Below are 72,089 nucleotides of genomic sequence, written 5' to 3'. Positions count from 1 at the left end.
CCTCCACTCGGGGCACTGCTGGTCTAGACTGGACAAGTACAGGCTGGTCCGTCCTTTATTTCAAATCCACAAGGCCCCTGATTAGTAACTATCTTAATGTGTTTAATTTTTAGGAACAAGATTAAAGAACATTTGAAAAAGTTACCACGTTTATTCAGGAGCAACATTTCTAGGGAGGTTGTGTGCGATGGTGAAAAAGAATTTCCCTGAAATCCAAGCTATTTGTCATATTTTGAAGCATTCTGCTTAAAACAGAGTTAAACCTAGTGAGAGAAGCCAGTAAAATAGACTTGGGGCTATACAAGATTTTATTATAAGTTTAGTAAAAAGAACTCACTGGATAAAAGTGAGACTAATGTGTAGAATTTCTCAATTATTTACTTTGAAAATCGTTTTTGTTAATTATATATTACAGTGAGTTTAAAAATGTATATACTTTGGGTCATATCAGATGATAACATTTTCACAGCATATTCACTTGGATATTTCATATAATATAAACAACAAAATGGTATGTTTATAAATAATCATAAAATAACATTTATATTAATTAAATATTTAAGTCAAATAATAAGACATAAATACTTTTAAACTTTGGATGTTTTATTTATAAACCAAGGAACATTCTTTTTCTCCTGGCCCTGCCCCAGTTCCATCTTCTCCAATCCTATTTATGTTTTAAAGTTCCCCTCTAATTCCATTTCATTATCAAGTATTTTGAAATCCATCCTCACTAGAGTCAGAACTAGTCACTTCCCTCCAGTCCACATGTTGCACACTGTGGCATTTTTCATCATCAGCCTCAAAAATAATAGCTATTTATCCTAAGACGACAGTTTGTAAATGGCAGATCTAAGAAGAGCTCAAATTTATCTGACTTCAAAGTCCATGCCTCTCTGTCATAGTGCATTTTATGAATTATTAATGACTAGACTGGGGTCCTCAAAAGGCTGGTGTGGTATTGCAGCATCTAGCACAGCACTTAGCACAAAATGGGGAACCACAAGTGTTTCATAATTTGAATCGATAAATGCAAAACAGATACTTTGAATATATGCATTCAAATTATATATATTAATAAATAATTTAGTAAGTCATTTCACTGGCACTTAAAAATTCGCATTGTTCTTTAAATATATTTTTGGTTTTTTTAAGGAAGAGAATATGGAAAGGAATATGGAAAGAAAATCAGTGGACTAAAATAATGTACTATTCTAAAGAAAAACATTAGAAAAAAAGAGAATACAATTTAATGGGAAAATACTGAAAAGAAAATAAACTCATTACTTGAGAGAATGTATTCATTTTATAATCTACATCTGAGATTTTTGTCATTCTTTGACTTTTCCCAATTCACAGTAGACGATTAATGAGGCACGTTAATAATATAGAAGAATCCTACAGAGGAAATTCACTGCCACATAGTAGTATTTGCATACCCTCCTCAAGAATTCTGTGGTGTCAGAATAGGCCATTGGAAATCTTGTTTGAGGCTTCCCAGCAGAAACAATGAAGATTTCTTTGTCCAGACCCTTGGGAACACTGGTGAAGGGGATTGTAGGATACTAGCAGATGCCCCAGAAAGACAGAAATCTCTCCTGATACAGGAGAAAGGGACATCGTGCAAGACGAGCCTGGCCTTGTGAGTCCAGCTTGGGTGGAAAAGGACCCTTTCAAGAAGGGCTCTGAAGGGTTTCTAAACGCCCCCAAGGCATCTCTGGAGAACTTGTTCTAAATTTCCTGTAGAGAAGCTCCTAACTGAAAGAGTAGGGCTACTCTGTAGAGCCCCAAATAGCTGCATTCATCATTTAAAATCAATTCAAGGTTTTCTAAGAGAAGTAAAGAGACAATTTTTTAACTTTAAAAGCCACGAAGCTCAACAGGTTAGGGAAGCTCTCAAAAAAAATGAAGTTCTAACAATAAAATAAAGAATAACTGATACAGAAGAATATTGTTTTGAAATATCACCTGGTGTATTTTCTTTCCTCAACAGTTTATCTTTACCCTCCATAGTCCTTCTGCCAGGAAGAGCTGGCCATGGCATGGGGCACATTGCCTCTGGGAAAAGGAGACAACTAGACTTTAGAAAGAAAATGTCACTGCTTAGCCTTGAGTCCCAAATTTGACTTAAAAATTCATAGGGAGGCAACAGTCTTGAAAGACAGCTTTCAAGAGAGAAAGAAGGATCTTCTCATCTTCATCAAAGTTTGGATCTTATTCCAGAACCAAAGCTTGAAGGATTGACCTTAAAGTGAATATACAGCAGCAATGATGAGAATATGACATGGAAAAGTTCTAGCAAACTGTAGAGGGAATGGCTTGCCTGTTGCTGAGGGATAGAACCAAGAGTGTGGCTTTCTCCATCCCCAACCTAGAGGTGAATTTCACAGGAGGACACATCAATAGAGATACCCAGATGTTTTTAGAATTTCAGGTCAGAGGGCTGTGGCTGACTTCCTCAGGTGCAGGCTAGAAACACCTCTAATTCCTCTCAGAGGAAACCATGGTTAATGTAGCACCACGGACTTCAGGCTAGAGGAGTGGTAGAGTAGCAATGGCTGAGGGAGGGGTCCAGATAGGTGGGCCTGAGGGCAGGCTCTCAGGGTTCTGCACAGTCCAGCTTGGTATCGAGGAAGTAACCAACTGAGATGTCCCCAGCCCACAAGAGGATAGAGTGGACAGAGAAGAGACAATCGTAACAAAACAGGCCTTGGCTGGGGCAGGCCATAGAGAATAGGGACTTTGGAATAGGAGTCAGGCGAAAGGTCATGTTCATCAGCAATGGGTTCCAGTATATGACCCAAAACACCAGGTAGGGCCAGGTATACCTCAGTCAATGCTAGCAAAGACACTCAGAAATCCGATGATCATGCTGCACCATAGTGGATGCAATGAGATGAGACAACCAGGTCCCAGAGACCAAGAGGGTTAAGAAATCTCAATTGACATCAATCACAGGTCATTGAACTTACCAGACACCCCTTCTCTGAGGCAGCCATGACATACGTGAATGTTTTCTGTATGGCCAGAGGCAGTCTTGGGAAGCAGGAGTGTGTTGAAGAGAAGAGAGAGAACCCCTGAGGGAATAAACGGTTATCCAGAAGAGATCTTTATAAACCTTGAAGAGACTGAGATAACATCATTTGTAAGGTGAATTGTTTTCTGTTTCTGTATTAGTTTCCTGGAGCTGCTGTAAAAAAGTACAAGCTGGGTGGCTCAAAACAACAGAAATTCACTCTCCCACAGTTCTGGAGGCTAGAAGTCGGAAATCAAGGTATCGGTAGGAACGCATTCTCTCCGAAGGCTCTGGGGGAGAATCTGTTCTATGCCATGCTCTTAGCTTCTGGTGTTGCCGGTAATCCTTGGCATCTCTTGGGGAGGGTGTGCAAAGACTACTATGTGGCGGTGAATTTTACTCTGTAGGATTCTTCTATATTATTAATATGCTTCATTAACCGTCTACTGTGAATTGGGAAAAGTCAAAGAATGACAAAAATATCAGATGTAGATTGTAAAATGAGCCCGTTCTCTCAAGTAATGAATTTATCATCTTTTCAGTATTTTTCCACTTAAATTGTATGCTCTTTTGTTCTAATGTTCTTCTTTAGACTAGCACATCACTGTATTCCACTGATTTCCTCCCCATATTCCTTTCCACATTCTTTTCCTTAAAAAAAACACAAAATACATATAAAGAACAATATGAATTTTAAGTGCTGATGAAATGACATTAAATTGTAAGTATATAAAATTTGAATGCATATATTCAAAGTAACTGTTTTGCATTTATTGATTCAAATTATGAAACATTTGTGGTTCCCCATTTTGTGCTAGGTGCTATGCTAGATGCTGCGATACCACACCAGCCCCCTGTGGACCTCAGTCTAGTCATTACAATTCATAAGTTCCAGAGATTAGCATTCGAAATCTTTTGTGGGGACACAATTCAACCCACAAAGTTCCCAGTGGAAATGAGGATTTAAGAGCTAGTTGAGTTTATTTATGTGGTTATTTTTATTATTATCACTTTCCGCTACTGATTGTTGTGTGTATTGTACATTTTAACTCCTCTCTGGCAGGGGCTATAAACTGCAGTCTACCTGTGACTTCCATCCCACCACCTGTTTTGATAAGGCTTACCAGCTAATAAGAATTTTTTACATTTTTAAATTGTTTTAAACAAATCAAAAGAAAATGAATATTTTATAACGTGAAATATATGTAAAACTCCAAAATAGGTGTCCATAAATATGGTATTATAGGAACACAGTCACACTCATTTGCCTATGTATTTCTATGGCTGCCTTTGCCCTGCAATGACAGAGCTGAGCAGATACAGCAGAGACTGCAGGCCCACAAAGCCTAAAATATTTACCATCTTCTCTTGGCAGGAAAAGTTTGCCAACCTCTGATCTTTGGTGATGATGGAGAAAAGGGGAGAAATATAAAGTGAGAGATATGAAGGCAGGGAGAATTATCTAGTGCGTTCATATTTAAAAGACTCTTGAAAAAATATAAAAAGAAATAAGGCTCATAAATAATAATAACAATAATGAGAAATAATTTAGAGAAGGGGCAAGGAATATATGGAAATGATATTAGTGAGGCTAAAAGCTCAGAAGATTCTGAGGCTTGTGAAGATTATTAATAGCAAGAAAAATGAATTTTATTTGTGAGTTAACGAAACAAGAATGGTGTATAAGGCTACCACTTGGGGTAAAGTTTCAAAGCTACTGAATAGAAGAAGTTAAGTTGAATCTCTTAACTCTCTCTAACTCGACTAACTCCTTAAGTATGTTTCCTCTGGGGCCGGCCCGTGGCTTAGCGGTTAAGTGCGCGTGCTCTGCTACTGGCGGCCCAGGTTCGGATCCCGGGCGCCCACCTACGCACCCCTTGTCCGGCCATGCTGAGGTGGCGTCCCACATACAGCAACTAGAAGGATGTGCAAGGATGACGTACAACTATCTGCTGGGGCCTTGGGGAGAAAAAGGGGAAAAGAAGAAGGAGGATTGGCAATAGATGTTAGCTCAGGGCCAGTCTTCCTCAGCAAAAAGAGAGGAGGATTGGCATGGATGTTAGCTCAGGGCTGATCTTCCTCACACACACACACACACACAAAAGTATGTTTCATATTTTCTGTGAAGATTTATCGTCACTTGGAAGGAACAAAATAAACAGTAATAAGAAGAAACAGACGAAGAGCATAGAATAGCAAAGAAATAGCCATCTGCTCTAGTTCATCTCCAGGCCTGGGTGAACGATATCTCAAGATAGCAAAGAGATACCATCATCTCAATCTCTCAAAAAGCTATTGGCTATTACTGAGTGGCTATTGATAATCTTCAAGCATTTGGAGAGAACTGAAAAGGTGCTTAAAATATAGAGTTAGAAAAATAAAGCCTCAAATTAAAAAATAAAAAACAAAGATGCTGCAAACTCTGGGGTTGAGAGCTTGCTATGACTCCCAGTAAGATTCTAGAACGAACTGTTGAGTCGTTAAGAAACAAGAAAGGAAACTTGTCATCAGAAAGAGAATCGGTTTACCAAAAAATCATGCCAGATAAATCTCATATCATTTTTAGATAGGATTATAATATATACCTTGATTGTAGAAAGTCCTTTGACGTGTTCTCTCATAATATCCTTTGTAGGAGATTTAGAAGAGATGATGTTTGCAGATTAAGAAGCATCACGAGTGTATTCTGTGGCACAGTACCTGATTCATGATATTCCCCAAAGTGCTGATTGACGAATCAATGCCAAGATATGGAGAATTCCCCAGGGGTATGTTACTGTCTTATGCTCTATTTTTTACAGATGATTTGGTTAAGGATATTGCTGACATGATGCCTAAATTTGCAGAAACTCAGTAGAGCAAAGGGTAGCTAGCATGTCTCATGGTAAAATCCAGATCCAAAAGTATCTTCAGAAACTGCAGCAAAATTCTACATTTAGAACCAAACGAAGCAAAGCAAAACATGAACAACAAAACCAGAACCAAACAAACTGAACAAAACTGTGGTTCTCGATGCCAGTTGTGCATGAGAATTACCTGGGGAGAGTTTTATTTAATTGGTCTGGGGTGTGGCCTGAGAATCATTATTTTGCAGAGGCATTCCAGTGGATTCAACGTTCAGCTGGAGCTGAGAATCACTTGCAATAAACTAAGTATGGAAGTAGAGGAGGGCTGGTGAGTGGAATAACCAAAGCCCAGTGAATGTGGGCAGTGTTTACAGGAGTCTGTGGATGATCAGGTCAATGGAGCAACAGTGAGAAGTGGCAACTGAAAAAGCTAAAATGATCTTGGGTTGTAAACGTCGCACAGAGAATTAGGAAATGGTAAAAGCAACTCCCATTTGTCAGGCAACTACTCTGGGATCAGGCACAGTAAAAAGGATTTTTAGTGCATTAGATAGTTTAATCCTCACATTAATTGCTATTATCAACCCTAATTTGTAGTGGAGAAAACTGAGGCTTAGTGAGGTTAACTGACTTGCCGAAATCACCCAGCTGGTATCTAGTGTGGCTGGGGGTTACCGAATTACTATATACCAATGAACTGAAGAGGTCCTGGAGAGGCTAATCATACTGAGAATTTATTAGAGAGGGAAAATCTAAGTGATATTTTAATGAAGAATTTGTATTGAAGTGAATACAGATAATGAAGGAAATACAAAATTCAAATATTTTCCCACGGTTTTCAGTCCAGGAGCCTGGAATATTTGTGGGACCTATGAAAAGAAATGCGGTGATAGGGAAGAGGGTTAGTTTTTTGAAGAAGAATAATTTTGGTTTTTAATAATAATAGGTAATATTTATAAAGTACTTATCTTGTACCAAGCATTTTGTATTCATCTCATTTAAGTCTCATTCAAGTGTAAGTACTATTAGTATTATTCTCAATTTAGAGAAGTTGCCAAGATTACAGAATAAGCTGTATAGGCGGGATTAGAACCCAGGTCTAAGTGAGTTACAGCTTGCACTCTGAATCATCTGGCTATACCATATGGCAAACTGAGTTTCAGGTGACTGTCAATATCTAAGCAGAAATGTGCCAGAACAGTTGGAAATATGAGACTAGAGCACAGGAAAATGATTGGATTATATGTTCGAGTAATTACATTTTATAGATATATCTACTAAGTAATTTTAAATGGAGCATTAGCACATAAACATTTTTATGTGTCATAAATATGGTATCTCTAGTTTCTAAAAATTGTTGTCAAGACTGTAGATATATTTGGGAAATAAATACTCTCTTTTATGCAATTCCTAGTTCCTCCACTGTAGTAGATATCTTTTGTTCTCCAGTGGTGACAATACTGAGTTATTCTTATGTCTTAGATCACACACTCTCTTTTGGGAGAAATCCATGAAAGAAAAGTAAAGTTACTTTGAATCTTGTATTCTAAATAAGTTTGCCTGTTTTTAGCTAACCTTGCTCTATTTTTTTTTTTTTTTTTTTTTTTTTTGTGAGGAGATCAGCCCTGAGCTAACATCCGCCAATTCTCCTCTTTTTTTACTGAGGAAGACAGCCCTGGGCTAACATCTGTGCCCATCTTCCTCCACTTTATATGGGACGCCGCCACAGCATGGCTTACCAAGCAGTGCGTCGGTGCGCGCCCAGGATCCGAACCAGCGAACCCCGGGCCGCCGCAGCGGAGCGCGCGCACTTAACCGCTTGCGCCACCGGGCCGGCCCCTACCTTGCTCTATTTTTTAATCATTATTTTGGCATCTTTATTGAGGTATAATTGACATCCAAAAACCAGCACACATTCAGAGTGTACACATCAATGAGTTTTGACGTGTGTATACACCTGTGAAATCACTACCACAATTAAAGTAAACATTTCCATCAATTCCAAAACTGTCCTGGAGCCCTTAATAGTCTGTCCCTCTCTCCACCCTCGTCCCTAGGAAACCGCCGATCTGCTCTGTGTCCCTACAGATTAGTTTGCAACTTCTAAAATTATATATAAATCGACTCATAGATTTTGTACTCTCTTTTTTCTCTGACTTCTTTCACTCAGAATGATGATTTTGAGATTCATCCACACTGGTGTGTGTATCAATGTTGTGCCCTTCTTTATTGCTAGAAAGTATTCCATTGTATGGCTGTATCACAGTTGTTTGTCTGTTACCCTCTTGGTGGACATTTGAGTTGTTTTCAGGTTGACACTACCACAAATAAGTCTGATATGAACATTCGTGTTCTTTGTCTTTGTATAGACGTATGCTTTCATTTCTTTCGAGTAGATACCTAGGAATGAAATGGCTGGGATGTATGGTAGATGTATGTTTAGCCTTTCAAGAAACTGCCAAACTGTTTCCACCAGCAGTGTATGAGAGTTCTAGTTGTTCTATACCCTCACCAACATTTAGTATGATCAGCCTTTTTGATTTTAACTATTCTAATAAATATGTAGTAGTGTTTCACTGTAGCTTTCATTTGTCTTTTCTCGAGACTAATGATATTGAGCACTTTTTCATGTGTTTGTCATCCTGTAGCTTCTTTGGTGAAGTATCTCATCCAATCATTTGCCCATTATTAAACAGGAATTTCTATCTTCTTATTATTGAGTTGTATGAGTTCTGAATACAAGTCCTTTGTCAAATATATGTTCTGTAAATATTTTCTTCTGTCTGAAGCCTTGGTTGCACTGTTAAAAGTAATAGTTTGCCGTAATCGATAAACATTTTCTTCTAAACCAATTCTAGATTGTGACATAGCTTAAGTGTTAATAACTACATCAATTATAACAAAGCGCTCACATTGTTAGGAATTGATCCAAAATTTTTATTGCATTCTCCATGAAATACAAAGGGAGATTACTTGAGTTTTTTTACTTAGATTATATAGAAAAGTTTGTATTTTCCAAAATGACATAAATACAGTAAAAAAATATATTTTATATAATCAGCAATTTTTTTCTAGAATATGGTATTTTTACCACTTCACCTATTAGTGTTAGTAGTGATGGTGGACTGATTTCATTGCATAAACATCCATTGTTAAAAGAATCTCAGTATCATTTCACTAAATTAATTTTTGCTAAAATTACTATTTTTTCCACCTCGTTTTACTGTAATTTTTTTTTTTAATCCCTGATCTTGTGGGCTCATGATTTCTCTTTAATTACTCTTTCAAACTTTTTTCAAAAATGAAAACTTGTACCTGGTAGTAAGCAGAGTACCTTTTAAAGCAATGGGACAAGACAGCATCAGCATAGACCTATATTTAAAGCAAAATGCAGCATTTGCTGAATTCCAGCACTTTCTTATGCATCCTTCTGCCAAAACTGATAACGAGATTTACATTTATAAAGTTATACTTTTAGTTGTCTGAAAATCCTGGATTGTGGTCTTATAAATTCATATCAGGAAATGTTGTGATTATAAAATGACAGATGATGGTTAATATTATTATAAAAGTTGAAAGTAAGAATGAAATGGTAGATATTCTAAAGGAAGCACCTTTGTGACATAAATAAACTGTCATTTTCTCTGATATGCTGCAAATGTATTTCTAACTCTAAAAGAACAATCCCTTCATAGAATAACAATTAAGTTTGATTTAGAGTGCTGCTAAAAATTAACCAAGAGCTTCCAGAAGTTGTTTAGAAGAGAGTAGATCACAGGAAAAACTCTAGCTGTTGGGTTGTTTGCAATCAATTGGAAATAAATCTTTTTAAGATTAGTCTTATATAGGATTTACTTCCTTTTGCGTCTGAGTCGAACTCAGTATTGACAAACAATCTGTAACAGGAAGCATTTTGTTCCTGTTTATTTGCCTGCACAGCTGTCTACCCTGAAACACAAATCAGAACCACCCTTTTTCTCCTCTATTAACATATCAGCTTTGACATTCAATAAAGAATAATATTTCAGAAATTAATCACTGGTTGAATAAATATAGCTCTATTTTCTTCATTTCCTTTAACTCAGTTTACAGAAAATGTATGAATTAAGCACAGTCCACATTTATTTGACAGGAGGTTGTTTTAAAATGAATGTAAAATAAACTTTGTTTCTGCCAAGACTCTCCTCCTCCTGATCACCCATTCAGCATTCAATTCAGAAAAAAATTACCAATGGAACAATGATTTCCAAATTATGTTTCACGGTACTGTCATCTCTTGAGATGGAACAAGTAGGACTTTAAACCTCTGTGCTCGAATGCGTCAGGTAGCTGAATACTTGCGTTGACCAGCTCGGGCTGCACAACAAAATGGCAGAGACTGGGGTGGCTTAAACAACAGAACTTATTTCTCACAGTTCTGAAGGCTGCAAATCCCAGGTGAGGGTGCCAGCATGGTCAGGCTCTGGTGAGAGCCCTCTTCCCAGCTTGCAGATGGCCATCTTCTTTCTGTGTCCTCACACGGCCCAGAGAGAGAGAGAAAGTAAGCTTTCTACTGTTTCTTCTTATAAGGGCACTAATCCCATCATGAGGGCCCCATCCTCACGAACTCATCTAAACCTAATTACCTCCCAAAGGCCCCATCTCCAAATACCATTGCACTGGAAGTTAGGCCTTCAACATACGAAATTGTTGCCATTGCGGGAAGGAGAGGGGAACAAAACACAATTCAGTCCATGGAGATTCTATATATTCTTCTGGGGGATTCACAACATAATCATATATGAAATGTTCTGAGATATTCTGCAGTTAAAAAAACTGTTTCCTAAACTTTTTTTTAACTACAACTCTACCTCCCATCACGCACACCCCAAGAGTATCTGCTTCTATTGACATCTTATGTAACTGGTATTTGGGACTAGTACACTGTTTAGGAAATGCTACCTTAGAGCCTCCTTGTAATATTAGGGAAGAAGGATGTAAACGGATATAAAGCCCTCAAGCATTTTTGGGAAAATAAACTGAACCCAATAACATTCCTCTCAAATCACTGGGAAATTCTATATTACCTATTTAAGCTTCAACAGCCATAAAACAGACAAAGAAAACTTCTTTGTCATGTCACTCCAAACCTTTCATTTCCCTGTACAAGAGTCATTGTCATTCTAAATTTGTTCTTCTTTCTTGCTCTCCACATTCTTAGAGGTCTCTTTCCTCATATTCCCTCCACACATGTATAAAATTAGACATTTCCTATTGTCTTAGAAGACCCCAAGTTGAAAAACTTAGGTATAAAATATCCTATTTTTAAAGAGACCCACCAAGGGGGGGGCCAGTCACCCCTTCTAGAAGTGACTTTGTTACCAGTTCCCAATATGCTCCAGTTGGTATAAGATGACTACCGTGGGAAGAGAGGAGTCTAAGAGAAATGTATTTATTAGTTGGCAGAGAGTTCTGGGTCTTTCCTCCCCTTCCCACTCCAAAAAAAACAAAAAGAAACAAAAAGACCCACCATTCAGAGGAAATGAGAATTCCTGCAGGAAGAGAAGTGTCTGGAGAGCTTCGAGGTCTGCCCAAGATGTTATTAAGGGTGAAGAAAAATACTTGACAGATTGTGTTTGAAAGTAATGACTGGAAAAACAAAACAATAAAGAAACATTTCACATTGGTACCCCCAAAACTTCAGATTATTCATCCCTTGGTTGGCCACCTACCAATCTGTGCCCATTTGAGGAGGGAAGAAGAGCAATGGAGAGAAGTGGCAGGATAGAGAGGGTACTGCAGTGCAGCAGCCTGTGCCCCCTCCTTTAGTGTGGTGAGGATGCAGGAGTTTCCAGCGGGCGAAGTAGACAACTCCCTCTGAAGCTGGGCTTGAACCTTCTCGAGATACCCCATCTATGAGTGCTATCTGCCACCTGGAGGGCTATGGAGTGCTCACATGTGCTATGGCATGGAAGTGTGCAGAGGGAAGGCCTTTGAAAGACACCTTAAAGAACTCACAACCTTGGGCTGCCCCGTGGCTTAGTGGTTAAGTGCATGCGCTCCACTACTGGCGGCCCCGGTTCAGACATGGGCGCGCAGGGACGCACTGCTTGTCTGGCCATGCTGAGGCAGCATCCCACATACAGCAACTAGAAGGACATGCAACTATGACATGCAACTATCTACTGGGGCTTTGGGGAGAAAAAGGGAAAAAAAGGAGGAGGATTGGCAATAGATGCTAGCTCAGGGCAGGTCTTCCTTAGCAAAAAGAGGAGGATTGGCATGGATGTTAGCTCAGGGCTGATATTCCTCATTAAAAAAATAAAAATAAAAAAGAAAACCAAAAACTCACAACCTGGACCCTCACAAGAGAGTCGTTGGTATTTGAATGTCTGCCAGATGGCCTCAACAGTCAAGAGAGAAGAATAGCTATAACAATTAAACAAAGAAGATTTGCCTCTTTTCCCTAATCTTCTCTTTTGCCATCTTCCTTAACCCTATGGGATCTAGAAGCAGAAGTGGGTATCAGGATGGACATTGGACTAAACTAGACTAGACTTTTAAGACTTCAAGGGAAAGCTGTGGGGACTGCCCAATGTCATTAAGGGTCACAGAGAATATCTGACAGAGTGTGTCTGAGAAACAAAGCAGCAAAGTAACATTTCATGCTGGTACCCCCACAATTTCATATTATAAATCAATTATATAATGTTTCCATTGCCCTCTCTTATTGATATTTCTCTCTTAATACTTACTTCACTTCAGTCTATGCATATTTAAACATTTTAAAGACAATTTCAGGATCTAGTCCTCATTTCAAATACAGAATATAATTATAAATTTATTTTCATTCTATACTTATGGTAAGCAATTTTCTCAATTTTGCCTAAAATATAAAGAATTTGATATGAAATTTAAGATTTGGTCACCCTGAAGTTTCCTCCAGGTTAAGGAACACATCTTGCCCATCTTCGCAACCCCAGCATCTGGGATGGTATCTGGCACAGTGTAGGCGCTCAATAAATGCTTGTGAATTAACTAAACTACTGGCTGACATTTGAAGAACCTCCCAACAGTTTGAAGGGTTCTGTTTGTCTTCCTCTTTCAAACTTCTTGTCTCCATTTTCCATTGTGACCGTTGACTAGAAAGAAAACTCTCAGAGGATAGCCCCATCTAGACTTATTTCCTTTTGCACTTAATATTAATTTAGCATTTACAGATCCTTAAAGGAAAGCATTTTCCCACTGTTTATATTCAGTGATATGCCTATCAAACCTCTAAGTGGTCAAGAATACAAAACAAAATGAAGTACTATTGAGAGTCTACCACAAATCGGGCATGGGCTAAGTACTTGAAAGAAGCAGAAGTGGTTTGAAGTTGGTATATGTCTCAAGGATCTTACACTCCAGTAGGAGGCTAGCATATATTGAACTATTGGTTCAAGATCCGAGAAAGGGAGACAGGGGAGGGGAAAGGCATTCCAGGTGGGGGAAGCATTCCAGGATAGAGGTTTGGAGTATGGGCTCTGAAGCAACACTGCCTGGGTTTAATCCTGACTGCATCTGATTGGTGACCTTTACCAAGTTATTTAGGCTCTCTGTGCTTCTCATACTTAAAATGTGGATTAAATGAGTTAATGCAGGGCCTGACCTACAAGTAAGTGCTGCTGCTGCCGCTGCTGTGCGAAAACTTGGGAGTTGGGTCTTCAATGGACTCAAAAAAATTGATAGGAGCAATTCCTATATTAGAATAGTGGGGAAAAGGTCAGAAAGAAAGGGTTAGGGACAGGTGAAGGAGGCCACTGATTGCCAAAACATTTGGACTTTATTCAGTAGTAGAGAGCCACTGAACTTTTTAAATAGGTGAGTTGCATTACAAAAACAATGTTTTGGAAAACTCTAAACTGGCTATTTGGAATGGTTTGGGGTAGGGACAAGTAAAAGACTGAGAGAATATAATAATGATAGCCAATTTTATTAGATGCTTTCCATAACCTTTGTAAGTGTGCAAGAAATATTAGTTATAAATATTATTATTATGTTTCAGACAATGCGCTGAGCACTTTATATGGGATATCGGTTATGGACTGAATTGTGTCCACCCCAAATTCATATGTCAAGCCCTAACCTCCAATGTGACAGTATTTGGAGATAGGGCCTTTAAAGAGGTAATTACGGTTAAATGAGGACACAATTAAGGCTAAATGAGGTTAAAAGGGTGGGGCCCTAATCCAGTAGGATTGGTGTCCTTATGGAAGAGAATGAGATACCAGGGGTACAGGCACAGAGAAAAGGCCATGTGAGGACACAGTGACAAGGTGGCCATCTGAAAGCTAAGGCCTTAGGAGAAACCAACCTTGCTGGCATATTGATCTTGGACTTACAGCCTCCAGCACTGTGAGAAAATAAATTTCACTCGTTTAAGCCACCCAGAGTATTTTGTTATGGCAACTCTAGCAGGCTAAGACAATAGCTCATTTGACTCTTAAAACAGCGGGATGGGGTAATACTCTGATGCTCATCGTGTTACCCATGAAGAAACCAAGTCTCAGAGAACTTAAAGTGAATTGCCTAAGACAGCTAATAGCGTTAAACAGGATTTGTATTCAAGCTGCCCGACTACAAATAGTATAGTTCAGTTGGAAACTGATAAATGAAAGGATTTACACACACAAAAAGAAAAAACATGACTTGGTGTCTGATTGGATTCAGACTAAAAGAAAAGTTATTACCAGATGACTGAAATTTTAAGCCTTAGGGTCCACACAAGATAAAAGCCCAGCTTGTTTGTGTGTGATGTATGTGTGTATAGTTTATATTAAATATTGCGGAAAGGCTATTCAGAGCAGAAGGGAATTAATTGTGGCTGAAGCACTCATGGAACCTAATGATGGCTGACTTGGGTAAAATGAGGGAAGAGATATGGTACCACTGGGGAGAAACAGTATTAAAGTAAAAAGACACATGGGGGTAAACAAGAGCAAGGAGGGGAAATTCAGGCACGGACTGTGAGGCCAGACCACGTTTCATCTGTTTGAACTGTTATTGCCTATAACAGTGCCTGGCTTTTAGAAGACACACAATAACATCTGGTGAACAGAGGAAAGAACGGTAGATAAACGTCATTTTTACTACTTGGAAGAAAGGAGCTCTTTAAAGTTGTTTTTTTAACAGGAGCAGTAACAGATTGAGACTGAATTCTCCTTGTCTCTTGACTGGGCTTTCTCTTTTTCCTTTGAGAAAGGCCTGTTAGCTAGCTCCAATGCCAAATAAGCAGATAAAAACGTGGACACTGAAACAAATGATTCGGCATCTAATCTCCGACGGCTGCGTGTGTGTCTCAGGAACAATAAAATGCACAGCCGTAGGACCATGGGGTCCACAGGAGCGGGCTGCAGAGGGCGGACGCCGAGCTGCCCTGAATAAAGGAGCAGGCCCGAGCACAGTCATCAGTCGTGGCCCATTGGTCTCGCCGCGGTCCTTCTGGCCTTAGGGCGCTGGCCCTTCCCTGTGCGGAGCGAGGGTGCCCGGCACATGCTCGGCTGCCGTCACTCTAGGATCAGCGCTGGGAAGGCGCCACCAGGCCTCGGCCAACACCACCAGCCCATCCGCAATGCGCCTGCCCAACCGCAGCAGCCCAGCGCTGCAGACTTCCCATAGGCGCAAGGCCTCCGGAGGAGGAAACCCGAGCCCGCCACAGTCAGCGGGCGCGCGCTGACCCGAGGTTCCAGCCGCCACCGCCGCCCCACCGGACTGCAAGTCCCAGCCTGCACTCCTCCCACGGGAGCCAATGAGGAAGCTGCAAGTTCCCTCAGCCAATCACATCCTGACCCAGTGAAACACCCCGACTGAATTCTGGGGCTTGTGGTTTTCACGTGGCAGCATTGCACCATCGTGGTGCAGGCAATGTAGGCCACGCGTCCAATTCGAAATGAAAGCTCCTTCTTATAATTCTTCTGTGGGTAGCCAACCCAGCCCTTTGATTAGCATTACTCCAAGGCCTTATACTCCTTAAAAATCGTAAACTTTTCTCTTACTGTCATACAGAAAACAAATGAGGTTCTTTTCCGAGGAGGCACGCTTCGCCCAGTAGACCCCCCCATCCTTTAACCGCCGCTTTCAAGTCTCGCGAGAACCGCCCCTTTGGGTCGTTGTCATGCCTCCTGCAAGGCGGTCCGCGCGAAGACTGACACAGGCCTCAGCCAACAGGACTGCCCTGTGGCCCGCGCCTCCGCAGCGTGCGTGGGGCGGCGTCCGTGACCCCTGACCTCCGCCGGCCGTACGTCCGCGTCTCCCGCCCCCGCCCCGGCGCGCAGGAGGCGGGCTCTGGCCTCTGGCCCTCCGAGTGAGCGCGGCGCGGGTGGGAGCGCGACGGCCCGGGTGGAAGCGTCCGGCTGCCCGGAGAGGCCCCGCCGTCGTCCGCGCGGCCCGTGCGCTCGTCCCCCGGCCAGCAGCGCCGTGGTCAGGCCGCCCGCCGAGGCGCCTCCCCCGTCAGGTCGGCGTCGCGCCGCGACCCTGGAAGCGGAGCCGCGGGCGGGAGGAGGAGCCCCAGCGGCGGCGGGCGGCAGCGGGCGGGAGCCAGGCCGGCAACATGGCGAGCGCCTCGTACCACATCTCCAATCTGCTGGAGAAGATGACGTCCAGCGACAAGGACTTCAGGTGAGGCCGCGGCGCGCAGCCCCGCCTGCCCGGCCCGCCGCCCCCTCCCCCTCCCGCGGGGCCGTTGCCCGCCCGGCCCTGCCCTCCGCGTCCCCGGTGCCCCGGACGCGGGCCAAGCGGGCCGTGGGGCGGGGGGCCCGGGCGCGGGGCCGCCGCCGCCCGCGGACGAGGACGGCTCGCGTGGCCTGCGGACGGACGGGGCGGGCGGCTGGTGTTCCCGTCGTGAGGGTGGGAGGAAGGGGGCCGGGAGCCGGGAGCGGGGGCGCTCGGCTCCAGGGCTTTCCCGCCGGCACCCCTGTCCTTTTCCCGTGTCAGGTGAGCCCCCAGCGGGAACGCGGGGTTCAGTCTCCCGTGCTTGCATCCAGCGATCCTGCCCGAAGGGTGGATGGCTGGCCCTTAAATAGAAAGTAACCCGAGCAAATGGGCCTTGTTGAAAGGAGTTGTTTTCGTTAATATGGGGGTGGCGAGTATGAAGGTTTCCTCCTGCAGTTCTGTTCCAGGAGACTGGTACTGTCGGTTCCAAACCAGTTGTTGTTAGATTTTCGTGGATTATCTTGGTTTCTTTTTCTCTCTTTTTTTTTTGCGCTACAGTAATTGTTATTTTCTTTCCTTCTCTTGTCCTATCAGAAAATAGGTAAGGTCCCGATTTAAAGAAGCTTTTTATTTCTTTGATACTTAGGTCTTGTTCCCTAAGGCTTAGTGGTTGTATTTTCTGTGCTTTGTAGAGGAAAGGACAAATAGTCTTCAGTTAAAATTGTGGGTGAAGAGTGTATGTTAATTTTTTGTGTGTGAACAATACGCTGTTACACCTGAAAACTTGTCTAAACCTTGTCTACCAGGAAGAAATTTTCTCATTTGTGAAAGAACCATCAAAAATGTAATGATCGTGTTCATAATTAAATTGATATACTGGTGTATTAAAATGGCCAGTGAAATACAGTTTTGATTCTGTAACCTCAAAGCCAAAAATGATTTTTAAAAAGTTTTGCTATCTAGGGAGTTTGTAAGTATTGCATTTGAAACTTTTAAAATTCAGTTTGCTAATACTAAAGATTTTAAGCATTGTTATTTTTGGAAGAGACATGTTTGTTTTGGGTATTTTGGCGTTTTAGATTTGTGTAGTTCTAGGACCAAAATCAGGATTATTGGGAGAAATAAAAGTTTTTGTGTTTTTAAAGGATTAGAATCCTGTTTAATTCTCTTTGGAGCTTTGCTTGCTCCCAGTGCAAGCCATTGAAATTTAAATAAACGTTTGAATAGAGCATATATATAACTTTCAGCTATGTAGAGTGTGTGGTGTGATTTTTTTTTTCCCCCTACCATTTCTGTCAATTTGGTTCATTCTGTGAAAGTACTAAATTTCATTCTGCTGAAGATAGCACTTTCTCTATAATAGTACTGTTTTGTTCAACTAGTCAGACTTGTGTCTGGGTAATATGTCTAGAATAAAGAAATCAAGTCGTGTGATAGTATCGCATATGTGATTATTGACTGAAGCTTCTTTTCTTAAATTTCTTGTAAAGGGAATATAATATATAGATACTTTTTTTTTTTTTTAAATAAGCTATATGAAAGAAATAATGCTCTGTTTTGTTAAGCTGTAGTCAGTGTTGAACTTGATAAGGGTTATCTACCAGTTTGGGCTGGAATAAATCAAAACATTGCTTGGAGGATTATTCTAAAAGTGTAATATTGGTATGTTTCTAGTAGTTAGTGAATATTATAGAAGGTATGTTTATGAACGGTAAGTGACTTCCAGTAATTTGGCATCAAGATATTTTTATTAATGCTGTTTTAAAAACTTGTAGTAACACTCAAGCCATCCAGTTAACAGACAAGACTTTGGAACTAAAGCATGATGTATGTTAAGTTACAGACATTTAAGAGGTTAATTAAAGTAGTGAGCGTTTGAAGTCATGTATTGAAGATTTTTCTGTATATTTCCAGTACAGGCATTTATTTGAATACATATGTTCCATTTTATTTTATTTATTTTTTGTGAGGAAGATCGGCCCTGAGCTAACATCTGTTGCCAACCCTCCTCTTTTTGCTGAGGAGGACTGGCCCTGAGCTAACATCCATGACCATCTTCCTCTACTTTATATGGGACGCCGCCACAGCATGGCCTGACAAGCGATGTGTCGGTGCGCGCCCAGGATTCGAACCGGGGCCCGGCGAACCCCGGGCCGCCGCAGCGGAGTGTGCGCACTTAACCGCTTGCGCCACGGGGCCGACCCCCATATGTTCTATTTTAAAATGATGCTTTCTGATTTCTCAGAAATTTATTTACTTATTTATTTTGGCATAAATATCAGTTTGTCACTACGTTTTAAAATACTTAGTGTCAGAAGGATCCTGAGGACGAGATAATTAACATTATAGAATAGCTAACATGTGCAAACCACTCTACCTTGTGCTCAGGGGAGAAGAAAACTGTTCATCTAAAAGGAAGAAAAAAATTTATTCTCCTCGTCGTAGAATCCAAAGAGAATATGACCTCCTAGTCACAGGAGATGGGTTCTAGTCATGAAGGATTCTTTGTTGTGAACTATCTGTGAGATCTTGGGCAGGCTACTCAATTTGGAATTAAATTTTCACTTTTGAGCGACTTGTACATGAGTGATTACAAAAGGTGCCTTGTAGGCCCAAAATTTCAGGTCTCTGGGTAGCTACATAGTCCGTTAATGCAAAGAAGGTAAAGAAATGGTGCAGGTTCAAAAGTTTGGACTGTCAGCATTTTTAAAGAATCCTTTTGTAGGGCTTAAATCATAGGCTTAATTTATTGGGGGGAAAAACACCTAATATCCTTTTTCTTCCGTATTCTGGTATTCTGTATTCTTTGAAGGTGGGATATTAAGGTTTAGTGCCAGTAGGTAGGTGATTTTGTAGATAGCAGAATGAAAACTTTAATATGCCTGAACCATGTGAATGCTCCATTTATGAATATTAATATTGAATATTGAGTGGGTTGAGGTTAACTAATGAAGTTCTGTTTTTATTTTCATGTGCTTCACCTCCAACTGAATTAAAATATTCCAAGGAATCAAGAGCTAGGGAAGCAATTTACTGTTTTTTTAATCTCTCTGTATATAATAGATAATATTAATGCTGACTGTGGGCTTTATACACTTGATCCTATTTATTCTTATAGCTCTGGTAAAGTGGACACTAATAATCTCTATTACAGTTGAGGAAACTGAGATGTGGGGATGTTAAGTACTGACCCAAGGTCAGTTAGACAGTAGTAGGGGTTCCAGGAATCCAGACATCCCATAACTACCACATTATGCTACTTCTCCACAGTTTTGACTAAGGAACGTAAAGAGTAAGAAATTTCAGTTCCCTTTAAGTCAGTTTTATGGAATATTTGTGCTAGAAGATGCTTTGAATAATTCCCTGGGAGGACTACAAGAAGTTTAAGATCTAGTGCTTGCCCTCAGTAATATCTGCGTGCCTGTTGAATGGTTAAGACACTATAGTAAAAAGAGAAATAACCCAGGGCGTTATGTAGTTGTCAGGCTTAGTGGCAGAGAAGATGAAAGCGAGGAGATTCCTGTTTGCAGAGTGGTCTGAGCTAGGTCTTGAAATTCTGGGTAGAGAAAATGAGTACCAGCATGAAAGCACACTCAACGCAAACTCGCCTGGGGGAGAGGGAGTGGGTGATCTTGTGGACTGGAGCTGGGGGCGAGCATTGTTTAGGGAACTCCTTGAGCATAGGGACCTTGTCTTACTGAACTGAATCCTCCACTCTGCTTAGTGCCTTGGCCATGTAGGTTCTCAGTAGGTGCTTGTTTTAGTTGAATTGGATTTTAGTTAAGAAAAAAGTATGTGATGATTTGGGAAGTTTCTTCAAGAAGCCGTTGTAAAATCTACCAGTCTATTTTTTTAAATACCATTTGGTACTATTTTAAAGTAATTCACTGCATTGTAGAATTTCCTAGCTTGATAATGGTTTATATTACGAAATTTACTTATTTTTGAGTATTGGAAGGCATTTTCTCTTGGAAACTGTTTAAAATGTTAATAAAAATCTCAGGCCTGTAATGGCGTCATAGGTTTTCAGAGCTGGTAGGGACCTTAGAGATCCTATAACATAGCTGAAAGTACTGTGGGCATTTACAATAACTTAACAGGAAATACTAAATGAAGTTATCTTGACTGCTTTTGCTTGAAGGAAAGTAGATTACTCTTGAAGAGATTAAGAAGGTGATTTCTGGGCACTTTTAAAGTACTTTGCAGGTTGATGGCAGTAAGTTACTTGATTTCACGTCTGTGATTTTTCTTGATGTATACTGCTAACCCTGATTATCGGTGATGATCAGGGCTCACCCCTGAAAAAGAGGAGAAAGGGATATCGTTGAGGAAACTAGGAAGCAGAAGGATGACTAAAAGTGTTATTTGCATGAACAATATTAAGACTGTCCCAAGTTAATTCATAAGGCTAAGCGAATAAATGAGAAAAAGTGAGATCAGTGGTGTGTGTAGAGGTCTTTGAAAGATAATAGGTTCACTGAGTGATGCAGGTGGCCCATATCATTTAGATTTCTGTTGGAAACAAGGGTAAAATTGTATTTATATAGAGGGGAAGGGTTGTGATGAGGGCTACTCATTGTGCATTACAAGATACGTATTTCTACCATTATTTCTTCTTCTCTACATTGAATTTACTAAAGATGAGTAAGTTCTTCCCTCAAGGAACTTTTCAGTCCATTAGAATAAGCCAGGTGTGTAAGTTCCAGCCTGTGACTGTCTTGTTTATAACTGTGTTTGCAGAGCCTGGCACAGTTCCTAATGATGGTATGCCCAAAATGCTTGTTGAATAAATGAATGAGATGGCACTGCCTGTAGGTTATATCCACCTGGGACTCCTGTAGGAGTCTGAAAGTTAGCGTCTTAACTTCTCCCTCTCCCACCTTAAGCCTTTTTATTCTTATTTTGTCCTATTACTTTACCATCCACCATTTGTCCCAATTGGAAAACCATGATGTCACCTTTCTCCTACCTTTCTTCTCTCCTTTAGTCCCCTGATGACTCTTTCTCAAATTAATCTCTCTCGGGCCTCTTTTAAATCCAAACTGAGGTTAACTCTTCTCTTAGAAATTTCTTCCTAAATATCACAGCTGTCATTGCCTTCCCCACTAATTCCCATTGACTACAAGATAAACTCAAATTCTTAGCTGTTACCCGCCCTAAGCTCACTGAAATTACTCTCCCTCAAATCCCTGACAATCTGCATGTAGCTAATTTAGTGAGTATTTTCTTTGCTCATCTATCTGATATGTAACACTTTTTCCGTCTTGAAATTCTCTTATACAGGTATCCCTGACACAGGTTGAGGGAGAGGGATGTCTCAGTAAGAGGGTGTTAAGACCTATTTATTTGGGTAATTTGGGAAAGGGTCTAAGGAAGCAGAGATTCGCTTTAGATTGGATGTTGTCAAAACGTGGGGGCAGTTCTGTCATTTGACATCTTAATATTACAGAGAGGGTAGACTAAAGCAGAGGAAAAGCTGTAATTGGTAAAGAAGTATGAGTCACTCATTTAGAGAGGAGAATGTTTGATATTTTGTGTTGCTAAGTGAGCTTGTCTGAAATGGGTGTTCTGTGAGGTTATGTCCAGGTAAACAGTGTGCTTCAGCTGTAAGCATCAGATCAGCTTGGATAACGTTGAGATTTAGGTGTGAGCCTCAGTTCCTGGAGTGCAAGAGCTACTATTTTTTCCTTTTTCATTTCTCACTTTTGGCCAAGGGCAGGACATTAAAGTTGAGTTGCAGGACATTAATTTATGATCTTCACATATGAAGTTCACATCTTCACCATTGCTGAGATTTTGTTGATTAGGATCAGAAGAGTGGCCATTCAGTGTAGTCTGTGGTTGAACCAGCTTATTAATCCTTTCTCCTTCTGTTGTAAGATGAGTGGGTGAACCATCTGATGTGACCATGCTTGTTCAGTAACGTTAAGACTGGACAGGATACATACCGGACCGTAACCCCCAAACCCTGTGGTTTTCCTCCTACTTCTTGTCCATTTGCTAACTCATCCCTTACTAGCCTGATATCTAACCCATTTCAGCCTATTAATTTTACCTTTGTAAATCTCAGATAGAGTTGGTTCTCATTATTCGCAGTAGTTATGTTCTATAAAGTTGCCACAAACATTGAATTAGTGATACTGAACCATCGCTTCTAGGGTAGTACAGGTTTAGGTTTCAGTGAGCCTCTGGTCACAGCACTTTCATGAGTTGATTGGTTCATAACCTTGTTTTATGTGTGTTTCTGTTTAAAGATGCCTTGTTTAATATATGTTGTTGGGGCCGGCCCCGTGGCTTAGCGGTTAAGTGCACACACTCCGCTACTGGCGGCCGGGGTTCGGATCCTGGGCGGGCACCGACGCACTGCTTCTCCGGCCATGCTGAGGCCGCGTCCCACATACAGCAACTAGAAGGATGTGCAACTGTGACATACAACTGTCTACTGGGGCTTTGGGGAAAAAAAGGAGGAGGATTGGCAATAGATGTTAGCTCAGAGCTGGTCTTCCTCAGCAAAAAGAGGAGGATTAGCACGGATGTTAGCTCAGGGCTGATCTTCCTCACACAAAATATATATATATATATATATGTATGTATGTATGTTGTTGATTCATTAACATTGAGCTCATGGCCAGCAGCACTATAACTCATGCCTGAATGAAGCTTATCTATAAACACATGTATTTTTTCTGAAAGACACATCGCAGCCTTCTTGTACTTAGGAACACTAGACAGCACTTCAGCACTATGCTTGGGGATCATTTTAAACAGCAAAGTTACCAAGAGAAAGTACAAACATGCAAAAAATGTGGCACTAGATGGACCTGAAAGAGGATACTTGTTTACGGTGTGAAGGCTGAGATAGGAAGGCAGAGTGTTACCTGGTTCAACATCAGCTGAGAATGGGTGACCCAGATTTTTCATAGTTCTGCATATGTCTGCAAATGACCATGAAAGCGGAGGAGAATTGATTTTGGGGGTTACAAATAAATTTACTCTGCTAATTATGAGAATAGACTGTATTCCATTTTTGCGTCTCTGTTAGTTGTCGTAACCCTGATTCTAGCTACCATTGTTTCTCACTTAAACGGCTGCAAGAGGTCTCCTAAGTGTTCTCCATTCAGTACAGCCAATGAAGACTGGTTCTCTCCAAATTGTTACCCACAGGGTAGCTGGAGTAATGTTTATGAATCGCAAATGTGATCATTCCATTTACTCCCCATCTCTACCCCAAAATGTCTTTCACTAGCTTCCCATTGCTCTTAGAATAAAGACCAAAATCCTAATAAGACCTACACATCCCTTTGATCTCTAGGCCCTTGATTGACCACACCCCACCCCAGCCCCCAAATTCCTACTCATGCTTCAGATCTCAGTCTTCCATGATACACAACCCCCAGTCCAGTCTAGGCCAGGTTACTTTGTTATACCATTGTGATTTCTTTGTGCCATGTTCCTTTCCTTCACAGCATTTATTTCAGTACATAATTACATATGTAATTACTATACGTAGTTTTAAAAATTCATATGCCTCTATTCGACTGTGATGTACGTTCCAAGACAGCAGGAATCGTGTTTGCTTTTGCCAGCCCTTGTGTCCACAGCACCCAGCACAATACCTGATACATACATAATGGTTCTCACTACATAGTGGACCTTTCTCGTCTTGACCTCAGCCTACATTTCCTCCTCCTTCCTGTTAGGTTTTTCCTGTCTCTCTGTACCCTAGCTGCACTGAACCTGCCCCTTAGTCCTTCACTCTAGGTACTGTGTCCCTCGCCACCACCACACCCACACACTCACAAAGATAAAAAATTTAAAATCCCAGACCAGCTTTTCCTATGCAAACCCCTGTTAATCCTTTGAGACCCAAACTAACCATCAGTTCTGTGGTGAGATCATTGCCAAATGCCCTTGAGTATTGTTTTAAAAAATTTGTAAATTGAGATTTGTCCATTTACTCGTCTGCCATATTAGATGAAAGAGTTAAGAGGGGAGACTGAGTCTACGTTTATCATCCCAGCCCTTAGCACCATGCCTAAAACAGTAAATGCTTAAGAGACGTTTTACAAATTGGCTTTTGAACCTGCCATGGACAGATTTCAAAGTGGTCAGACAACTTCCTTACAAGAAGATTTATAGTGCAAAATTTTTTTTTCTTTTGCTGAGGAAAATTTGCCCTGAGCTAACATCTCTGCCAGTCTTCCTCTTTTTTGTATGTGGGTTGCCGCCACAGCATGGCTGCTGATGTGTGGTGTAGGTCTGTGCCCAGGAACTGAACCTGGACCACTGAAGTGGAGTGTGCCGAACTTAACCACTAGGCCATGGGGCCTGCCCCTATAGTGCAGATTTTTATATCAAATTAACAGAAGGAAGAAATCATTCTCAGAACTTTCTGGTTTCAGGGTCACCATTAAATAGTAACTCTTATAACCTGATGCTATCTCAATACAGTTTTTCTGATTTTTAAAAATATATCTATTGCTAATTTTACTGGTGCTCATTTCAACTTTTTAAAAAATATTTAACCATTAATCATAGATTTTTGAAAATCAGTAGATTTCTTAATTAGAATATAAGCTCTCTAAGGTTAGGAGCCAAGGTGGGTTTACCTTCTATCTGTCCTTTGCTCATAGTCCAGCCTTTGTAACATAATAGGCAGTGAATAAATAAATGGTAAATGAAGGAATGAATCTGTGTACCAGTAGAATCCCTTCAGAACCATAAAACAACAACTTTTTACATTAGGATTGTCTGCTTTTTTACTTAAATTCATAATCACTGTGTTTTCTTTTCAGCTAGATGATTAGCCTTTCAGAGGTCCTAACTACTATGGTTGTTTAATGGATTTTATCTAAGTAAAGTGTTAAGATAATTATAATGCTTTGTGTGTAAAAGCGCCTGCATTAATGTGCTATTCATTTTTTTTTTTTACTTTCCATAATATTGTTTAATTTCATTTTGTCAACATATAAAATGAGGAGGGGCTTCCAATTAGGAGAACTATGTCCATTTAAAAAAAAAAATATGCTTAATTTACTTTGTATTATTCCAGTTTGAACATAAGCTTTTCTTTATAAGCAGTTTTACAAAACTTGGTAAGAATTGTGCTTGCATGTAGTTTAAAACTTAGTCAAATCAGCATTAAGTGAATATACCAGTGACTGGAATTATCCTTAAGATTATCTTATAAGCAATGAGTTGCTAAATTATTAAGTTGTTTTGCCAATTCTTACCACATAGTTTATTGCCTATCTGCATAACTATTTATCATTTCAGCTCCAGTAGTTGTTTTTTACATTGATTTAAACATGGATTTTGACATTTCTATATTTTGACATTGCTGTATGTAACATAAAGTAATAAATTTTTGCTCAAACTGGATCTGATTCAAATAAAAGAAAAAGGCATTAAATAGTTGTTATTTAAATAGGTGGAGGCGAGCCAAGAATTAAGGGAAAAATGCATTTAGCCTTTCAACAGGTTTGGGGGCTTTATTTCATTGTGACTATCTAATATTTTGAGAAATTAGTTTTAAAACAATGAATTGTCTGGGGAAGTATGTGAGAAAAAATCTGAGTGTCTATTTACCTTATTTTTATCTCCTGTTCAACCCTTTTTAAAGCTGAGATTAGACAGTTGATCATTCTGGGGTTTTTGTCGGGCTGTTCAGTATTAAACCTTCTTCTGGCTGTGGTTCTTAAGGTGGGGGGGAGGGGGCTGAGTGTCAAGTGGAACAACTTCCTAAAATTACTTCTTCATTTTGAAAATACATCTGATAGCTAGTGGTGGGAGTTGGGGTAGAGGTGAGAATTTGTATTTTGGCAATTTTCCATTAATTTCTAATATATGACCACCAGTCTAACACATACAATATTGCACAGGAAGGCATTCCTAATGTTCATAGTTAAAGGCTTCCTAGATATAATTCATCACGTGCAAAGAAAAAGTAGAGAGGAGGTTTTCTACTCCAAAAAGCGGTGATACAATTAATTAGAATGAAAGAGCACTCACTGTAGGTCCTGTCAGTAAATCTGAAATCAAGAGTAACCTGGGGAAGATAATTTGGGGTATGATACCTTATTTAAAAGAGTATGTCAGGATTTAGGTAGATTGATATGAACGATAGCATTGGATTTGAAAATTGTGATCTTTTTAATTAGTGCTTAAAAATCTTAAAATACCAACAAATTTTAATTTTTTGATAGGTTTATGGCTACAAATGATTTGATGACAGAACTGCAGAAAGATTCCATCAAGTTGGATGATGATAGTGAAAGGAAAGTAGTGAAGATGATTTTGAAGTTACTGGAAGATAAAAATGGAGAGGTACAGAATTTAGCTGTCAAATGGTAAGTTGTTTTCTACTTGCTTCTCACCCTTCTACCCCCCGTTAAAAAACTCAATGTAATAATTGGTAAATTTTCTTAGTCTTGTACTATGTCTTTCTGGAGTTTTTCTTTAGAATTTGTAGGTGACTGATGAATGTTTAGTGTTTGTACTTGGTACATGTGATCCATTTCCTTAGAGTTTCTATGTTGACTAAATGTAGCCTTTCATGGTATTTTAATTCTTAGAAAGTACATATAGGAAACTCCAGAAAAAGTGGTTCTCACTTGTTTGACCTGGTTTTTCAGCTGGGTTAAAGGGCCAGCCTACCTGTACTCATCTCTGTATTCCAGTGGGGGGAAAATTTAAGAACCAATAATCAAGAGCAGTAAAAAATAATAAGACTTAATAAAGAATAGCAGCAATTAAAACCATAGTTAACACAAATCAACACTGATGACATAGTAGTTACAAAGGATCTTTCCTAAAAATCGTGGAAGTTCAAGTTGTCTTTATGTGTTCAGCTCAGTAGGAGCATCTTGTGAGGCATGATATTGACAGTTGGACTCTTTAAGAATAAGAGTCTGAGTTCTCAGTAAATTCTGTTAACACATCTGTTTAAATTATGCATACCAAATTTTAGAAACCCTTAACAATTTACGTAGTAAGTTATTTGTAAGTATAACCTTCAGTTTCACATAAAAATTAAATTATGGAATTTTATGTCATATGATATTTGGTATCAATTCAGATAAAGCATTGTCTCATTACTCCTTTATTGGATTTTCTTATAAAGATTTTAAATTTATTTTAAGCTAAGCTTTTATGTACCTGCTGTAAAAGCAAGCAAAAATGTTAGGAATTGTTGGTCAGCATAGAATTCTTAGAGATGTAGGACAGCTTTGTTTAACTTGGGATCTTTGCAAGTTTAAAATAAAATGGGTCTTCAAAAAGTGATAAGTTGCAGAATAATGGAGATGAATGTATAATTTTAATTGTTATTTTTCATTTTTTAATTCTTTCTTTTACCATGTGCTTAATAAATAAAATTAAGTTTTGTTTAAAATATATGCCAGACGTTTATCAGGCTTTGATAATGATAATAAAAAGTAGTCTTTGTCCCAAGGTGAGAGTTGAGAGGTGCGTTGGTTTTATTCCCTTGAGTATGAATCTGTACTCATTAGGAACCTGAGCTTTTGATTTTTGATGATCTTTTATACTTATAATTAACTGGTGGGGGAAGAAATCACATACGTATATTAAAGAAAATAAGAAAGGAATTAAGATATAAAGAAAAGTAATATGTTAGGAGATAAAACTCAGGAGCTAATTCTTGGAGGAGAGAAAATGCCAACAGATAGATAAACTACTAAGTAGCCTTATCAGGAAATTGGGAAAGTTGTCAAAGAACTCATCACTCAAAAGAAACCCAGGCCCAGAAATCTTTTACACAAGTCTTTGAAACGTCAAAGAACAGACAGTTGTAGTATAGATAGTTCTAGTGCTATTCTGGAGCATAAAGTATGAAAACTTTCCAGTTTTATTTAAACCAAATGCTGATAACAAATCCTGACTAAAGATGACACCAAAAAAGAAAACTACAGACCAATTTCATTTTAAATGTTCAAAATAAAATCCAGCAATATATTAAGTGTAACATACCATGACCAAGTGAGGTTCATCCCAGGAATGTTAGGGCAGTTCAATATGATGTGCTTTATTAGTATATTTATTTCATCATGTTGATAGATCAGACGAAGAAAAAACTATCTGGTTAGTTGTCAAGGCACTGATAAGATTCAACATTGGTTCTTGATTTAAAAAAACAAAACAAAACAAAAAACCCAACACTTAGGCTGTGTAGTGTAGTTAGAGGAGTGAAACACCTTCCGAAAGCCAGCATCATACTTGCTGTGTCATGAGAGTGAAGAACAGGTCAGGGATGCTTTATCTAACAGGAGAGAATTCATCACCTGTTTCAAGTACAACATGTAGTAACATGGAATTGATGGGACCTTTCTAACATTAAAAGTACACAAACATACACATTTATACCTCAGCCCAAAAGTCAGTAAATTACCAGACACCTTCACACTAAAGTCAGGAACAAGGCAAAGATGTGTGTCTGTCTCCACTACATTTCTTTTGAAAGTGTTAGCCGCTGTAAGACAAGGGGGGCAAAAGTTAGATGCATAAGAATTGGAAAAGTATACATGGGAAAAATCAAGTCAATCAAGAAAAAAATTTAAAGAAGAATTCAGTGAAGTAACAGGATGTAAAATTAATGAACAAAAATCAGTAGCTTTCATATAAGCAAATAATAACCAGTTGGAAGATATGGAAGCAAATGTCCATTTATTACAGCAACAGAAAGACAAAATGCCTAGGAATAAATGTAACAAGAAATGTTACAGTGGTGACCTTGAGTCAGGGTATTATATGGCATAAGGTAAGGTTGCAGTTTTATCTTTTTCAAAACTTGATGAAGGAAAACTTGAAATACTCTTGACTGATAACAAAAATGTACTTGGAACAAATGGCGAGACATCCCATGTCCTTGGATAGGAAAAATGCGACCAAGTTGTTGGTTCTCTCCGGGTTAATTTAATGCCGGTTGTAAAAATCAGTAAGTTTTTTTCCACAAGCTAGAAAGTTGACTCTAAAGTATATTTTGGTGGGAGGTAGAAGTGGGGAAGGGTATTTGCTAAAGATAGCCAAGAAAACCCTGAAAAATTATAACAAATGCTGGAGTTGGAAGGGTGTTATATGAAAATGTACTGTTACGTTTCTCTAATCAAGGCAGTGAGGTAATGGGGCATTAGTAGACTGATGGAGTAAAGTAGAAGGGAAAGTGCGTGATGAAGGTGGCGTCACTGGAGAAAAGTTGGACCTGTTTTTCAAAAGACTGGATAACCATTTGAAAAAGATAAAATTGTATCTTTACCTCACATGCAACATCCCTACCTGAGGTCACCATTGTTTCATTCACCTTAAATTAGTTTTGCCTGTTCTAGAACTTCCTATTAATGAAATCATACAATACGTACTCTTTTGTGTCTGGCTTTTTTTCTCTCTCATAACCTCTGTGAGATTCATCTATGTTGGGGTATATTAGTATTGGGTATATTACATGATTTTTTGTTACTAATGAGTAGCCATTGATACCACAATCTGTTTATACATTTGATTTCTTTCTAGGGTTTGGCTGTTGTGAATAAAGATACAGTGAATATTCTTGTATGAGTTTTTTTTTTAGAACGTGTCTTTGTTTCTTATGGATAAATATGTAAGAATGAAATTGCTGTTGTCCATTTAGATTTTAAAGAGTTTGATTTAACGTGTGAATTAATTTCAACTTTTCTTTTATGGTTATTGCTTTCTGTGTCCTACGAAATTTTTGTACGTTGCAAAGATTTTTCTCCTGTGTTTTCTTCCAAGAGCCTTCTAGTTTCAGCTTTTACTTTAGTCCTATGATCTATCTTGAATTAATTTTTGTGAAGTAAGAATTGAGTTCTTTTTTATTTCCACATGAATATCCAGTTGTTGAAGCACCGTTTATTGAAGACATTTTCTTTCCCTACTGAACTGCATTGGTGTCTTTGTCACAAATCAATTGGCTATAAAAGTTTGGGTCTATTTTTAGACTCTGTTGTTTCCATTGGTTTATTTGTCTTCTAATACCAGTACAATGCTACTTTATTAGCATAGCTCAGGCTTTTTCAATGTTGGCACTGTTGACTTTTTGGGCCAGACAATTCTTTGTTGTGAGGAGCTATCCTGTGTATTTTAGAATGTTTAGCAGCATTTTGGCCATTACCCACTGTTTGCCAGTAGCATTCCTTCCTCCCCTAGTAGTGACAACCAGAAATGTCTCCAGACATTGCCAAATGTCTGTTGGAGTGTAAAAATCACCCTTGGTTGAGAAACACTAGTGTAGATCTATGGAAGTCTGAGGTAAGGTAGTGTAAGTTCTCTAGCTTCATTCTTCTTTTCCTAAGAGTATTTTGATTTTTTAAGTTCTTTGTATTTCCATGTAAATTTCAGAATTGGTTTATCAATTTCTATTTAAAAAATAAGCTTGCTGTAATTTGAGGATTGTGTTGAAGCTGTAGAAGTACTTGAAGATGATCAACATCTTAACAATGCTAAGTCTTCTAACTATGAACCGTAGTATCTCCTACTTACTTATTAGTTATAGTAGTTTTTGTTGATTCCTCAGGATTTTCTAACTAAACAGTCTTCATCAGTGACTATCCTTTTTCAATCCTGACTCCTAATTAGCCTTTAAAAATGTTGTGTATATTTAAAGGGTCAGGGGGTAGGGGTGTAAAGCATCTTAAGTTTCCTTATACTATGATGGAAATCAGTGGGAAAAAAATTGGAAACCAATTGAAAGGAGCTTATCAATCAAGAATTTCTTTTATACCCTTATTCATATACTATTTATGATACAGGCATAATGTGTTTACTTTGTGTTGACAGTTGCTAGGCAAAAAAGTTAATGTTTCTACTTGTCTATTTTTCTGTTTTTGTAGATTTAAAAACATTTTTTCTTCTTTATATTACAGTCTTGGCCCTTTAGTGAGTAAAGTGAAAGAATATCAAGTAGAAACAATTGTAGATACCCTCTGCACTAACATGCTTTCTGATAAAGAACAACTTCGAGATATTTCAAGTATTGGCCTTAAAACAGTCATTGGAGAACTTCCTCCAGCTTCCAGTGGTAAGCAAGAGCGTCAATTCTGCCTGTTTCCCTTTTACGTGGAGGTGTTCTCTTCCACCCTTCTTTTGTTCTTCTGGCCGGGGAAGGAGAGAGGTGTCTATCCGAAAAGATGTTGTAAGCATCCCTTTGAACAAATAGGGGAAAAAAAGTCCGGAGTCTTATTTTTGCTTAAAAATAAATTCAGTTTTCAATTTTAAATGAATATTATATTGATTGAATGAAGTATCTTATAGGAATACCAGGTCTGGAGAATTTCTGTGTTGGAGCAAGCTTTTATATTGTTGTATGTATTGTGACTACAGAATAGAGTTACGCCAGCCTATGCAGTGAGGTAAAAGATAACCAAAATCATGAGGTATTTCTGATTAGCTCTCTATTTTCAGTATTAATTTTGCTTTGCGTTAGAATTTATGATGTAAGATTTAACACAGTTAAGACAGTTGTAAAATAAATAGCTCAGTTTACTAGTGTCTTTAAGTTTGAACCTTTTACAGCTACTTGGTAATTTAAAAAATTTTAAACTGCAATTAATGAATTTGCCAATCAATTAGCTTTTGGCCTCTGACAGAAATGTTTAGATAATGTAAGTTATAGAATTGGTCTTGACTACTAAGTTATTGGCTAAAATCAGCAGGCTTAAAGTTATTCTCATCTGCAAATGAGGTGAAATTATCATCTCCCTGTTTCATGGAAGGATGTAGATGGGTGATAATGTAGTCTTGGTCTGCAGTTTTCACTTGTTTACTTAATAAATATTTGCTAATCATTCACTGGGCTAGCCATCATGCTAGATGATGCATGTGTATTATTTCAGTTAGTTTAAACATCAGCCATATGGGAGGTCTTAATATCCCTAGTTTGTTGTTGAGGGAACTGAAACTTAGAGAGATTGGGTTAATTCACCCAACCTTTTGATTACCTGTTTGAGTGAAGATTCAAATCCATTATCTTTTAATCGAAAGCTGATACTCTTCCCACTGTATCATACCAATGTTACTTTACCCTTGTTCATTAGTTATTTCAATAAAATATTTCACCATCTCTGAATGTTGTTATTTATAATTATGTTAGCTATATTGATATTTTCCTTTTTTTTTCTTCCTCTCATTGAAACATGTTTTTATCTGATTTCTGGTTCCAACAAGAATTCTGTTAACCATTCATATTCTTACTTTCACAGTTTCTTCTTCTTTTTTTCTCTCAGTTGTCAGTAATGACATGAATCTACTCTAAAATAGTAATAACCTTAATTTATGAGTCCTTTGGAACAGCATTTCTACTTTATAGTAAAGTTATGGAATCTTTGGATTGGAAAGGATCTTATTAGAGGTTACAGCTTTTTTTTTTTTTTTTTTTTTTTAAGAAACCATGTTAATTGTTGGAGCTCAGAATATATTTGGGTTTTAATTCACTAAAATTTAAAAGTCTAGGTTACTAGTAAAGAGGACTCAAGTAGAGGGAAATATCGTTGCTGCTTTCCAATTTAGAGGTGCAAGCACTACAGCTACTACTGGCTCTATAGGAGCATTTGTGATAGTGCACAGAAATAGTTGTCCAGTAGAGTCTGCTTAATTGACACTGTTTTCCCTATGTCATGTACTCCTTCTGCAGTTATTATCTCTAATTCTTATTTGTCTAATAAATTGTTTTATTGAGAAACAACTTGTTTTGAAATACATATTTTTCTGACATGAATCTCTTGAGTCAGTCTCATAATCAAATTGAGGGTTGTTGGATATTTGGTGACTACCATGAATGTAAGGTGGAATTCAGTGCACTTGTCTTGAAATTATTATTGGTTTCTTATTCACGCAGGCTCTGCATTAGCTGCTAATGTATGTAAAAAGATCACTGGACGTCTTACCAGTGCCATAGCAAAGCAGGAAGATGTCTCTGTTCAGCTAGAAGCCTTGGATATTATGGCTGATATGTTGAGCAGGTAAACGTGTATTATTTGTAATACAAGTATTATGTACGTTTATTAAAAATCCCTTCTGGGGGCTGGCCCGGTGGTGTAGTGATTAAATTTGCGTGCTCCGCTTTGGCAGCCAGGGGTTCGCAGGTTCACATTCTGGGCTCGGACCTACACACTGCTTATCAAGCCATGCTGTGGCGGTGTCCCGCATATAAAGTAGAAGGAAGATGGGCATGGATGTTAGCCCAGGGCCAATCTTCCTCAGCAAAAAGAGGAGGATTGGCAACAGATGTTAGCACAGGGCTAATGTTCCTCTCACACACACGCACAAAATGTCCTTTCTGGTAAATACAGTGAAACTTGGTCTAAAGTTATTCATCTTTAACATTTTGACTGTTTTGTGTGTGGTTAGGGGTAAGGGGAGAAATAAGGTAATTATATTTATCATGTAATATTGCATATAGCAAGCATTTTTTTTTTTTGTGAGGAGATTGGCTCTGAGCTAACATCTACCAATCCTCCTTTTTTTTTGCTGAGGAAGACTGGCCCTGGGCCAACATCGTGCCCATCTTCCTCCACTTTATATGGGACGCCACCACGGCATGGGTTGCTAAGCGGTGCGTCGGTGCGCACCTGGGATCCGAACCGGTGAACCCTGGGCCGCCGCAGCAGAGCGTGTGCACTTAACCACTTGCGCTGGCCCCGCAAGCGTTTTTTTGTAGTTTTGAAAAGTAATTAATAAAATTTGTGGTTTAAATATTTCGGCACAGTTTTTATGTTTTGTTTTACTCTTATATTCTTGAATAAAATGATCTGCTTAGATAAGGAGATGTGCCAGTAGGAGTAACAAAGTGTCCAGTTAAAATAATGCTGGTAAGTTGTAGCAACCGTGTTTTGAGGGAGAACGGAGTTTGCTGCTTCTCCGGCCACGCTGAGGCCGCGTCCCACATACAGCAACTACAAGCATGTGCAACTATGACATACAACTATCTACTGGGGCTTTGGGGAAGAAAAAAAGGAGGAGGATTGGCAATAGATGTTAGCTCAGAGCCTGTCTTCCTCAGCAAAAAGAGGAGGATTAGCATGGATGTTAGCTCAGGGCTGGTCTCCCTCACACACACAAAAAAAAAAGAACACAAATTGCTATAATATAAGGCAGAATAGGACAAAATACTAACTGGAAGTATAGTGTGTTTTGGGGTTGAAAATGGAATGATCCAAGAAAGTTTGTTATGGAAAGAGTGGCATTTGAATTTAGTTTGGAAGAATGGCTAGAGCACAGATGTATGTGCCCAGGCATAGACTGTATCAGCATAAGTAGTCTTGGAGTTGGGGAACATTGTGTTCTCGTTTTCCAGAATAGAGAATGAATAGAAAAGTTGTGGGAAGTCATTGTGATAGATTGAGATGGGCAAGGAATTTATACTTAATTTGATAAGTAGTGAAAATTCAGTTGGACTCTGTGGCCTGATCACTGGCATTGTCCTGGCACATAATGTTTGACTGCTATTGACTCAGTGAACTGCACTTGTGAAATGATTTGGAAGAGAGGGTTGGACCAACAGGATAAATGAAACTTAGTATATAGATGTGTAGAGGAAAGACAGTATGTGAGGGGAGTCAAGAGGTGCTGAGATTTCGAATGTCATGAACCCCGAAAAGCTATAGTAGAGAAAAAACTATCAGTAGAGATCTGGGAAGGGGAAAAGTGACAACTTCGTTGTTCTTTTTTTTTTTTGATGAACTCCCAAGCCTGTTGGTTGGATAATCCTATAAATGGAGATATAGGTCTGGATTCCAGAAGATAATTTAGGGATACAAATTTCAAAACTGCATTCACTTGGCTCAAGTTTTCAGTTGCTTTGTTAGAGATGGTAAGAATTTAGTTTTCCTTTCATTATGAATTTGGATTAGTGTCATCTAAGTTTTTACTCTTTGAATACGTTGAGGTGAGGCCAGAATTTCAGTAGTGCTCAGAGATCTTGAATTTATTTGTTGTTTTCTTTCCTTTTTGTTTGAAGGCAAGGAGGACTTCTTGTTAATTTCCATCCTTCGATTCTGACCTGTCTGCTCCCCCAGTTGACCAGCCCTAGACTTGCAGTGAGGAAAAGAACCATTATTGCTCTTGGCCATCTGGTTATGAGCTGTGGAAATATAGTTTTTGTAGATCTTATTGAACATCTGTTGTCCGAGTTGTCCAAAAATGATTCCATGTCAACAACAAGAACCTACATACAATGTATTGCTGCTATTAGTAGGCAAGCTGGTCACAGAATAGGTAAGAAATACTTAAATATTTTAAAATTTTCTTTAATTTTAAAAAATTAATGAATGTTTTTAAGAACCAGTATGCTTTTCTTAGGTGAATACCTTGAGAAGATAATTCCTTTGGTGGTAAAATTTTGTAATGTAGATGATGATGAATTAAGAGAGTACTGCATTCAAGCCTTTGAATCATTTGTGAGAAGGTAAGTTTTTAAGATCTCTATTTTTCAAATAAAAATTCTTCTTAAGAGTAAGAATAGTAATTAAGATATAGATTAGGTGGATGAGAAGAAATGGGTTATTTTACTGATTGCCAGGATTGAGTTTTAGATTTCAGATGTTTTAATTCAATTCTTATGTAAGCAATAACTGATAACCAATATGGTATTTGAAGTGAATATCATCTTATATTTTAAAATACAGTCCTTATATTTGTTTTGAAATGTTTCTTTCTCATTGTTAGGACTTTATTTAAAGAACTTGGGAAGGGTATTTATCATTGTCTTTTGGTTTATTTAATAATGTCTCTATCCTGAGAGAGCACCTGGGTAAATTAATTATCTGGTCCAAAATATATAGTGGATTTCGTGTCTTTTCAACAGTTTTTGAAGTCTGTCACATCCATTTTGCTAGGACAGTGATTTTCAATTTGGAAATCTTGGTTCTCATAATAAAAACTGGCTTGATGCTGGCTAAGTAACAGATGTTTTTTGCCTTTGGCTAGAATTGACAGTGTAGTAGCACAGTGTCTGAAACGTCACTGGTGGTTGTCTGCAGTAATCCCTTGCCACTCATGGTTTTGAGAAGTAGCTTTATAGTCATAGCAAATTGTTTAAAATCAAATTGTGGGATTCATTTCTGTCCTTTTGATTGAGAAACACAAAGTATTCCTTTGTAGTTGGGTGTTTATGTGTTCTGTCCTCTCTTCCAGCATACAGCTGGAAGACCAAGACTAGATGAATGTGCACTGGTATTGTCACAGATCGTCTTAGTTGCTGAAGAGCATGTTTGTCTGGACTTGTCTTCTAGTCATATTGAGAAGATAGAGCATATATAGATTTCTCTCAGTACTACCTCATAACATACCACTTGTTATAAGAATCATCCTGACTTCAGAGATGTTAAAATGTTGGGGGGAGTTCATCTTAAAATGGATTAAATAAGTAATTCGAAAAGTAAGTCTTTTAAAACATGAAGTCAAAGGGAGAGAAAGATGAAGGGTCATTGGTGTTGAAAAGGCTGGGAAGCACTTTCCTCTGCTGTGTTAAAGAGAAGGAAAAGATCTGGTAATAAAACATGGCTGATATTGAATCAAGGAGAAGAGTACGGTTATTCAAGGCAGTGTTTGTTTTTTTTCTTTAGATGTCCTAAGGAAGTATATCCTCATGTTTCTACCATTATAAATATTTGTCTTAAATATCTTACCTATGATCCAAATTATAATTATGATGATGAAGATGAAGATGAAAATGCCATGGATGCGGATGGTGGTGATGATGATGACCAAGGTATTTCAAATTAAATAGCAGGACTTGGTTAAATTTTCATGAAGGACCTGTTTGTTTGTTTGTTTATAATAGTGAAAATGGAAATGACCTCAATATTCAACAGTAGCAAGTTGATTAAATAAATTATGGGGCAACCATGTATTGAATTGCTGTGCAACATTTTCAAAATCATATTCTGGAAAAATATTTATTAAAGCAGTTAATAAGTTGAGTGAAAAAGCGGGTAACAAAAATTACTGTCCTAGTTTTATTTTTTTAAATACACAGGAAAAAATGTTACTAATATTTTTCTCTTGGTTAGCATTTATAAATGATTTTTGTTCTTTATTCAGATTTTCTACGAAGCGTTTTTATAAGGAGAGATCATAATGAACGTTACTTAAAAAATTGTACCTGTAGATACACATATTCAGGGCAGTTTGGTTTTATATATATTTAACTTTCATGAAAAATTGTAAATATTATTTGAGGCTCCATTTAGCTTTCACGAATAATCTAAACATTTCTGAGGCTTCTAAGATTGATGTCAGCATGCTGTGATTTTTGGTATTTATTCTGGACAAGAGTAGCACTTCAAGGACATAAGAGTTGCTCATGTTTAGTTGTTTCTGCTAGTATTAAAAGGATCATAATAGAGATCTTTAAATGGGTAAGTTACTAGGTACATAGGTTGGTGGATTTCCTGTTATTTTTTAATAATAATTTTTAGTTTGATTCTTTGAATTTATGTAATGACTTTCCTCTAAAGTCTGTATCATCTATCTTTTAAAAACAAAACAGAAACAACTACAAAAAACCTCTCTTAACCCCATATTATACGTTAGCAGCTACTGCCCAATGTCTCTCCTGTACAACAGGCCTCCTCCAAAGAATGTTCTCCAATTCCTTCTTCCCTGTTCTCTTGAATGGGGTCTTCCAGTGATGGACAAGAGCGCCGATGACCTCAGATATTTGACTCTGCCTGTCACTCAGTCTCAGCAGCATTTCTTTATTGAACTTCCAGGATCCCAGTGTCTCCTGGTTTTAGTCGTGTCTTGTGATTACTCCTTCTCAGTCTCCGTGCAGGTTCCTCTTCAACACTCTGACCACTACACTTGGGAGATTCCAGGGCTAGTCCTTGGACTTCTCTGTTACACTATTATATTCTTGTTAATTTTATCTAGTCTCCTGAGTTTAACGTCAGTATGCTGAAACCCCAAATTTTATCTTTACCCCAGATCTTTCCTGTGAATTCCGGGTTCATATATGTGACTGCTCGATTGATTGGCTGCTTAGATGTCTAAAATATCTTCTCCTCACCCTTCCGCCATCCCCTGCCTAACCTGTTGCTACTTTAGCCTTTTCCATCTCAGAATGGTACCCCCATTCTTCTGAGTTTCTCAGGCCAAACCCTTTGAGGTTATGCCTGATTACTCCCTCTCACACACCCCCTCATTCCATCCCCCATCTCAGGGCTTTCCCCTTACTTCATAAAAATTCTTAACTCCCTGTTCAGCGTTTTTATTGTCTTCATTATGCTTAATCACTTTCTGACATACAATTATTTTTCCACCTACTAGGATGTAAGCTTCATGAAGGCATAGATTTTAATTTTAATTTCTTTATTGCCTGCTTTATCCTAGTGCCTAGGACAGTGCTTGCCACACAGTAGGGACGCAGTAAATGTGTTGTATTAATGAAGAGAAACCTTAGCTTATAATAGGAATATCCTTTGAAGAAAGCGTTAGCAGTGAATATTCCAGGTGTTGATTGTTGGTTTTTAGTATGCTAAGTACTTATGTTGAATACAAACCACATCCTTCTGCTTTATCAGTTACATGGATTATACCCAATAAATACCTTTCTACCATAGTGTTGTTGCAACTTAGAAAATCAACATAATTTCAGTGGTCAGGATATTTGTTAAATTTTTTATGACCTTTTTCTCAATAAAGTATGTTTCTGCAAAGTAATTCCCATAGCTGGGTTGCCATGGGAAAAACTTCATTTATTTATTTGCTTTTAAATAGTCTATTTTATTTTAATAGTACCTTGTAATTTTTATTCACATAGGTACTGGTGAATAAATCAAATGCCTTGGGTTTAGCAGTATTTGGTTGGATTTTCTTATAATGTGCTAAGGTGAAATTAAACTTTTTGGAGATTGGATAATTTTATTATATATCCTGGGATTTTCTAAGGTGTAGCTGGCTACATTTAGCAGTCACTAAGCTAATTGGAATATAATCCAGTGAAAAGATGACATCTTTTTTTCCCCCACTGAGGAATCATTTCAATGCTATGGTCTTACCTAAGAATGACAGAATTACTGTTAGATAATTTTAGGCTGTCCTGAGAACTGCTAATATTTTTGCCATCCTCCTAACTTCATGTTACCCAACTGGTTCAGCTTAATGGTGTTAGAAGGAAATAATTTTCAGAGATTACACATACGTATGTTATCAAGTATACATAAGTGAGATGGAATTGTTAATGTCTTTGCTTGGAATATTGTTTTAAGTTTTAACAGGACTTTGGAGAAGATGGTGCTCTTTTGTTATGTGGGCAGAATTTTCTTGTTATAATTGAGAACGTATAGTTTCTTTAAACTACATTAAGACAGTACAATATCTTGAAAGGTTGAGAATATGCATATTTGTTCCTAATAGCCCATCAACAAATTTAGTGAAAAACCTTGTAGTCACGAAGAAAGCAGGTATCAGGATTTTCTCCCTGATAAAAATTAGTTCTACAACGTGTCCTGGTATTGAAAACCATTCTTTTTATCACGTCATCTATAGCCACAAATCTATTTCTTAGTTTATCTTATAAACTCCCCAATTGTTTAATTTTCCTATAGTGGCAAGTGAGTCCTTTGAATTGAACTTCTGTTCATATTGTTTAAAAGGCTGGGACATTTATGCTTTTACAAATATTTACGTTCTAAAGAAGTTTAATGTGTTAATGATTTTAAGGGGTTAATGAGCAGCGCATTACCCACAATAAATGAGAAAATGTTTAACAAATTAAAAACACAATCATGATCATTTTTCTTTAGAGGTTAATTTATGGTAAATTTATATAAATAAACTGCATCTGTTTAAGTTCTGGGTCTTTTAAAACTTATCTCTTGCTGTATGTTAGTGAAAAGTTAGAAAACTGTTTTAGTTATGAATATCAATTCACTTCCTGTATGAAATGATAAACTTTATAGCCTGTTAACATGAAAACTTCTCTTTAGGGAGTGATGATGAATACAGTGACGATGATGACATGAGTTGGAAAGTGAGACGTGCAGCTGCTAAGTGCTTGGATGCTGTAGTTAGCACAAGGCATGAAATGCTTCCAGAATTCTACAAGACCGTCTCTCCTGCACTGATATCCAGATTTAAAGAGCGTGAAGAGAATGTAAAGGCAGATGTTTTTCATGCATACCTTTCTCTTTTGAAGCAAACTCGTCCTGTGCAAAGTTGGCTGTGTGACCCTGATGCAATGGAACAGGGAGAAACACCTTTAACAATGCTTCAGAGTCAGGTTGGTTTAAAAGTATGGTTTTGAAAGTCATGCAAGTAAATGTGATCTTTTAAAATTGTGTTTTTATATGGAAATTTGAGTTCCAGAACATCTTTAGAGAAATAAAGTTCTGGGATATGTTTGTATAGTAGTTTATGTACGTTAATATTACGTTACATGTAAATAGTTTACTTGAATGAAGTATTCTTGATTTTACTGGATAAACAATATTAAAATAATTTGAAAATTCAGTAAAGTAGTCTTTATCTTTGATACTAATGGAGAAGTCTTAGAGCTGTGGAGTCAGACTACTTGTATTCATAGCTGGCTTAACTCTTAATTTAGTTGTGATCTTGGACAAGTTATTTAGTCATTTTATTAAACCTGAGTTTTCTCATTTGTAATAAAGATTAACTTAGAACTGTCTACACAAGGTAGTGAGAGATGAGATGATCTATGTAAGCATGTAATGTAGAAGCTACTACCTAGTAAGTACTTATATATGCCAGCTCTTATTATTAATAAAATACATATTTTTTACTTGAAGACATCTTTTCTAAGATCCTAAACAGTAGAGCTATACAGCTCCCATTTTTTGAATATTTAGTACATGCCAGGCATTTTCCTATCTTATATGTAATCCTTATGGCAGTCCCACAGAGTACATATTTGTCCATTTTTATAGATTACACAAGAGATATTGAGAGGGACTAAACAACTAAACCAGGGGCGGGGATGTATATGCCCTATCTATCTAGTTTTTACGTAGTACAAATTAAAAAAAAATGTGGTGGACTTTTGAAGGTGAACTTTGGAGATTAATTGTAGAAGGAAATGAGGTAAAGTGTATGGAGGACAGAAGCAATGGAATCAGTGTATAGCAGTCAGGTAAAATCGGGGAATTCTGATGGTGATGATGTGAGGAATTAGATCGGTGTTTTTTTTTGTCTCTAGTTCTCAGATCATTGTTGGATCTGGTATGTGTCTGTATCCTGGCATCCATCAAGTTTGTTAGTAAATACCCTATTTAAGTTTTACCAACTAACAAAACATGAGAAAGTTTAGAAGCAGCTGTCTTTGAGTCACACCCCTGCTGCTTGTAGCTACATTTGAAGTGAGGTTGATTTCATTGTAAGCAAGGACCTATTTAATGGTTTCTTTTCCATAGTTCGTCTTTTTTCCTTTAATGCTTATCTGTGCTGTTTTTGTTCAAAATGCCATTTATAAATTATGCTCCTAAAATTTTGGTTGAAAGTTATTTTATTATTTGGTTATATTTCTATTTAGTCTTGTGCATTTCATAATTAAAAATTAATGACTAAATTGTTGCTCTGAAGAAAGCTAATGATAGCTTTTCTCTATTTTCTTATATCAGTTTGAAGCAAATATAGTTACAAGAGAACATATGTAATAGATGCAACAGAGTATGTATCTAACAATCTTATTATTGGTTAGCAGATAATGAAATTAGGAGTTTCACAAAAAAAGGTATCTCCCTATCCCATGTAATTGGTGTTAAGTATACTGAGGAAATACCAGTAGCTGAACCAGCTAATGCGTGTGATAATTTCAGGTTCCCAACATTGTTAAAGCTCTGCACAAACAGATGAAGGAAAAAAGTGTGAAGACCCGGCAGTGTTGTTTTAACATGTTAACTGAACTCGTGAATGTGTTACCTGGGGCCCTGACGCAACACGTTCCTGTGCTTGTACCAGGTATGAAAGAAATGGTAAATCGCTTTGAGGACTTACTATAGACTGTACTAAGACTTACATAAGCTTAAATAATTGTTTTCTTCAAAAGGAAAATTTGTGACAGCTTAATTTGCACGTGAACTAACTTTTATGGAACTATCTTGAACACCTAAAATTAGAAATTTGCAAGTATAACGTTTGAAATCTTACCCTAAAGTTTTTGGCTCTAATATTTATCATAGATTGTGAAATTTCCACTACTTTAAAGATAATATGATGAAGTGGAAAATTTAGCAATATTTTAGGGATTAGTTTTAATTTTTCTTTTATAACACTATGCATAAAATTATTGGATTTTGTTTGTTGGCTTTTTAGGAATCATTTTCTCACTGAATGATAAATCAAGCTCATCAAATTTGAAGATTGATGCTCTGTCGTGTCTGTACGTAATCCTCTGTAACCACTCTCCTCAAGTCTTCCATCCTCATGTCCAGGCTTTGGTCCCTCCAGTGGTGGCTTGTGTTGGAGACCCATTTTACAAGATTACATCTGAAGCACTTCTTGTTACTCAACAGCTTGTGAAAGTCATTCGTCCTTTAGATCAGCCATCCTCATTTGATGCAACTCCTTACATCAAAGATCTATTTACCTGTACCATTAAGAGGTTAAAAGCAGCTGACATTGATCAGGAAGTCAAGGAAAGGGCTATTTCCTGTATGGGACAAATCATTTGCAACCTTGGAGACAATTTGGGTTCTGACTTGCCTAATACACTTCAGATTTTCTTGGAGAGGCTAAAGAATGAAATTACCCGGTTAACTACAGTGAAGGCATTGACACTCATTGCTGGGTCACCTTTGAAGATAGATTTGAGGCCTGTCCTGGGAGAAGGGGTTCCTATCCTTGCTTCATTTCTCAGGAAAAACCAGAGAGCTTTGAAATTGGGCACCCTTTCAGCCCTAGATATTCTAATTAAAAACTATAGTGATAGCTTGACAGCTGCCATGATTGATGCAGTTCTAGATGAGCTCCCACCTCTTATCAGCGAAAGTGATATGCATGTTTCACAGATGGCTATCAGTTTTCTTACCACACTGGCAAAAGTGTATCCCTCCTCCCTTTCAAAGATAAGTGGATCCATTCTCAATGAACTTATTGGACTTGTGAGATCGCCCTTATTGCAGGGAGGAGCTCTTAGCGCCATGCTAGACTTTTTCCAAGCTCTGGTTGTCACTGGAACAAATAATCTAGGATACATGGATTTGTTGCGCATGCTGACTGGTCCAGTTTATTCCCAGAGCACAGCTCTTACTCACAAGCAGTCTTATTATTCCATTGCCAAATGTGTAGCTGCCCTTACTCGAGCATGCCCTAAAGAAGGACCAGCTGTAGTAGGTCAGTTTATTCAAGACGTCAAGAACTCAAGGTCTACAGATTCCATTCGTCTCTTAGCTCTACTTTCCCTTGGAGAAGTTGGGCATCATATTGACTTAAGTGGGCAGCTGGAACTGAAATCTGTAATATTGGAAGCCTTCTCATCTCCTAGTGAAGAAGTCAAATCAGCCGCATCCTATGCATTAGGCAGCATTAGTGTGGGCAACCTTCCTGAATACCTGCCATTTGTCTTACAAGAAATAACCAGTCAGCCCAAAAGGCAGTATCTTCTGCTTCATTCCTTGAAGGAAATTATTAGCTCTGCATCAGTGGTGGGCCTTAAACCATATGTTGAAAACATCTGGGCCTTGTTGCTAAAGCATTGTGAGTGTGCAGAAGAAGGAACCAGAAATGTTGTTGCTGAATGTCTAGGCAAACTCACTCTAATTGATCCAGAAACTCTCCTTCCACGGCTTAAGGGGTACTTGATATCAGGTGGGTACCTAGATTTTCTTGCTTTATTAGCAGTTGGTTGGTTGCCTTGAAAGATGTCTAATGAGGAAGTTAAAACATTTCTGTATCTTGTTACATGTAGAAGCTGTTGCTTTATGTTATAATATGGAGCCATATTCAGATGACATTTTGTGATCAAAAGGATAAAGAGGGTAATTAGATAATGGGTAAATAAATCTGTTCTAGTTCCTGGTGTTCATTATATTTTAATGTTACTCTTTTGTCTTAAAATGTGGAAAAGATGGGTGTCTCTTGAGTTAGTGTATCCTGAGGAGCTTGCTAGTACTAATTATAGTACTACAGTTGGTGACTTGGTTCAAATGAAAGATCCTGGGAGTGTTAGCCCCTTTAGGCCAAGTAAAAGGTGAACATAGCCACTCATTCTTAGAAAGTGCTTTCTTTTTTAATAAACCTTGAAGACCTTATAGGCCAGTTATGGATTTAACTAGCCCCTCTTGTGAGGCTAGGTCCTCCCCTGCTGCTCTTCCAGGCCCCTCCTCCCAGAATAGAGTGTTTCTTTTGAGATGAGTACACTCTGCTCCATTAGTGTGCTCCCTGAGAGCAGTAAGAAATCCCCCTCCTCACCAAAGAGAATTTTAAGGAACTGAAGACACTGATGTTATTTGAAGTGGTTTGAAGATTTTAAAGATGTCCATGGATTTTAGTGGACTTAGACTGACAGTTTATGTTTAATTAGGCTCGTCATATGCCCGAAGCTCAGTGGTTACAGCTGTGAAGTTTACTATTTCTGATCATCCACAACCTATTGATCCACTATTAAAGAACTGCATAGGTAAGTAGAAACAAAAATAAACATACTGATTAACTAATAGTTAACTGTCAAAAAACTAATCATTTCACTAACTAAAAATATCACCAAGGAACTACAGTGCTTTTAAGGGTCTGGTAATTGTTTCATTAAAAAGATAATTGATAATGTATGATCTTATATACTTATATTCTATCATCCCTTAGTTTGAAATTATTAGATAATTTTGCAAATGACTGAAATTAGTAAATACACTAGGATGTCTTATAGGGTCAGCTAGACATTTGATAATCATATTTTGGAGGTGACCTAAAATAACTAATGGGTAAAGGAAAAAGATATTTGATCTATCTGACCAGTCTGAAGTTTTCTTCCAGATGTAAATGAATCTCACTTGAGCTATTAGGGCCTCAATTTTCTGTTTTTAACTTGTAACCCTCCAGCTCCCAAGGGGATCTCTGGAAACTTCCATATGTAAAGTGGAAACAACCTAAGAATAAAAAAGAGTCAGGTAGAGCTCATTCCCAGAAGAACTAAGAAGGAGATACCTCAGAAAGACTAAGGCTGTCTCTATTTTTGTGAAAAGAAGAATTAGCTTTTAGGATTATTTTTCATGCTGTTAACAGCTTTCCTGTGTTTTCATCATCAGTTTTCCTAGAGTTGGTAGTAGCTTCAGAACTCAGTTTGGTGCTTTCTTGAGGACAGAAGAGTGGGGGATATGGCAGAGAAGCTTTGCAGTTTCATGCTATTCTGCAGGGCCAGAAAGGGAAGAAACAATTTAAAAGAACTGCAGAAAGGGATTACCAATTCAGATTAAGGGGGACACAGGCATAAATGGGTGCTGTTGCTGGGACCTAGAAATAATTCAAAGTCTCTATCAGAAGATTCTTGCCTTTTTTCCCATCACCTGTTTTTTGCTTTGATATATTAATTCACATTTTTGATTTTGCACAAGATAGGACAAAGGAAGAGACCTGTGCCACATCTCTGGAGTCATCTTTCCAGGTTGACAACAGTCAGCCAGTGTGCATTGTTGGTATAGTTACTCAATCAGATGATTATCATTCTAATTGAATTATGACCTAGTTCAGTATTATTTGTGACTATATGAACATCAGAACAACCTAGGAAGCTTTTTAAAAATTGAAACTCCTAGGGGCCGGCCCTGTGGCTTAGTGGTCAAGTGCATGCGCTCTGCTACTGGCGGCCCGGGTTTGGATCACGGGTGTGCTCTGACGCACCGCTTCTCCGGCCATGCTGAGGCGGCGTCCCACATACAGCAACTACAAGGATGTGCAGCTATGACATAGAACTATCTACTGGGGCCTTCGGGAGAAAAAAGGAAAAAAAGGAGGATTGGCAATAGATGTTAGCTCAGAGCCAGTCTTCCTCACAAAAAAAAAAAAAAATTGAAACTCCTAGACGAAGAAATTGGGCACCACTGATCCTAGTCCATGTCACCATTTGACCATAATAGTAGCAATATTTTAGATGCTTTACTGAAAGCGGATACATGCTTTAGTCTAATTATTATTCTAGTCTACCATTTTAGTAATTCTAAGCCGGGGGGTGAGGAGATTTAGTCTGGTAGATTTAAATTCTTGTTGAACCCAAGCTATCTCCTTAACTTTTTTTTGTAGTCAGTGCTGGAACTTTCCTAGGTGGTCAACCTTGAGTTTACTAATCTTTGGTGGTTGAGTATTTCTTTCCTCCCATTTTTTTCTGATTGCTGTTATGATGCATTCAGGTCTTCTGGCACGTCTTTTTCCCTGTGTATTCTAAAAGATTGTTGATGGTAGGGTTGAGATTACATAATGATGAATGATAGCTTCATATGAATACTACCAGGTGTGTACCAGACACAGTGTTCAAATACACATACTATTTATTCTGCTCAGTAGCCCTAAAATGTTTCTAATCCTCATTTTACAAACTGGGGCACTGAGGCTCTTACCTAAAGTAACTTACCAGAAGTCATACAGTTGACAAGTGGTGAGCTGCTTTCTTTAGCTTTTTGTCCTGTTGCAGGTTTCCTTTTCCTGTTGTACTCTTATCCTTTTACCTATTCATATATTTCTCGTTAAAGATAGAAATAAAAATAGGGCTTTTGGAGGCACATTTCTTTTTGTCGTGTGATAAATTGTCTGCTTGTTAACAGTATTCCATCTTTATCAAGCAGTGGATCTGACCTTGCCTTGTGTATCTTATTTTGAACTCAGTTGTTTAAAATTCTATTTCTGTTGCTTTTAGTGCAAGTACCAGTTTTTAACTTGTCCTTGTGGCTGCTGGCTCCATCACTTCTCTCTGCAACCCACCTTTTTATCAAGTATCTATGAAAGTAATTGGGGAACTTTTTGGACTTTCACTCCCTACCCTCTGTGTTGTAGGTGCTGAGAGTAGGTTATCAATTAAGTCCACTGCAATTCAAACATAATAGTTTACCTGCTGCCGAAAGAACTATAGTTTACTTAGGATTTCAGCATGTTCTGCCGTGACCTGCATTGAAGAAATAACTGTAATACCAACAATAATAAACTATCAATTTAGAAAAAAACTAAAATGTATTTTTATTTTAAGCTTACCATAGCTGTATGTTGCTTCTCGTACAATTTTTCAGGTGATTTCCTAAAAACATTGGAAGACCCAGATTTGAATGTAAGAAGAGTAGCCTTGGTCACATTCAATTCAGCAGCACATAATAAGCCATCATTAATAAGGGATCTCCTAGATACGGTTCTTCCACATCTTTACAATGAAACAAAAGTTAGAAAGGAGCTCATAAGAGAGGTAAGTTGGTTAGATGACACTGTTTATCTAAGCTTGTCTTTTACCTTTAAGTGTATCCATTCATTCTTTTTTGTTTCATCAGGTAGAAATGGGTCCATTTAAGCATACAGTCGACGACGGCCTAGACATTAGAAAGGCAGCGTTTGAATGCATGTACACGCTTCTAGACAGTTGTCTTGATAGACTAGATATCTTCGAATTTCTAAATCATGTTGAAGATGGTTTAAAGGACCATTATGATATTAAGGTAAGACGTTTGTGCCCGTTTATAGAATGTTTTAGAAGAAGACTTTGCTAGAGTGACTTTCACCCTTGTAATTGACTCTTGTGTAGTGTGAGAAAAATTGGTTTGTCATGATTTTAGTAAGTGTGTTACAAACTATAATATGCAAAAGTGTGCATGTGATGCAATGTAAAAATCAGTTGCCATACAGGAAAAATCCCAAAACTTTTTCATTGGAGGAGGAAGTCAAGTCTAAGTGGATGGAAAATTCTTAAGAAATTCTCTGTGCCAGCTTGCTTAGCACATAGTCCCTAGGTCCTTTCTCTCAAAAGAAGGTCCAGAAGGTTTTGCTGTTCAAAGTGTAATCTGAGACCTTTTGGCCTGTCTCTCAATATTGGACTGCAGTTATTAGCCATGGAGAGTTTTCTTAGTTTCCCATCATTGTCTTGACTAATTCTCTTTGGCTGTCTTGAGGGCTGTCCTACATGATAACTATATTATTTACCTGAATGAGGGATTTTTGTTTTCCAATATAATATACTGGGTTTAATATCAAGAGTTTTGTTAAAGGGTAGCATGGAAGAACTGTTTTCAGATACACAAAGCAGTCTGTGTAGAGGAAACTAGAGAGAAATCATATCGCCTTTTAGGTTTAGAGCATGAACTTTGCTTGTAACTGCTTTTGTTTCCCTTTTGCTCATGTCCGCTTTAAACGTGAACTATAAAAGGATGATGTGACAAATAAATCGGTGCGTTGTCTGTTCTTCTGCTCTTGCATTTGAGGCCTTCAGTCAAGCAGGGAAAGTGGTAGTTGCGCGGTAATCCAGCTGCTGTCAGAACTCCAATGTTTGTGTTTCCATAGCTGATAGTAACCTGACCCTCCCAGGATTCAGGGAAGGGAACCCCCCAGAATAATAGGATCCTCCTGTATAATTCTACAGTTTATAGTCTAAGAGAAAAAACATTATGGGTTGCTGGGCTTTATATGGACTAATCTGAATAATCAGTCTTTTTGGTTTTTTAGGAAAATCTGCTAAGACAGTGGAAACTTATTAGAAAGCTTGTCTCCTAGTTCAATTATTTCCTTGTTCATTGATTTTCCATCGTGGTGCACATGAGCTTTTTAGAAGAAATACTGAATCTATGGCCCTATTGAGGCGTTAAGTAAAAGGAGTCTCCGTGAACGGGGCTGAGAAATGGGTATATTTCTAAAGCTCCCCATCTCTAATGTACAGCCAAAACTCAGAGCCACTTTTCTAGTTATGTACTTTAGGACCACATTATAAAGTCTCTCTAGTACTTGTAACTAAAATTCCTCAGATAAAGTGTGAGACAGAGCTACATGATTCCAAATGACAGATTACATTAAAATAAAACTTGATGCATGCTAGTCATTTTCCTTTTAAAACTTTGTCAGAATTTGGCATTTTGTCTTTTTTTATTCCTAATAGATGCTAACGTTTTTAATGCTGGTGAGACTCTCCACCCTTTGTCCAAGTGCAGTATTGCAGAGGTTGGACCGACTTGTTGAGCCATTACGCGCCACATGTACAACTAAGGTAATCATTGATAGGCATCAGCTTAGGCCAGACTTGGTGAATTCAGGATTCCGTCAATTCTATACTCTCGTTTTCCAAATTTAACCATGCTAGCACCCTCTGTAGCAGTTGGTTTTAAAAGTTAACCTATTGAAGTGAATGTTTTAGAAAACTTAACACTGTTAAATGCTGTTCTTAAAAGTTTTTATTTATTGTTATAACAATATGATACATATTGTACTGATATGTACTGATATGGGATAAAGTGTGATAGGGCCACAAAAGAGGAAATGTTTAAGTCTGGTGGAGGTGGCACGGGTGGGTGTCATAGAGACTTCATATGAGCATAAGGACATTTAAAATGGACCTTGAGAAGTCAGAATTATTTTTAGTTTCAGACGGTGAAACAGGGCTTTTCATATAAAAATAATTACATGAATTTTGGTGGAGGCCGAAGTAGGACTTGCTAAGCAGATTAAGGCTTTGTGTCCCACCCTTTGTTTCAACCGTGATGGCTCTGGATTTTCTTTATAATGGGGTTTGTGTAAAATACTCCCTTGAAAGGAGACGACTACTGCTGATAAGTTTAAAAACAACTGTAACTTAGGTATAACGTACGTGCCTTTTGTACCTGTGAAAGTGTAGCTTTGCTTTATTTACCAGAAATTTCTGCATGCTTAAATTTTGTTCCTGGAAGAGCTGTCTTATAGCACATAATATGAATTTACTCACTGTTACAGGTAAAGGCAAACTCAGTAAAGCAGGAGTTTGAAAAACAAGATGAACTGAAGCGATCGGCCATGAGAGCAGTAGCAGCGCTGCTGACCATTCCCGAAGCAGAGAAGAGCCCGCTGATGAGCGAGTTCCAGTCTCAGATCAGCTCTAACCCGGAGCTGGCCGCCATCTTTGAAAGTATCCAGAAAGATTCATCATCCACTAACTTGGAATCAATGGACACTAGTTAGATGTTTGGTTCCACACAGGGACCATTCCATTGACCATACGATGCACTGAATTGACAGGTTAATCATAAGACATGGAGAGAGAGGTGTCTAAAAGCTTCAAAATGTTCCACTTTTTTTTCCTTCATGGAGACAGTTGGCTTTCTTCCATTGTTGTTTTTGTAGCATTTATTTCAGAAATATGTATTTCCATAATCCAGAGGTTGTAAAACCACTGATGTTTTAGTGGTTAGGGCAACACTTAAAATGGAAACTAAAAGTTAGGATTTATGGAGATAGGGTCCAGTATCTATTTGCCCTGTAATGTTTAGGATTAAAATGTTAAAATTTTGTGACCATGAATTTCTTTCTTTTATAAATTTTCTCTTATTTAAAAATCAAAAATTTTGCAAGACAAAAACCATGTTTCTTTTTCTTGTATAACTTTTTGTTTCAGCAACATAAATTGATTTTTAGCTGGCAGACAAGAACATCTGTGTAAGAGTTGTTACATTTCAGAGGGTTTGGCAGTTTAAAAAAATAATAAGGTATCATTTTTTAAGTATGGGGATTAACAGTATCCCTGTTGCGCACACTAATTTTGCATGAGCAAGTTTACAAATGTGTATTGTCTGTAAAGCAGCATGTGCAGATTATTCATAATACAAAAGTTAAAATAAGTATTATTGTATTAGTGCAATTTTCAGATATTTATTTTTGCACAGAAAACATATCTGGAGAGAAAGAGAGGAGTAAATTTTTGAAACTTTGGTTTTCTTAACGCCAGTGTGAATTTGCAGATGTTTTCAGCAAATCAAGTCACAATAACAATTTGCCACTTTTTTCTATTATAAATTTTCTTACACATTTAAAGTTTGAATATTTAAGTACTCAGTTTTTCTCAGTTACCCGTTTGTGTGTGTGTGTTTCCACTTAGAGATTCTTAAAGCCCGATTTTTCTTTCATTCCCTTTGAATCTCTGCATTCCTTAACGAAGGATACAAATACTGTGTATGCTTTTGAATTTTATTTTTAGGAAAATTCTGAAGCCGGCTATCACAGGTTTGTTAGCTAACAATAGTATTTTCTTTTAGTTGAGTTAGATTTTCCCCCTCTCTTGTAGAGCTGATTTACATACTGTATTTGGTAAGCGTTGACTACTTTTCCTGATGAAGGGGTCTGTGCTGGGGGGCAGCAAAGCTTTGCAGTACCTTGTATTGTAGTTATATCCTTCAGTGAGCTCATTTCACACTGTAGCCTCTTCCTTCAAATTTGTGGTGCTCCTGTAACAGTAAGAACTAACTTCTGAAATAAAAGACATCTCTTAATGCTGTGCAAATATAGTTTACATGTATTGAAGGAGGCAGTTGTAAATTGAGTGACCAATTTTAAGCAATCAGATATTTGAAAACTGCACCCTTTATTTTTGAAACTGTGAATTAGAAATACTTTTCCTGCTGTACTACTTACCTGCTTTGACATCTGAATATGCAGTGACTTTAATTGAAAACAGCATACTGTGGTTATTAGATTAACAGCTTGATTTCAAATGTTCAGATGATAATGCATAAGACATCATTACCAGTAAGGATTTTGACGAGTGCATTGACATGGACCGTTACATGAAGTTGGTGCCATTTCAGAATGTGGCAGGTGATAATCTTATACCATCATTTGCATAAAACTGTAATAGAAATTTATTTTGAGATGTTAGCATATTATGTACTATGCATTACCGTGGTATAGATGTTGTGGATATATTTAAGTATTTGGTTACATGGTTTCACAATAAATTACAATACTGCAGGCTCTAGGACCAATTAGGAGACTGACATGCATATGTTGTGTGAATGTCTTAGTTAATTGTCTCAAGTTAAATCCAAATACTTTTCATGTATTGGATTTCTCTCTCTTTTTTTTAAGCTTCCAAGATGCATGATTTTTTTTTTTTTGAGTTTTGCAAGCCGGCTAATTTTTCTCATAGCTGAAATTCTGTTTTAATACAAAAGAAGTAGATTCTGCTCTTTTCTAGTAGTAGATATGGTTTTAATGTTTATATATGTTCACATACATAACAAAATTAATAACAGAGAGGAATACTCAGACTTCACATGCTGAGTCATACCAATTAAATCCACACTTCTAATGGTGATGTCCTGATGCTAGAATGGAATTTGCAGGATGTGGGGTCCGTCACAGTCCGCCACTCATCCTGCTGAGTGGTCTTGTAAGTGTTATTAGGAAGTTCTGCTGAGCAATTCTCCTTGTGAGGTTCCTCAAGAGATCTAGAAGTTAATAGTAAGAAAATAGCTATTTGATTTTCTTGAGGATATTTACATTGTTTAGATCTACTTGATTTCTTTTTAAAGAATGCTCAATATGGGGTTGTGTTTTGAGGTTAGGTTGTGTTATGAAACTAAGAAAGAAAGAAAATTTGGTATGGCAAGGCCTAACCTAAAAATTTATTTCTAAAATCAATAGCACTGAATGATAATTTTAAAAATGGTGGTCATGTATTTATTAATAATATGTGAAGATTCTTAACCATTGCGAATTAGAATTCTTAAAAGGTTGAAGTATTATGACTTCATCAAGTGTTTGAATATTTACATAATTTTTATGTAACCATAATTAACCAAATCAGTCATTTTTTTACACTTTTGTTGGGTAAATGGTAAAGAAATAACAGAGGCATATCTAACCAGTTTTAAGGGATGTTCTGGTATCTTTATATCTAGCTCAGTCTCAGACATCATATGAATATGATTATATAAGCATAATTAAAGTTCAAAATAATATATAAAATTCTTAGTCATGGAAAAATTCAATTAACTGGTTAATTGATAAGCCTTGTAAGCTGTATTTAGCCACGTGACAAAGTATATTGTAATACTTCACAATTTTAAAAGTTGAAGTAACATTTTCTGCCCACATTAAATTTTACCAAAAACTTAAATTGTTAAAATTAACTGCCAGTCTCTAGATATATTATGCTTAATAAATGTTTTGATACTATAGAGCTTAAAAATTTCAGCAAATAAATTTTGGATTCTAGCTTTATCTTAAATCGAATCCTGATTTTCAAACCACTGCCACCCCAGACTCATGTCTGTTTTTGAAATCTTATTTAATCCTCTGTGGAATGGAAAATGGACAGTACAGTTAACAGTTCATTTTACTGTTTGGAAAAAGGATATTCTGGTTTTAACTGACTTTCCCACTTAATTAAATAAAACTCCTTTGATATCTTTGATTACAAAAATGGAACACAGTGGAAGTATTTGGTGACACGCTGCCAAAAGCTCACCAGATAATGCCATTTTTTAAAGATGTACAATGAAATTACCTGTTTCCCCTTTACAATACGGTAAGTTGCTTATTTTCCTGTCAATAGTAGAGAATAAGATTTTGTCAACACCTGTACTGTACTTTAGGGCAAGATCTATCAGCAACATGTTTTTGCTGTGTGTAACATAGAAAGTTAGCTCTACACTCAAAAAGGGGAAACCAACTTCAATTAAAACCACTGAGGGGAGTATCGCAGATCATTTTACTTTGTTAGACCATGTAGTCAACGTGTGTGAGAACAGCTTTCAGTGGAGGGAGTCGGAATACCCTGATGTCTTCATGCCTTTTAATTCTGATCTCAAATGATTATCAGTGATGATTTTGGCAAATTGAATTGTTTCACTTAGTTCTTAGAAGAGGAAAAGCTTATATTCTGTGAACTGAAATTCTTTCCAAATTAGGGAGTATTGGAATTAGTGTATATAGCCGTTATCAGTAACTAATGGTCGATGCACATTGAGTGATTTTCTTCTAGAATGCTCTCTTAGAAAAAAATCTATAGATTTGTACTCCAGAACTGGTTAATGTGTGGTACCATAATACCCTTATGTTTTAATACCTGTAATAATCCTGTTACTCTGAAAAGCTGTTCTACTTGTTTCACAGACTTCACTTTTAATGTAAGCCCAACTGCTTACTTAGGTGAGGGCAGCTAAATATAAGTGGTGGTAGCTTACTATAATTCCAGCGTAGTGTTTTTAAAGACACACAAATGTGCATTTTGCTTGGAATCGTTACCATCTATGAACTAAGGCTTTCCTAAAGGTCTGGAAATAAACTGCTGGTTCCTTATTCTATAAATAAAATCCAATTTCCTCCAGAATTTACACTTTATTAGAAAGAAACATGTTCTCTTTAGATCAGGATTTCTCTACTGTGGCAGTGGTGACACTGCGGACTGGGTAATTCCGTGTCCTGGGGCTGTCCTGTGCGTTGTAAGATACTAGCAGCATCCCTGGCCTCCTTTTACCCACTTAGATACTGGGGGTACCAGTGCCACCCCAGTTGTGACAACCAAAATTGTCTCCAACTATTGCCTAATGTCTCCAGTGGAGGGGGCGGGGATGGGGGGCAGGGGGAGCACAAAATTGCCCTAATTGAGAAGCACTGTTTTAGAGAAAGACTTTTTCCCGCTTGTTTCTAGCAGCTATTCTATACATGTAGATGTTTTCAGACATTTTTAAGTCAGTCCTTAATCTTCCTAACTAAATTTAAGTATGGCTTCTAATCAACCAATTTCTTCCACCAATTAATTAGAACTGTCATGATTTAGTGAAAATAGTTTTCTACTCTATATACCATTACATCTAATTTAACGGATGGTCTTTTGTAAATCCTGTAACGTACATACTGTTGTTCTCTGGCTGTTAAGACGCTTTCTGCATGCTTCATAGCCTTCCTGCCACGCTGGGATGGTGAGGCAGTGGAGGGCTTTGCAGTCGATGCGCTGTGTACAAGAGGTTAGCAACAGCAGCCATCAGCAACTAGTGCATTTTACTTGGATTCTTATAAAAAGAGGAAATGGGTTTTCAAAATTACTCATTTACATTCTCTTCAAGAGAATAGTTTTGTCCATTAATTTACTTTCTTGAACTAATGACTTGTTTCCCAGTACTGGTAGTTTCCTGTTTAATATTTAAACTCGTGCCAGATAATGATACTTTGTATAATTCCAAAATGTATATTTGAACTTTGAAAGCAACTGTTCAAGTTAAGCTGACTATGGCAGATTTTTGCTCTTTTTCTAGAATTAGCTGATGTTTGGAGACAATAAAATGCTTCTATATGAAGCTTGGTACCTGTACAAGGGATATTAAAGACTGGTGGTGGTAGGCACAGGCAGAAAAGCTACCACCAGTTGCCCATTCTTTGAAACAAGGCCGTTGAGTGAGTGAGTATTTCGAGCTTCTGGACCGTTATCAGTCCTACTTGGGAGAATTGGCATAAGCAAAAATAAGTTATTTTCCTTTCACACGATGTTGCTGAAATATTAATAAGGCTGATTGGTCAGCAGTTTGAGTAAGTCCAGAATGCTGAGTTTGGAAACCTTGAGAATCATTTATAGTCTTGAAAATCTACATTTAAAAGATCTGGGGGCCGGCCCCGTGGCTTAGCGGTTAAGTGCGCGTGCTCCGCTACTGGCGGCCCAGGTTCGGATCCCGGGCAGGCACCGACGCACCGCTTCTCCGGCCGTGCTGAGGCCGCGTCCCACATACAGCAACTAGAAGGATGTGCAACTATGACATACAACTAGCTACTGGGGCTTTGGGGTAAAAGAGGAGGAGGATTGGCAATAGATGTTAGCTCAGAGCTGGTCTTCCTCAGCAAAAAGAGGAGGATTAGCATGGATGTTAGCTCAGGGCTGATCTTCCTCACACAAAAAAAAAAAAAAGGTCTGGAAGTTTGTTTCAGCATCAACTTGAAGGTAGAGTCAAGCATTGTCAGATGACCCTGTGTGGCTGCCAAGATGAGAGGCCCCACTGCTCTGTGCACTGCCATAGCCTCTGCTCACAGTGTCTGTGGGTCAGGACCCGTACAACATGGAGTACCACACCACCATCCTGTGAAGGGATCAAAGGCAATGCTAATGACCTTTCCCCTCCTTCCCTTGGTACCTCCTACTCTTCAGTACTATGTGCTTCACTCTGGCAACAGCGTCTGGGGAAAACACTACGTAATTACTCTTCAGTAGTGTTATAGGGGAGGTACAGTGTTCTGTGTGATTTGTGGCACAGGTTCCTGGTCTGGGGATCAGAATAAGCTAGTCAAGGAGGTCGTGTGCTCCATGCAGTTGGAACAGAATTGGCAAAAGCACAGAGACGAGGTCATGGTGTGTTCAGAAGCCGAGTGTGACTGTAGTCTGGAGTGTAATAGGGACTGGGAAGGGCAGATTGTTGGGGGCCATATAAACTGGATTCAATTTCAGGGATGGAGGCAAGCCATAGACTTAAAAGCCAGGCAGTCACATGATCAGATTTGTATTTTTGAAAGATTGGCTGCAGTTTAGAGAATGGATTGGAAGGAAGCAAGGTAAGACACTTGATGAGCTAAGACGTTACTGTGCTGATACAGGCGAGGGAATGGTATGCTGTAGTTTTGGGATGGAAGTCAGGATGTTTGAGATCAAGTGGACAAGACGGCGATTGACCGGATATTGGAAGTATATACAATTATATTATGCTGCAATAGAAACAATCCCCAAAATAGCTGGTTTAGAGCAGTTATTCTATGTGTCTATTGTGGGTGGGGTGGGACCCAGGGTGTCCAAGCCACCATTCGGAATGTTGTCAGTTGCTGTGGCAGGGGGAGAGTGAGAAGTGACTCATCTGTCCCCTAGTGCTTTCACCTGACAATGACGTTCCCCACTTGTGCTCACATGGTGGGCAGGAAGTCATAACGGTCACCCCTGACAGCTGAGCGATGGTTCACAAGGTGTTGGTGAGAATAGTATGCTCAGCTGAGTGATCCTTTTTAGAGGCAAGGTGGGTAGAGGAGTTATGTCACGTTGCACACCCCACCACAAACAACCCAGAATTAGACGTTCCTACCTGTTCCTGCAGGTTCTTTTCAGCCCCCCTGCCACTGCATTCCTCCTAAGCTCATCCTCACTCGGTGCCAGTGCCTCACTCTTCCCCTCCTCTCTGTCTCTTCTTTCTTCTCTGTCCTCTACATCACCCTCACCCCTTCCAGAGGAACCATCAGATTTTGTTACCCGCTTTTTAAGCTGTGGTACCCAGGCCCACGGGAAGTGGATCATCTGCCTCGAGCATTCTTTTCTCCTTCACATTTCAAGTGTATTTTTCCAAACGAAAACAGCAAGTCTCCCTAAGTGCCAGCAATTTGGATGTTTTCTGGCATGTACCTATGTAGATAACCTTATTCAATATTCCAACCCCAGGATTCTTGCTTTTTCAACTTTCGTCTCTACTGTTTCCACCAACCACTCGGAAGGCTGCAGCTTGGATGTTGTCATCTGGAGCTGTTTGAACTTAACCTCCAGTATCCTGCTCGAGTACAACCTCCTATCCGTGAGTTCCGTCCTCGCTTGCTCTGAGCTTGTCTTGGACCTCAGAGTCCTGCAGGCTGTGTTTCCCATTTCTCTAGTCCCTCCTAGCCTCTGTCTACAGTCTCGGTCTCCTGGTTGATTTTATAAATGGCTCACTCATGAAAGTTTTTGTCCTTTTATTGCTCTTAGGGATGCGCCCTCTCCCCGTCCCCAAATCTTTTTAGTGTGACGCTTGACGCTTGCTTCCATACCCAGCAGACCGCCGTTAATTTCCTTTCATCCGTACAATTAAGGTCGTTATTTCTGTCCTTCCAGCTAGCCATCTCATCCATTCCTATCCTCATATCCGCATCTCAGAGACTGACTTGTTGCCCTTTGGCTCCAGTCCAACCTCTCAGCCCAGCCCTCTGCAGTCTCCCCCAGGTTTTGGCCAAGTTGGTCTTCTATCTCTTCCGTTTAATTTCAACACCACTTCCATTGGTTCCATCTGCTGGACTCAAAAGTATGCTGAGGTCTCCTCTACTAGACGGAAGCTTTCTTACTGCGTCTTCCACAAGATGCTGTCTATCTGTAGAGAGTTAGATTTGCTCTCCCAGTTCTTTGCCGCCTTCTCACTTCCTGCCTTTCTAGGGCTTTCATCCCTCCGTTGGTGATCAGAGCAAAACAATTTTGGTGAAGTCTTAGATGGCCAAAGGGCCTTCAGTCTTTTCCTCACTTGACGCATTGAGGCTGACACTGGTCACTTCCTCCAGGAGGCTACTTGCTGCCTTGGCTTGTAGGACACTCCTGTCTTTGGGGGCTTCCTTGTACCTGGGAGGCCGCTGCATCTGAGTTTCCATTAAATATCGTTCATAGGGCCTCAGTCCATATGTCTTCTCATTATATGTAATCCTTCCGGGGTCATCTCATCCACTCTCATGGTTTACATGCTGATTTCTAAATCTGCATACCTAGCCCAGTCCATGCCCCTGTATTTCAGACTACAGGCATGCCTTGTTTTATTGCGCTTTGCAGATACTGCATTTTTTACAAGACCCTCCAGCAGCAAAAAGATTACAACTTGCTGAAGGCTCAGATGATGCTTAGCATTTTTTAGCAATATAGTATTTTTTAATTATGGTGTGTACGTTGCTTTTTTAGACATATGCTATTGCACATTTAATAGACTACAGCATAGTGTAAAATTAACATTTATATGCCCTAGGAAATCAAAAAATTCATGTGACTCGCTTTATTGCAATATTTGCTTTACTGCGGTGGTCTGGATTGGAACCCGTAGTATCTCCAAGCTATGCTTGATTTACATCAAACCACTTGCTGGACGCCCCGTAAAGGCATCTCAAACAGCATATCTGCAGCTGAACTCAGCGTCTCCCCCTGGCTTTTCGTGTCTTTATGTCTTTGCTGATGGCACCCTATTTACACAACCACTCAAGCTGGAAGTCTTAGCACAAGTTTGGAGGGAGAATAACACAAAGAACAAAGACTCTGCTGCCAGACATCACTTGGGTTTGAATCTCAGCTGAATCTTTGCTGTTTGACGTGGTAAGTCACTTAGCCTCAGTTTCCTCGTCTGTAACATAGGGATAAGAATAGTAGCTCCCTCATAGGGTGCTTGTGAGGGTTAAGCAGGAATTCTTGTAAAGCGCTTAAAACTGCCTGGCACAGAGAGAGTGCTGTATCATTGTTAGCTCTTAGCATTCTGCCCAGTTTATTTCCTGAATATCTATCAGGTCCGTCCCCACTACTCTTTTGGTTTGAGACCTCATTTCCTCCTTATCCATTGATTGAACTACTGCAAATGTCTCCTAATTGGTAATTTTGTGTTCACTCATTCAGCAAGCTAATTTATTAAGTACTTTGCTAGGTCCTGCCAGGGCTGCAAAGGTGAGTGAGAGAGAGTGCCTGATGTAAAACAGCGTGCTGGTCACCATGAGAAGACTGACATAAGGAAGCACCGTAAAATCCCACTGTAGGAGAAGTATATCCAGGGGACAGATGGGGTGGCAGCGGAGGATATGATCCACTCTACAGGGGTGGGGCCCAGGAGGTTCACAGAAGAGGTGAAGCATCTTGAGATAAAAGGTCTTCCTTGGAAGAGTGGTTTTCAAGTGAGTGTGCACCACAACCACCTGGAGGGCTTCTTAGAACATTGCTGGGCCCACCTCCAGAGGGTCTGGTCCAGTGGGCTGGAGTGGGGCCTAGTAATCTGCATTTCTCATAAGTTCACAAGTCCTGATGCTGCTCCCCAGACCACACTTTGGAAACCACTGCACTAGGGTACCCAGAGAGCATCCCTTCCCAAGTCCTCTCTCTACACAACTGCCACGACAGTGGTCTTGACCATGTCACCTCCTTGTACTACCTCCTTCAGTGGCTCCCTTTTGTCCACAAGGCAAGTACCAGCTTACTTGTCAGATCTGCTACTGTCTGCCCCTCTAGCCTCAGCATGTGTCACACTTACGACTGACCTTTATCCCCAGAGGGAGTAGATTATTTCCCTCAGCACCGTGCTGTTCCTTACCTTCATACCTTTGCTCAGGTTTAAGATATGCTGTTAGCCTAGGATATCTTGCCTCTTCTTCCCTTTGTGTGGCTGGCTGCTATCTTGTGGGCTGAGTCAAGGACTCCAGGAAGTCTTCCCTGCTGCCAAGGGACAAAGAGGGTGTAACCTACGGGCCAAGTCCTGTGTTGGAGCCTGATCCCCCTTCCACACAGGTAATACAGTCCAATTTCTTTCACAAGCACCTCTGTGAACATTGTGCAGATCCTGCCGTGCCCCATGTCATCACAGTGGTTGCTGAGTGGGAACGGGTCATGGGAAGAGCCGACTGGACCCACTGTCCACAGACAGCCCTTTGTGCAACATGATGACTGCCAGCAGCCCAGTCCCACTCCGTCCCTCACTCTCACAGCTGCGAGTCCTCCCTGGGGCTTGGCTGGACTAACAGGGTCCCTGCTCTGTCTGGTGTTACTTTCTCTACTCTGATGCCCTCTGCTCTGTCTTCTAGAAATCTGTCAGGATTTCTGAAATACTTGGGCCTTCCCTTCTGCTCTATATACTGTTTTGGATTTCTTCCCTTTTACAGATGTTTACTGTCATTTCAGTAGACTTTGGGGCTGAATAAATAGCACGTGAGGTTCATCTGCCATCCTGAGGCCCCTCTCATTTCTTGGTCTTCTCAAATGTTTTAGTGAGAAACAGAATAATGTAGTTGTCAAAGAGCTCAGGCTGTAAACCTGGCTTCAAGTCGGTTTCTACCACTACTTAGTTGTGGGCCTTTTGGCCAGTTATTAATGTCTCAAAGTCTCTTTCCTCATTAGTAAAACGGAATTATGTATTTGGAAAAATATATTTATTCATAAATCACTGCCTAAAGGAGCTTCATAGTTCGCTCATAGGTTTTTCTTATGTTTTTCTTACTCCCATTGCTGATTAATTGGCCTTTTCTAAATGGGGGGAGGGGTGTTATTTTATAAAATGTACTTTGAGGGCAACTTTTTACCCCATATTTTGAAAATGCTAGGATGGCTCAATATGAGAAACTATATCAGCATAAACTGTTGTATTTGTAAACTAAAATAGTAAAGCTATAAAGACTAGTTATCAGAAACCATGAACAAATAGTATCCTAAATGGTGAAACATTGAAACAATTTGATTTAAAGTCAAGCGCTATTCTACCAGCATTATTATATAGCATTATCTTGGAGGTTTTCAAAAAAATGAAACAAAGCAAGAAAAGATAATCAATGATATGAATTAGAAAAGATAAATGATGGTGGTTCAAGACGGTGACGTAGGAAGATCCTGAACTCACCTCCCACCATGGACACATTGAATCTACAGCTACATATGGAACAGTTTCCTCTGAAAAAACCCTGAAAACTAGCTGAGCACCTTCTTCACATCAGCACACGAGAAAAGGGCCACAGAAGTGGGTAGGAGATGCTGAGAAGTGGTCTCGCCATAAACCCCACCGCTGGCAGGGTGACACAATCAGAAGGGAACTCACAACCTGGAGCTTCTCACTGAGAAATAAAGGGTTTGTACCCCACATCAGGCACTCCAGCTTTTAAGACCTGCACCCGAGAGACAAGCCCCCCAAATATGTGGCTTTGAAAACCAATGGGGCTTGCATCCACAAGATCCAAGATCTGTAGCCAGGGGGCTACAGAGAACTGAGAAATGCCTCTTACAGGGCTCGGCACAGAGTCACTCGCCCCAGGGCCCAGTGCAGGAGCAGCCATTTGAAGAGCACCCAGACTTCTTGTGAAAGAGATTCATCTGCTCATCTTGAAGTGTCACTGAAGGGCAGAGGCCTGATGGGAAACTCTCTGGAGATGGAGACACTGGTGGGTGCCACTTTCCAGCTCTTCCTCGTCCTTCCTAAGCCATGGGTGCCATTTTTCTTTCTTGGTGGGTGCCATCTTTTTTTTTTCTTTTTCCTCGGCAAGTGTCATCTTTGGACTTTCCCTCTGCCGTGCTCCGCAGTGCCAGCAGCTCTCAGAGGGGAGCTTTTACACACGTTTGGTGCCCCGGTTTTGCAGCTGCAGCCCAGGGTACACCCCTTGATAACCTGGCTCTGGAGGCCAGGGGGCTTGCGTTCCTGGGTCCCTTGGAACTATAACAATTGGAGAGACAATTCTTGACAGGCTACCCCCCCGGGCACTGCGCACACAGCAGACTGAACATACCCTCGTCTTTCTGTGAGAGAGGCCTATTTGCTAGTCCTGACAGGGAGGTTTCTGGTCTGGCACATTTAAAGGGGCCTTCGGAGGGGCTCTCAGGAAATGGAGGTTGATGGATGCAATCTTTCCACTTTCCCTCTGCCTCACTCCACCTCACCGGTATCTCCCAGAAAGGAGCTTATACAGTCATCTTGTGCCCTGGTTTTTGCTGCCAGGTGGCAGCTTTACATCTCCTGGCTCTGGTGGCCAGTGGGCCTTATACTCATGGGTCCCCCAGGACTGTAACCAGTGGAGAAAGAGATCTTAAGCAGCCATCACCCTCAGGGCATGGCAGAGGCCACAGACCCAGCAGCTCAGTCTTTCTGAGAAAGAGGCCCATAAGCTTATCATCATAGCTGCAGCCTGAGGGGCAGGCTTCTCATTAAACACACATCTAAGGGCTGACTGTAAACCTTTCCAGAGACCTCGGAAGGCAGGCGTTATCGTTGTGCTTTCCCTCCTCAGCGCTCCAGAGAGCAAGTGTCTCTTGGAGGGGAGCTCTTACACATATCTGGTGCCCTGGGTTTTGCAGCTGTGGTGCTGGGGCACTTGCATCTTTGGGTCCCACAGGACTGTAATAATCAGAGAGGCAGCTCTTGACAGCCTGCCACCCGCAGGGCACAGCACAGACAGCAGACTGAAACACACCCCAGTCTTTCTGAGAAAGAGGCCTATTTGCTAGTCCTGAGGGGCAGGCGTCTGGTCTGGCACACATGTGGAGGCCTGTGAAGGTGCTCTCAGGGAATGCAGGCCAGCAGGTACCATCTTTGAGCTCTCCCTCTGACTCACTACAGCTCACTAATATCTCCCAGAAACGAGCTTCTACACTCATCTGGAGCCCTGATTTATGTGAATGTCACCCAGGGGACACCTCTAGATCACCTGGTCTTGTGCCAGGATGGCTTACACTTGTGGTTCCACAGGACTGTATATCTCTGCATACTTTAAAAGCTGCTGCCAGGGGCCAGCCCTGTGGCACAGCGGTTAAGTGCACGCGCTCCACTGCTGGAGGCCTGGGTTCGGATCCCGGGTGAGCATGGACGCGCTGCTTGTCAGGCCATGCTGTGGTGGCGTTCCATATAAAACGGAGGAAGATGGGCACAGATGTTAGCCCAGGGCCAGTCTTCCTCAGCAAAAGAGGAAGATTGGCATGGATGTTAGCTCAGGGCTGATCTTCCTCACACACACAAAAATAATAATAAATAAATAAATAAAATCTGCTGCCTGAGGGTCTGGCTTCCAATCAGCCTGAACCTAGGTGCTGACTGAGAATCTCTCCTTTTGGGATGCTGACAAATCTTGGCACACTGTCCATAACTGAGAGTGATTAAAAATAAAATATGCTGCTTGGACAATCACAAAGGTTTGAGAGACAAACAAGAGCTAGGGCAGGGTTGAACAATAAGTTCATCTCCTACATGAGGCCACTCCTTCAAGAAGGAGAGGGCTAGCTGTTTGATCTAATACATAGAAACCAACAAAGGGAGTCAAGCAGAGTGAGAAAACAGAAGAATATGTCCCAAACAAAAGAACAAGTTAATACCTCAGGAAAAAACCTTAATGAAATTGAGATAAGTAATTTACCTGATAAAGAGTTCAAAGTAATGGTCATGAAGATGCTCATTGAATTTGGAAGAAGAATGGATGAACACAGTGAGAGCTTCAACAAAGAGATAGAAAATATAAGAAAGTACCAAACAGAAGTCACAGAGCTGAAGAATATAATAACCAAACTGAAAAATACACTAGAGGGGTTCAACAGCAGACTAGATGAAGCAGAAGAAAGGATCAGTGAACTTGAAGACAGGGAAGTGGAACTTAATCAGAGCAACAAAAAGAAAAGGAATTTAAAAAGGTGAAGAGAGCTTAAGGGACTTATGGGATAACATCAAGTGGACTAACATTTGCATTATAGGGGTCCTAGAAGGAGAAGAGAGAGAGAAAGGGGCAGAAAATTTATTTGAAGAAATAATGGCTGAAAGCATCCCTAACATGGGGAAGGAAACAGACATCCAGATCCAGGAAGCTCAGAGAGTTCCAAATAAGATGAACCCAAAGAGACTCATACCAAGACACATCATAATTAAAAAGTTAAAGACAAGGAGAGAATCTTAAAAGCAGCAAGAGAAAAACAACTTGTTACATACAAGAGAACCCCCATAAGATTATCAACAGATTTTTCAGCAGAAACTTTGCAGGGTAGAAGGGAGTAGCGTGATATATTCAAAGTACTTAAAGAAAAAAAGTTCCAATCAAGAATTCTCTACCTGGCAAAGTTATCATTCAGAACTGAAGGAGAGATAAAAAGTTTTCCAGACAAGCGGAGCTAAAAGAGTTCATGACCACTAAACTAGCCTTACAAGAAATGTTAAAGGGACTTCTTTAAGCTGAAAAGAAAAGGTATCAATATTAACAAGAAAACATATGAATCTAGAAATTTCTCTGGTAAAGGTAAATATATAGTAAAGGTAGTAAATTAATCATGTGTAAAGCTAGTCTGAAAGTTAAAAGACAAAAGTAGTAAAAATAACTATAACTACAATAATCAGATAAGGGATACAGAAGATAAAAAGATGTAAATGGTGACATCAAAAACAAAACATTTGTGGGGGAAGAGCAAAAATATAGAGCTTTGGAATATGTTCAAACTTAAATTATCAACCTAAAATAGACTTTATAAATATAGCTTGTTATATGCAAGCCTCATGGTGACCACAAAGCAAAAACCTATAGCAGATACACAAAAGATAATGAGAAAGGAATCTAAGCATACCACTAAAGAAAGTCATCAAACTACAAAGTAAGAGAGCAAGAGAAGAAGAAAGGAACAGAGGAACTACAAAACAGCCAGAAAACAATTAACAAAATGGCAGTAAGTACATACCTATCAATAATTACTTTAAATATAAATGTGCTAAATTCTCCAATTGAAAGACAGAGAGTGGCTGAATAGATTAAAAAAAAAACAAACGATTCATCTATATGCTGCCTATAAGAGACTTACTTCAGATGGGAGGACATACACAGACTGAAAGTGAAGGGATGGAAAAAGATATTCCATGCAAATGGAAACCAAAAGAAAGCTGGGATAGCTATACTTGTATCAGACAAAATAGACTTTAAAAGAAAGACTCTAATAAGAGACAAAGAAGGGTACTACATAATGATAAAGAAGTCAATCCAAAAAGAGAATATAACATTTGTATATATGTATGCACCCAACATAGGGGCACCTAAATATATAAAGCATTATTACAGACCTAAAGAGAGAAATAGATAGAAATACAGTAATAGTAAAGGATTTTAATACTCCACTTACATCAATGGATAGATCATCCAGACAGAAAATTAATAAGGAAATATCAGCTTTAAATGACATGTTAGATCAGATGGACTTAACAGATATAAACAGAAGATTCCATCCAAAAGCAGCATACATAGAATACTTCTCAAGTGCACATGGAACATTCTCCAGGATAGATCATATATTAGGCTACAGAAAAGTTAGTAAATTTAAGAAGATCAAAATAATATCAAGCATATTTTCCAACCACAGTGATATGAAACTAGAAACCAATTACAAGAAGAAAAGTAGAAAATTCACAGATATTTGGAGATTAAACATGCTACTGAACAACAAATGAGTCAACAAAGAAAGAGAGAAATCAAAAAATACCTACGACAAATGAAAATGGAAATACAACATACCAAAATTTATGTGATGCAGCAAAAGCAGTTCTAAGAGGGACATTCATAGAGATAAATGCCTACCTCAAGAAACAGGAAAAATCTCAAATAAACAACCTAACTTTATACCTTAACGAACTAGAAAAAGAAGAACAAATGAAGCACGAAGTTAGTAGAAGAAAAGAAATAACAAAAATCAGAGTTGAAATGGATGAAATAGAGACTAAAAAGACAACAGAAAAGATCAGCGAAACTAAGAGCTGGTTCTTTGAAAAGATAAACCAAATTTACAAACCTTTAGCTAGAATCAACGAGAAAAAAAGAGAGAGTGCTCAAATAAAAAACCAGAAATGAAAGAGGAGATGTTACAACCGATACCACAGAAATATAAAAGATCATAAGGGACTACTATGAATAATTATATTCCAACAAATTGGTTATCCTAGAAGAAATGGATAAATTCCTAGAAACACGCAACCTACCAAGACTGACTCATGAAGAAATAGAAAATCTGAATAGAACAATTACTAGCAAGAGCAATCAGTAATCAACAACCTCCCAACAAACAAAAGTCCAGGACCAGACAGATTTACTGGTGAATTCCACCAAATATTCAAAGATGAATTAATACCAATCCTTCTCAAACTCTTCCAAAAAATAGAAGAGGAAACACTTCCAGATTCATTTTACAAGGCCAGCATTACCCTGATACCAAAACCAGAGAAGGACACTATGAGAAAAGAAAATTACAGGGCAATATCCCTGATGAACATAGATGCAAAAATCATCTACAAGATATTAGCAAACCAAATTCAACAGTGCATTTAAAGGATCACACACCATGATCAAGTGGGATTTATTTTAGGGATGCAAGGATGGTTCCACAGCCACAAAATCAATCAATGTGATACACCACGTTAACAAAATGAAGGAAAAAAATTATGTAATCTCAATAGATGCAGAAAAAGCTTTTGACAAAATTCCACATCAATTTATGATAAACATCTCCACAAAGTGGGCATATAGGGAACGCACCTCAACATAATAAAGGCCATACGTGACAAGCCCACAGCTAACATCATACTCAATGGTGAAAAGCTGAAAGCTTTTCCTCTAAGATCAGGAACAAGACAAGAATGCTCACTCTCACTACTTTTATTCAGCATAGTATTGGAAGTCCTAGCCAGAGCAAGTAGGCAAGAAAAAGAAATAAAAGGCATCCAAACTGGGAAAGGAAGAAGTAAAACTGTCACTCTTTGCAGATAACATGATATTATGTGTCAAAAACCCTAAGGACTCCACCAAAAAACTGTTAAAACTAATAAAATGGGGGCCAGCCCAGTGGCATAGTGGTTAAGTTCTTGCACTCTGCTTTGGCAGCCTGCGGTTTGAGAGCTTGGATCCTGGGCACGGACCTACGCACCACTTATCACGTTATGCTGTGGTAGGCATCCCACATATAAAGTAGAGGAAGATGAGCACGGATGTTAGCTCAGGGCCAATCTTCCTTTGCTAATAGAGGAGGATTGGCAACAGATGTTAGCTCAGGGCTAATCTTCCTCACCAAACAAACAAACAAACACAAACTAATGAATGAATTCACTAAAGTTGCAGGATACAAAATCAATGTACAAAAATCTGTTGTGTTTCTATACACCAATAATGAACTATCAGAGAAATTAAGAAAACAGTTCCATTTAAAATTGCATCAAAAAGAATAAAATACCTAGGAATAAATTTAACCAAGGAAGTGAAAGATCTGTACACTGAAAACTATAAGACACTAATGAAAGAATTTGAAGACACAAATAAATGAAAAGATATTTTGTGCTTATGGATTGGAAGAATTAATATTGTTAAAATGCCCATATTACCCAAAGCAATCTAGAGATTCAATGCAATCCCTATCAAAATTCCAATGGAATTTTTCACAGAAATAAAACAAAGAATCCTAAAATTTGTACAGAACTACAGATCTCAAATAGCCAAAGCGATCATGAGAAAGAATAACAAAGCTGGAGGCATCACACTTCCTGATTTCAAACTATATCACAAAGCTGTATTAATCGAAACAGTATAGTATTGTCACAAAAAACAGACACGTAGATCAGTGGAACAGAATAGAGAGCCCAGAAATAAACCTACTCATATATGGTCAATCAGTTTACAACAAAGGAGCCAAGAATATACAATGAGGAAAGGACAGTCTCTTCAATAAATGGTGTTGGGAAAACTGGACGGCCATAGGCAAAAGAATGAAACAGGGCCACTATCTTACACCATACACAAAAATTATCTCAAAACGGATTAAAGACTTGAGTGTAAGACCTGAAACCATAAAACCATGTATTCTTCTTCTCCTAGAAGAAAACATAGGCAGTAAGCTTGTTGACATCAGTCTTGGCAATGATTTTTTGGCTCTGACTCTAAAAACAAAAGACAACAAAAGTAAAAATAAACAATGGGACTACATCAAACTAAAAAGCTTCTGCACAGCAAAGGAAACCATTAACAAAATGGAAGGGCAACCTACTGAACGGAAGAAGATATTTGCAAATCATACATCTGATAAGGGGTTAATATCCAACATATCTAAAGAACTTACGCAACTTAATATCAAAAAAACAACCAACCTGATTAAAAAATGGGCAGAGGACTTGAATAGACATTTTTCCAAAGACATAACAGATGGCCAACAGGTACATGAAAAGATGCTCGACATCACTAATCATCAGGGAAATGCAAAGCAAAACCACAATGAGATATCATCTCACATCTATTCAAATAGCTATTATCAAAAAGACAAGAAATAACAAGTGTTGGCAAGGATGTGGAGAAAAGGGGACCCCTGTGCACTGTTGGTGGGAATGTAGATTGGAGCAGCCACTATGGAAAACAGTATGGCAGTTCCTCAAAAAATTAAAAATAGAACTACCAGATGATCCAGCAATTCCACTTCTGGGTATTTATCTGAAGAATATGAAAACACTAATTTGAAAAGAAATATGCACCCCCATGTTCATTGCAGCAGTATTTACAATGGTCAAGATATAGAAACAACCAAAATGTCCATCGACAGATGAATGGATAAAGAAAACGTGGTGTATATATACAACAGAATAGTATTTAGCCATAAAAAAGAATGGAATCTTGCCATTTGTGACAATAGGGATGGACCTTGAGGGCATTATGCTATGTGAAATAAGTTAGTCAGAGAAAAACAAATACCCTATGATCTCACTTATATGTGGAATGAAAAAACAAAACCAAACCCAAGCTCATAGATACAGAGAATAGATTGGTGGTTGCCAGAGGTGGGGGTAGGGCAAATTGGGTGAAGGGAGTCAAAAGGTACAAACTTCCAGTTATAAAATAAATAAGTCCTGGGGATGTAATGCACAGCATGGTGACTATAGTTAATAATACTGTATTGCATATTTGAAAGTTGCTAAAAGACTAAATCTTACAAGTCCTCAAAAAATTTTTTTGTAACTATATATGATAATGGATATTAACTAGACTTATTGCAGTGATCATTTCACAATACATACACATATCAAATCATTATGTTGTACATCTGAAACATATAATGTTATATGTCAATTATACCTCAATAAAAATTTTTTTAAAAAGATATATTTTTGTGGATGGCATAATTACACACCCAGGAAACCAAGAAAATCAAGTAAGGAAAAAAGCTTCAAATTGATAGAATTTGCTAAGGTGGCTTCTTTTAAGGAAGCATCCCTTTTCAGAAGAGTCTCTCAAGGGATGGCAGCAAATGGAAGTGGTGTCTGGGGCTCTTCATCCTAAGCTCATATCTCTGGTTTCCCCAAATTCACAGCATGGGATGTAAACAAGGACCTGATATTGGCTCCTTACCTCACACGCATTTCCAGAGAGGAGAGCTGATGCTCCTAGGGGAACACAAGCCTACAGGTCAAAATAACTTGAAAACTGAAAAGTGATAAGAATTTTTGCCTCCTTCATCCTCCAAATTTAGTCAAGTCTTTGTGTTCTAAATCTGTTTTCTCTCACCTCAGGTATTAACAATAAGGCTTGTGTTTCATGGCTGAAAACAAGCACTACCACGGACACTGAAGACAAACAATTGACACCTAGTTTTTGTTTGGAAGGAGGATGTTTGGCAAATGAGAGGGAAGAGAGGTAGGACATAGGCATATGCATGGAGAAACCCAAGGTGGTAGATATTAAGGGGGCAGAAGATTGGGATTCTCTGTGACTGGGAAAAATGGAAGTGGGGCATATATCCACAACTGAGAGGGAGAGAACTGTGCTCCGGAATGGTGCCCAGACTCTTGGATGGGATTGTGCATGATGTCTGTGAGGGCTGCTCTGCGGGTTCTATGGCTTACAGGCCTGGGGAAAAGACTCCTGAGCCTTCCAGGAGAATGGACCACGTGGGCTTGGACAATGAGCATCATTGTGGTGAAGAACAGAGGGCCTTTATTCCCACCCTTGGTCCACATAAGATCCCCAGGACTCTTGCCTGTCCCTCCCCCGTTAATAAGACTGAGATTGAATTTCATGCCACCTTGGATAGTGGGGTTCTGAGATGGAATTCATTAGATTTAAAACAAATTTCAAAATGCTTTAATTCCCTGAGCAGATGACATGTGTTTGGTAGAAGATTCAGTATAGAAGAAAAGGAAACCGCAGCCTTGTTAAAATTTGTTGAAGAGATTAATTTCTCTATGATTCCAGGGAGAAATAAAGAGAAAGTGAGGGGCTGGGAAGGAGAACTGAAAAATTATTGAAGAATAACGTAAAGAACACAAGTCGTAAGTGTACGGCTCAATGAATTATCAAAAAGTGAACACACCTGTGTAATCATCACTGGTCAAGAAAGAGAATCTGCTTCTCGGTCTCCTTGCTGTTGCTCCTCTTCTCCTTGACCTCCCAACATCGGGGGCGCCATGGGACTACGGCCGCGGGTCCTTCTCTGTATCTACGCTTCCCCCCTTAGCGGGCTCATCAACTCCTGTGGATTCAAATGCCGTCTCAAATTAACACCCCCAGTCAGGAGCTCTCCCCCGAACTCGAGCCCTCTGCATCCAACTGCCTACTTGGCGTCTCCACTTGGATGTCTAATAAGCCTCTTGAACTTGACAGATCCAGAACTGAGCTCCCGACTCTCCGCCTCATTACTGCTCCGTCCGCGCTGTTCTTCATCTTTGTAATAGTAACCGCGTCTTCCAATCACTCAAGCCAAAAACCTTGAAGTCACTCTTGATTCCTCCTTTTCTCTCATGCTCCGTGTGCGACATGTGAGGAAATCCCATTTGCTCTACTTTCAAAATATGTCCCTAGTTCTGCTCACCTGTCAGGATCTCAGCTACCGGTCTGCTGTGGATTATCCTGGTCTCTGGCCTGCTGGGTGGTTGTACCAGCCTCTCAACTACCCTGCTGACTCCTCGCTGAGTCTCCTGCAGTCTGTTCTCTGCAGAGCAATCAGAGTGGTTCTGTTAAACAGTAAATCTGATTATGCCATTCCACAGCTCAAAACCTTCCCTGGCTTCCCATCTTCCTCAGGAAAGCTGGTCTTGATGTACAGCCTATACGGTCCTTTGCGATCTGCCCCGTCACCTCTCTGACTTCATCTCCAGCTGCTCTCTCCCTCAGTCACTCTGCTACAGCTGCCCCAGCTCCTTGCTGTTTGTTCCTTGAACATGCCAGGTGTGCTCCTCTCTTCTCCT

General features: G+C 39.0%; 1 protein-coding gene across 1 annotated transcript; it reads left to right on the top strand.

Moving 5' to 3' along the window:
- Window positions 1–16,312: 16,312 nt before the first annotated feature.
- On the top strand, window positions 16,313–50,964 carry CAND1 (cullin associated and neddylation dissociated 1). The gene is made up of 15 exons (XM_058557688.1): window positions 16,313–16,500; window positions 26,739–26,882; window positions 31,428–31,582; window positions 33,398–33,521; window positions 35,519–35,775; window positions 35,860–35,965; window positions 37,125–37,270; window positions 40,491–40,783; window positions 42,336–42,477; window positions 42,832–44,325; window positions 45,041–45,136; window positions 47,730–47,899; window positions 47,982–48,146; window positions 49,574–49,681; window positions 50,401–50,964. Exons 1-15 carry the CDS (start codon window positions 16,433–16,435, stop codon window positions 50,623–50,625), a joined length of 3,693 nt encoding a protein of 1,230 aa, XP_058413671.1. The 5' UTR covers window positions 16,313–16,432; the 3' UTR covers window positions 50,626–50,964.
- The last annotated feature ends 21,125 nt before the right edge of the window (window positions 50,965–72,089 follow it).

The sequence above is a fragment of the Diceros bicornis genome, chromosome 17 (genome assembly GCF_020826845.1).
Source record: "Diceros bicornis minor isolate mBicDic1 chromosome 17, mDicBic1.mat.cur, whole genome shotgun sequence".
Lineage (NCBI taxonomy): Eukaryota > Metazoa > Chordata > Mammalia > Perissodactyla > Rhinocerotidae > Diceros > Diceros bicornis.
The sequence above is the reverse complement of the archived record's forward strand: the minus strand, read 5'-3'. Positions and strand labels throughout refer to the sequence as shown.

Coding starts and splice junctions, on each gene's coding strand:
- CAND1 (XM_058557688.1), top strand. CDS start 16,433: ATGGCGAGCGCCTCGTACCACATCTCCAATCTGCTGGAGAAGATGACG. Junction 31,583..33,397: donor ACTTCCTCCAGCTTCCAGTG/GTAAGCAAGAGC, acceptor TTATTCACGCAG/GCTCTGCATTAGCTGCTAAT. Junction 49,682..50,400: donor GCGCCACATGTACAACTAAG/GTAATCATTGAT, acceptor TCACTGTTACAG/GTAAAGGCAAACTCAGTAAA.